Source organism: Pelodiscus sinensis, chromosome 21 (genome assembly GCF_052426305.1).
Source record: "Pelodiscus sinensis isolate ZL-2025 chromosome 21, ASM5242630v1, whole genome shotgun sequence".
NCBI lineage: Eukaryota > Metazoa > Chordata > Testudines > Trionychidae > Pelodiscus > Pelodiscus sinensis.
In genome coordinates, this window is record NC_143072.1 from 7,462,582 (window position 1) to 7,534,670 (window position 72,089).

The 72,089-nt window shown below is 47.7% G+C and overlaps 1 long non-coding RNA gene across 3 annotated transcripts; it reads right to left on the reverse strand.

The window, feature by feature from the left end:
* Positions 1–32,510: 32,510 nt before the first annotated feature.
* Positions 32,511–51,286, reverse strand: LOC106732348 (uncharacterized). 3 transcript variants are annotated; one of them, XR_012897148.2, is made up of 6 exons: positions 49,146–51,286; positions 44,722–44,937; positions 35,797–35,993; positions 34,627–34,685; positions 33,487–33,821; positions 32,511–33,009 (listed from the first exon to the last, which is right to left on the reverse strand). It is a non-coding gene; the product is annotated as an uncharacterized LOC106732348 (long non-coding RNA). The 3 variants fall into 3 exon arrangements; XR_012897149.2 differs by having other exon boundaries at positions 33,622–33,821; positions 49,146–50,597; XR_012897147.2 differs by having other exon boundaries at positions 32,511–33,821; positions 49,146–50,597.
* Between the last annotated feature and the right edge of the window lie 20,803 nt (positions 51,287–72,089).

The following is a 72,089-nucleotide window of genomic DNA, read 5'->3' on the forward strand; positions in this document are numbered from 1 at the left end:
AACTGGGTCTTTGCCCACGAAAGCTTATGTTCCAATAAATCTGTTAGTCTATAAGGTGCCACAGGACTCCTCGTTGTTTATGCAGATTCAGACTAACACAGCTACCCCTCGGATACATTTCAGAATAACTTAGTCCATGTCTACACAGCAGGCAGTTATTGCTAAATAATGTCAAAATACTGTCAAGCTGGAGGACTTCTTACTCCGACTCTTGTAACCCTCATTGTACAAGGAGTAAGGGAAGTCAGAGGAAGAGTGATCTATTTCAGAATAAGCTACGCGATTGACGTAGCTCAACTTGTGTCACTTATTTCAAGGTAAGCCCTGCTGTGTAGACGCACCCTGAAAGAGGAATGATGACAGCTTTTATGATGACAGCTGTGATGATAGGCAAGAAGCATTGGAGTTGCAAGAAGCATTGGAGCATTGCAGCAAGTGACATTTAGGTTGAACATTAGGAAAAATGTTGGGGTGGTTAAACCCTGGAATAAATTGTCTAGGGAGGCTGTGGAATCTCCATAATTGGAGATTTTGAAGAGCAGGTTAGAAAAATGCCTGTTGGAGAGGGTCAAAATGGTGCTTGGCCCTTCCGTGAGTTCAGTGGATTGGACTTGATGATCTCTTCAGGTTCTTTCCAGTTCTATGATTCTATGAAAACAATGCAATATTCCAGCAGAGGACAGAGCTGTGAAACAAAGTGAGGAATTATGGAGACTTGGGAAATGGGTCAGAAATGGGAGGGAGCATGGGCTATAATCGGAGACATAAAGGAGGGAGAAGGCAGAACTGGGGGGCAAAATCAAATCAGTATCTCAGATGCCTGTGTACAAATGCAGGAACTATGGGGAATAAGCAGGAAGAACTTGAAGTGCTAGTAAATAAACACAACCATGATATTGTTGGTATCACAGAGACTTGGTGGGATAATACGCATGACTGGAATATTGATATAGAGCTTGCTCAGGAAGGATAGGCAAGGAAAAAAGGGAGAAGGTGTTGCCTTATATATTAAAAATGAATACGCTTGGACTGAGGTGGAGATGGACATAGAAGACAGACTTGTTGGGAGACTCTGGGTTAGATTAAAAGGGATAAAAAACAAGGGTGATGTCATGCTAGGGGTCTACCCAGCCAGGAGAAGTGAATGAGGCTTTTTTTAAACAGCTCACAAAATCATCCAAAACGCAGGATTTGGTGGTGATGGGGGGCTTCAACGATCCAGACATATGTTGGGAAACTAACACAGCAGGGCACAGACTATCCGATAAGTTCTTGGACTGCACTGGAGACAATTTTTTATTTCAGAAGGTTGAGAAAGCTACTGTGGGGAAGCTGTCCTAGATTTGATTTTAACAAATAGGGAGGAACTGGTTGAGAATTTGAAAGTGGAAGGCAGCTTGGGAGAAAGTGACCATGCAATCACAGAGTTCATGATTCTAAGGAATGGGAGAAGGAAGAACAGCAAAACAGAGACAATGGATTTTAGGAAGGCAGATTTTAGTAAACTCAGAGAACTGGTAGGTGAGGTCCCATGGGAAGCAAGACTAAGAGGACAAACAACTGAAGAGAGTTGGCAGTTTTTTAAAGGGACATTATTAAGGGCTCAAACGCAGACTATTCCACTGCGTAGGAAAGATAAAAAATATGGCAGGAGACCATCTTAGATCAACCGGGAGATCTTACATGATCTAAAAATCAAAAAGGAGTCGTATAAAAAGTGGAAACTAGGTCAAATTACAAAGGATGAATATTAGCAAACAACACAGGCATGCAGGGGCAAGATTAGAAAGGCAAAGGCACAGAAAGAGCTAAATCTAGCTAGATACATAAAGGCTGTGTCTACACTGGCCCCTTCTTCGGCCGCCGCTTTTTTTCCAGCTTGGGGAAAAGCCGGAAAAGAGCGTCCAGACTGGCGCGATCCTCCGGAATAAAGCCCTTTTCCGGAGGATCTCTTATTCCTACTTGAAGGGTTTACAAGTTAAAATTAAAGAAAAAGTTAAAAATCACTTAGAAAAGTTAGATGTCTTCAGGTAACCAGGGCCTGATGAAATGCATCCTAAAATACTCAAGGAGCTGATAAGGGAGGTATCTGAGCCTTTAGGTATCATCTTTGAAAAATCATGGCGGTCGGGAGAGATTCCAGAAGACTGGAAAAGGGCAAATATAGTGCCTGTCTATAAAAAGGGAAATAAAAACAACCCAGGAAACTACAGACCGGTCAGTTTAACTTATGTGCCAGGGAAGATAATGCATCAAGTAATTAAGGAATTAATCTGCAAACATCTGGAAGAAAATAAAATGATAGGTAACAGCCAGCATGGATTTGTAAAGAACAAATCATGTCAAAGCAATCTGATAGCTTTTTTTGATAGGATAACCAGTCTTGGGATAAGGAAGAAGTGGTGGATGTGTTATACCTAGACTTTAATAAGGCATTTGACACTGTCTCACCTGACCTTCTTATCAATAAACTAGGGAAATATCACCTAGATGGGGCTACTATAAGGTGGGTGCATAACTGGCTGGATAACCATTCTTAGAGAGTAGCTATTAATGGTTCACAATCATGCTGGAAGGGCATAAGTGGGGTTCTGCAGGGGTCTGTTTTGGGGCCAGTTCTGTTCAATATCTTCATGAATGATATATATGATACCATAGGGAGTACAATTATTAAGTTTGCAGATGATACTAAGCTGGGCGGAGTTTGGAGGATAGGGTCAAAATTCAAAATGATCTGGACAAACTGAAGAAATGGTCTGAGGTAAACAGGATGATGTTTAATAAGGACAAATGCAAAGTGCTCCACTTAGGAAGGAACAATCCGTTTCACACATACAGAATGGGAAGTGACTGTCTAGGAAGGAGTATGGCAGAAAGGGATTTAGGGGTCATAGTGGATGACAAGTTAAACATGCGTCAACAGTGTGACACTGTTGCAAAAAAAGCAAACATGATTCTGGGATGCATTAACAGAAGTGTTATGAACAAGACACAAGAAGTCATTCTTCCACTCTGCTCTGCACTGATTAGGCCTCAATTGGAGTATTTGTGTCCCGTTCTGGGTACCACATTTCAAGAAAGATGTGGAGAAATTGGAGAAGGGCCAGAGAAGAGCAACAAGAATGATTAAAGGTCTAGAGAACATGACCTATGAGGGAAGGCTGAAAGAACTGGGTCTGTTTAGTTTAGAAAAGAGAAGATTGAGGGGGGACATGATAGCAATTTTCAAGTATCCAAAAGGGGAGGGAGAAAAATTGTTCTCCTTGGACTTTGAAGATAGGACAAGAAGCAATGGGCTTAAACTGCAGCAAGGGAGGTTTAGGTTGGACATTAGGAAAAACTTCCTACCTGTCAGAGTGTTTAAAAACTGGAATAAATTGCCTAGGGGGATTGTGGAATCTCCGTCACTGGAGACATTTAAGAGCAAGTTAGACACACACCTGTCAGGGATGATCTAGACCAGTGTTTCTTAAACGTTTTAAGACCGAGGAACACCAAACAATACTTTTTTTTTTAATGAGGAACCCCAAGGATTTTTTGTTGAGAAAAAAAAAAGGGGGTGGTCAGGAGGAAAGTTATTGGGGGGGGAGGGTCACCTGCCCCTTTAAGGGTGGCCATTTTTAACTCTGTTGTTCTCTGCGGCACTCCTCCGACTGCCTCGCGGCACACAGTTTAAGAAACACTGATCTAGACAGTGCTTGGTCCTGCCGTGAGAGCATTCAATGACCTCTCAAGGTCCCTCCCAGTTCTAGTGTTCTAAGATTCTATGATTATTGCTGCCTGGGAAGATACTGAAGTAGCGTCAGAATCGCAAGAGCACAACAGACAAGGGAGACAATCAGTAAATAAAATTTGATTCTTCAAAACTTACCTACAATCTGTGTCAAATTATGGCTGTGAAATAGGGGCACTCAAACAGTTGATAATACAGAAATTATAATCCTTCAAATTATGGTGTTGCAGAATCATTCTGAAAATCTCATGGATAGACTGTGTGATCAATGGAAAATTACTGGAGGCAGACTGGAACTGCGCAAACGCCAGTCAGGGGTTTAATAAACAGAAAGATTCAATTTGCAGGTGTATTTTCAGAGGTTCAGCTGGTAAAGTGTGTTTATGGGTGCTGGAAGGAAACATGGATGACAAAGGAACACAAGGCAGAAGAAGAAAAGCTTAGTGTGTTGGGTGGAATAACAGAACTGTTCATCCACAAAGGGATCGCCGGAGCACCACACAGAATGGACTGCCCTCGCTGCAAACATCCACTCACGGACACGCCACAGAAGAAGAAGAGTCTGATTAAAGCTCATCAGCATCAGTTGTATTGTAATATTACAGTCGGAAGAAAATTGCTACTACAGGGGGAAGAACACTGTGATTTATGTTAATCCAAACTGTATATGAGCAAGTTCCCACCAGTCCCTGCCCAATCAAACCCTCTGTACCATCCCCTGCCATCACTCAGTCATCCAGAACATACAGGCAGTCCCCGGGTTACGTACAAGATAGGGACTGTAGGTTTGTTCTTAAGTTGAATCTGTATGTAAGTCGGAGCCGCTGCTGAAACTGACCGCCAGTTCTGACTTACATACAGATTCAACTTAAGAACCCCAAGTCAGCTGCTGCTGAAACTGATCAGCAGCTGATTCCAGGAAGCCCGGGGCAGAGCAACTGTGCCTCGGGCTTCCTGTAGTCAGCGCTGGTCAGTTTCAGCAGCGGCTGAGTTGGGGACGTCTGGGGCAGAGCAGCTGGGGTGCTGCTGGGTTGCTCCAGTAGCACCGCTCCTCGGCGCTACTGGACCAACCCAGCAGCACCCCAGCTGCTCTGCCCCAGGAGTCCTGATTCAGCCGCTGCTGAAACTGACCAGGTTGGTCCAGTAGTGCCGCCAGGTTGGTCCAGTAGTGCCCAGAGTGGCGCTGCGGGACCAACCGGCAGCGCCCCAGCTGCTCTGCCCCAGGGTCCACAACAAAAGCCTGGTCTGCTGGGGAGGGGGCACACTAGCTGTGCCCCCCCCCCCCCAGCAGACCAGGGACACAGGGAGCAAAGCGGCAGCGGGGGGTGCCTCGCCTCTGAGGCTTTGCTCTGGCGCGGGACCGCTTTGCTCCCGGTGCCCCTGGTCTGCTGGAGACGGTCCCCAGCAGACCAGGGGCACCGGGAGCAGCTTTTCTCGCCCCGGAGGTCCAGGTGGCTGACCGCTGCCTGTGAGCTCCGGGGCGACAGCCCCATTCGTAAGTGCGGATCCAACGTAAGTTGGATCCGCGTATGTCGGGGACTGCCTGTATTCAACTTTCAGACATAGCTACTGTTATCTCCAGAACCAATCCTCAGCATTATCCTCAGCCACCTTCCTATCTGATTCCCAGGGTAATTCCCTATAACATGGGTGGGCAATAAACTGGAGGCAGTTTACCCTGGTTAACTCTGGCGGGTCGCTGGCCCTTTCTTCATCTACATGTCCAGCTTCTTGCAGCTCTCATTGGCTGTGGATCATTGTTCCTGGCCAATGGGAGCTGCAGGAAGCAGCTCAGACCAACTCCCTGCTTCTCGCAGCTCCCATTGGCTGGAAATGGCAATCTGCGGCCAATGGGAGCTGCAAGCAGCCGTACCTGTGGACACTGAGGTAAATCAAATGCTAGTGGCCTGTCTGGGGCTAACCATGGTGATTGCATCCAGCCTGCCCCCTCCTGCCTTATCATAATGCATCATCATTGCAGGAGAAGCAATGCTTGAGCAGGAAAAAGCAACAACCCAGAGCTGGAAGGTTTGTGTTCAACCACCACCCAAGAGTAGGGAACTCAGTCCTGGAAGCTAGGCTGAGCCCATAACCAATACCAATTTCCCTCCTCCCCCGCTGTTATTCTCACAACACACTGATTGCCTTTTGTAAGCAGGAAAGCTAGCATTACTTCATGGAAGACACATAGGCCTCCTCTTCTGGAAGGCTGGCCACACGGCCCCACCTCACCCCCATGGTCCCCATCCTCCCCTGCAGCCGGAAGAGCCCCCGGCCAAAGTGCCCTAAGCAGGCTGGCATCAGCACCAGCCCTCCCTTCCCCCGCCCTCCAGTGCAGGGGCGTCTCCAGACCCAGGCCTCCAGCTGGAGATCAGCTCCCAACAGCTGGAGGGCAAGGGTGGAGCATCAGCCAGGAAAGGGCCTGGGTTAGCGAAGGCTTAACCTGTTATACCCACTGCCCATGCATGGAATAGTCTGTGATTGGAGACTTGCCAGACAGAGACTGCCGATTGCCTGCTTCTCTGCAGAGGCTCTGAGATCTTCTCCGTTCCTCTGGGAGACTCTCCCGCTTGATCATCTTCGCACTTTGTCTGCTTCTCCCCATGTTCTCTAACCAGCCCCATCCAGCAGATGAGACAGAGGGGTCCGGAAGATGGGTGACCACGTCAGGCGGACGTCAACGCCAGCAACGTGCCTCTGCAAGGAGTTGACAGAAACTTACTGCACACGCTGTACTCAGTTATATTGTATTTAAACTAGGCCTTTTAATAATGCAGGCCACCCGCTCAGTGGGCAGCAGGACAGCCGCGGCAGTACCCCAGTGACCCAAACGGTGAGTTGTTGCAGCTGGAACAGAGGTTTAGTTATTAATAAAAGCTTGATAGAATATTCGAACACCAGTTAAATGACGTGCTTTCTCGGACAGCCCCGCTATTTACAGGTACACAGGGATCCTTGCCCATTTGTTTTCATTGCAAACAACATCGGCCTAGACAAAATGACACGTGTAGGGCTGGATTCACCCCACAGTGATGGGGCTGTTAGAAGTGCAGCCCCTGTTAAGATGTTCTCCGTAGCCCTGAGCCAGATAGAGGCACCATGGCTGTGAACTCACTGAGACTAACTCAGGCCTGACCCTGCACCCGCTGAACTCAAATGGAGTCCTTCAGCAAGTGTAGGACCAGGCCTTTGGATTCCCTACCAATGGATGAACCTCAGTAACTGGGGAGGTTTAGATTGTTCCTGGTACTTCACCCAAACTCTCTCCATAACTCAGGCGATACTCGGGGCAGAGACTTCTTGGAAGGTCGCTTAGAGCCCCTACTTCTGGTCTGGCCAAAAGTACCACAAAAGAGACCTTTTCCTGAGGTCCTGCTGCAAGGGTCACCACCAGAGCATTCTGCAGGTCTCCAGTTCTGGTGTATTGTAACCTCGTCCATCTGCCACTCCTCACCACACCCCTCTTGTGCGTCAGCGCGTCTGTCCTCTTCTGCCCCACCCCCTCCCACTGACCCTATCTTTCCATCCTAGGGACCCTCACCTTTTTTCAGGTCCCACCAACTCTACATGCTCATCTTTCCCACTCCATCCTTGCCACCAGTACAAATCCAGAGCTCAGATCCACATCGTTCTCTGACTCCTCCCCTACAGCTCTGGGGATATTTGCCACCACACTGACTCTCTGTCTACCTTACCAACACTTCTGATCCCATAGCTGTACCTTTCCTGGACACTTCATTTATCCTGCTTCCCTGGTCCAACTCCCCCAATCGTGAAAAGGTGCCACCATGCCCCTGGGTACCTGGGATACACATTCCAAAAAAAGAAATAAGGGGTAGACAAACAAAGTCAGAAGCTGACTGGTTAAATCTAAATCCAGGTGATGTACACCAGTCCCTGCTTACTTTTAAAAAGATGAGCATAAAAAGGATAGCTTTAGGAATGTAACTTTGACAGCACTCCTTCTTCATAAGTAGTGTTCCTTAAAAACTGAGCACTTGGGTAGCCACTCAGAAGAGATTCAGATACCACCCATCTGATTAGTAGAATACCCACAGCCATCAGCATGTGTTTGTATGGGTAGTGCACATCTGCACTTGCCTTGGGGCACATAACAAAATGTATTCCACACATAGATGGAAAAAATAGAGGGAAGGTGAATTTAACAACACTGCCCAAGGCAGCTTCCCAGGAACTGGTGTCATATTGAATCTTCATTCCTCTACTACACTATTATTGGTTTTTAATCATAAAAATGAATGACAGTGGCTCTTGACTATATTTCATACTGAACCAAAGTGTGGTCAAGCAACTGTCTGCAGAGTTTATCAACAACTCTCGCTTCCGTCTATCCTGAGACAGATGAAGTTTCTCATCGGTTCTCCTTCTCTATGCCCCAGACACCCCATCCCATCTCCGGACCTCTACAGCACCTACTCATATCCCCTCCCTTCCTCTCCTCCTTAACCTCTCCTTCTCCCCCGGCTGTTGCCTTTCGCATGGGGATCATATCTGCCTTCAGCCCCATTCCTCCTGCCTTTCTTCTCTCCTGCATCTCTAAACTCACTGAACACGCTCTTTTCCACAGCTTTCTGGAGCTCTGCTCCTTCATTTCCATCCTAGACCCCCTCCGGTCCGGCTTCCAGGCCTGGCGCTCCCCTGAAACTGCTCCCGCCAAAGTATCTCCATGACACCTTCAGAAGCCACAGCTCGGAGCCAGTACTCCATCCTCCATGACTAGTCACCTCCAATATGGCCAACTTCAAAGCTTGCCCTCCCCTGGCTTCCATGACTCTGTCCTCTCCTGCTTTGCCTCCTGTCTCTCCAGTTGCTCCTGCAGCGTATCCTTCAGAGGAGCTACCTCATCTGCCTACAACTTTCCATGGTGTTTCAACAGGGCTCTGTCCTTGGTCCCCTTCTGTACTTCCTCCACCCCTTATCTCTGAGACAACGCACAGAGTCCTTCCAGGCCTGCCTCGTCCTGCCCACACTGGTTTCTCTGACGCCTCCTTGTGGATATCGAGCAGTCAGAGAAACGGTTAAAAGAGAGTCCAGAATCTTCCCCTCCCCCATCAAACTCTCCCCACTGCCTTTTTTCTTGATCACTGTGGACTCCACCACCACCATCCTGGCTATCGCTCAGGCCAGAACCTGGGCAGCGTCTTCATCTCAAATCTCAGTCCCAGAAGCTCATATCCAGTCAGAACCTTGCCAGTTTTGTCTGCACGGCATCACTAGCCCTTGGTCACTTCTCGGCCATCCACACAGCTAAAACTCTCTTCAGCTCGCCTTTCTCTCGGGCTTTGATAAATTCCATTTTGCCCCGTTTACATCCATTCAGAAGGCTGCTGCAAAGATAATGTACCTAGCCCCCTCATTCTGGTCATTCCCCCCCCTTCACGGACTCCCTCTTCTCTATAGCATCAGCCATAAGTTATATGTCTTCACCTTCATCCCCCATCACAGCCAATCCCCACCCTCCCTGGAAAGGAGTAACAAGTGAAGTTCCGCAGGGTTCTGTTTTGGGACCGGTTCTGTTCAATATCTTCATCAACGATTTAGATATCGGCATAGAAAGTACACTTATTAAGTTTGCAGATGATACCAAGCTTGAAGGGGTTGCAACTACTTTGGAGGATAGGGTCATCATTCAAAATGATCTGGACAAATTGGAGTAATGGTCTGAGGTAAATAGGATGACGTTTAATAAGGACAAATGTAAAGTGCTCCACACATATAGAATAGGAAGCGACTGTCTAGGAAGGAGTACGGCAGAAAGGGATCTAGGGGTTATAGTGGACCACAAACTAAATATGAATCAACAGTGTGGCGCTGTTGCAAAGAAAGCAAACATGATTCTAGGATACATTAACAGGTGTGTTGCGAGCAAGACACAAGAAGTCATTCTTCTGTTCTATTCTGCACTGATTAGGCCTCAGTTGGAGTATTGTGTCTGGTTCTGGGAACCACATTTCAAGAAAGATGTGGAGAAATTGGAGAAGGTCCAGAGAAGAGCAACAAGAAAGATTAAAGATGTAGAGAACATGACCTATGAAGGAAGACTGAAAAAATTGGGCTTGTTTAGTTTAGAAAAGAGAAGATTGAGAGGGGACATGATAGCAGTTTTCAGGTATCTAAAAGGGTGTCATAAGGAGGAGGGAGAAAGGAGGGAGCTCATTCGCTATCGAGAGACGGACTCTCACCTCCCATCAATCCATGATGCCTCCCTCCCTTGTTAAGTCAGGGGTGGGGAACCTTAGGTCTGGGGGCTGGATGTGGCCCCCAACTTGCCTGGATCCAGCCCCCCCAAAGCTCAGGATCCCCTAGTGTTGGGGAGCCCGCGTTGGCAATCCAATTCCTCCCCTGCTTGCGTGCAAACACCAACTGATTTTTTCAGTGGATCAGTGACCCCTGACCCCCAAAGATTCCCCCCTCCTGTGTTAAATATTCAAATAAGTGTAACCGCCACCCAGTAGAGTTGAACCTGGGACCTCTGGCGCTTAGTATAGGAGCCTCCATTCTTTGCACTAAAAGCCAGGTGGCACCCAGCCCATGCTTTAGTGGTCTCTAGCTCTTAGCTGTTGCTGGGGTCTAGGTGCCACTGCATGGGACAGTGAACCACACTAAGTGTGTGGGTTACACAAGCACCTTTGTCCTTTCTCCCATGCTGCCCCTCACGCTCTCCATAAATCTCTGCAAAACTACCTCATTGCCCTCCTTCAACGCTCTCCTGGACTGCGATGCCTACCAAAAAACTTGAAAACAGAAAAAAGAAGCCACTGCCCGCCATGCTAAGCAGTATCTCGCTGTCCCCTTGTGCCCCTGTATCCATCTCTTGTCTTATACTTAGATGGCAAGTCCTTTGGGGCAGGGACCATCTTTTTGAAGTGTTTGTATAGTGCTGGGCTATGACTATTGTCCTCGGCATGATGGTAAGACAAATAATAACTAAAGATGACAACAACATTAATACTAGACTCCCTAAGGGTTTTTTCTGTGCTATGGAGAGGCTCTCACATCTTTCAAATAGTTTTGTCCATCCCTACTTAACTGCAGCATTGGGCTTTGGAGATCTCTGAGAACAGGATACTTCCCTCTCTCTGCCGGTCATCATACTTGCACAGACATAGCACTTGTGACAGAATTTTCTTACTAATACCGTCTGCATCTCAGTTTTTAAAAAATGAGTGTTTCACTCTGCTACCCAGCCACTTAATGCCAGCCAGAAATTGCTTTTTATAGCTAGCCGCTGCTCGTCAAGATTGGATAGCTAATCAAAGTCACATTTGGAACTCATCAATCAGTAGGGAGCACTGAACAACACAGAAGGTAACACAGAGGGCAATGGCTGTTCAAGGCTGCACTAAAGAGAACCTCAGAGAGATCTTGTGGTCTGTAGATAGCCCCGTATGCTCACCTTTCTTTCCTCAATAGGCATCAAAAAGCTTCAGAGAAGGGCAACTCAAATGATTAGGGGTTCGGAATGGGTCCCATATGAGGAGAGATTAAAGCGACTGGGACTTTTCAGCTTGGAAAAGAGGAGACTGAGGGGGGATAGGATAGAGGTCTATAAAATCATGAGAGGTGTGGAGAAAGCGAATAAGGAAAAGTTATTTACTTGTTCCCATAATATAAGAACTAGGGGCCACCAAATGAAACTAATGGGCAGGGGGGTTAAAACTAATAAAAGAAAGTTCTTCTTCACACAGCGCATAGTCAATCTGTGGAACTCCTTGCCTGAGGAGGCTGTGAAGGGTAGGACTATAACAGGGTTTAAAAGAGAACCAGATAAATGCATGGAGGTTAAGTCCGTCAATGGCTATTAGCCAGTATGGGTAAGGAATGGTGTCCCCAGCCTTTGCTTGTCAGAGGGTGGAGATGGATGGCAGGAGAGAGATCGCTTGATCATTACCTGTTCGATTCCCTCCCTCTGGGGCATCTGGCATTGGCCACTGTCGGCAGACAGGATACTGGGCTGGATGGACCTTTGGTCTGACCCAGTCTGGCCGTTTTTATGCTCCTATGTTTAATACATTCAGGTTCCGGGAAAGGTGAAGTGGACACAATCTGTCAAAGTATCAGAACGCTGTAATAAGGGTTCAGGAGAGGAATAATTGTAACAACTGGTTCAGAAGCTTCTCTCCTGGCCCCTGTTCAGTGCTCCCATACAAAAGCCTCCAAAAAAAACCCTCTCTGAATTTGGTCAGGCCTGTCACATACAGTCTGAGAAAGAAACCACCACCCATGGACGCCTACACCCCTCCCCGCTCTGCCTTGACAGCTTACTTTTTCTATTGAAATCCCCCAGCCCAGGGGGAGATGGCCCTCCGGCCTGTCCCTTCAAGACAGGGTTGATGAACCTCAGGCCCGGGGGCCGGGGGCAGCCCCTGGCTTGCCTGGATCCAGCCCCTGAGGCTCAGCCCTCCCCCCACCATTAGGGAGCCTACGCTGGTGCTCTAGACCCACCCTCCCACCCCGCCTCCCCCACCTTAGGTCTGGAGCACACAGAATCTACTAGACTGGGCCCCCCTGGGCTGTGGTGGGCAAGGGAAATGTGGGGAGTGACTTTCTCCATCCGTTGGGGGCCACATCAGGGAGGGGTCTTTTTGCTTCTTACTTTTGTGTGGCCCCTGGCTGATTTTTCTGTGGGTCAGCGGCACCTGAGCCAAAAAAGGTTCCCCACCCCTGCTTCGAGGAATGGCGTCCTATAGTCATTCACACCTGTCCACCTGTGCGATACCTCACGTCCCAAGTTTTAATCTCAATTCAAAAGGCTAACAGGCAGCTCTAGCAGAATTCTTTCTATGACGTTTCTGAACCTATGCCTCTTAGCAGACCATCCAGACTAAACCCTGGTTACCCAAGAGAGTTTCATTCCATCCACAATTCTGTTGAACTTTACGTATCTTTACAAAACCCTACTTGTAGCAATTTCCTTGACTCTGGAAGAGTGTGTAGAAAATAAGGACAGAATTCAAAGTGGTTCAAAGGACTTCTCTTTCCAAATATTTCTATCACTGCCATGCAATAGGGACAAAATTGTCAGGTGAGGCTGCGTCTAGACTGCCGTTTTTTTCAAAAAGTACGCAGAGTGCAATTTGCGTTCCTTTTTCCGATTGTTTTTTCAGAAGAGGCTTTTCCGAAATTTGCCCTGTCTACATTGGGCCAAATTTCGGAAAAGCATCCTCTTTTAGAAGAGTCCTTCTTCCTCAAGGGCTTCCGAATGAGTGCATCTGCTCTTTCGCAAAAAAATGTCGGAAGAGCAGACTCATTCTCTGGACGTGGTGGAGTTTTTCCAGGATAATGGAAGTATCCCGGAAAAACTCCATTGTCTCAACATAGCCTGATAGGGACAAACAACTGAACACTCGCAGTGGGAATTTTCTTTTACAAGCCTGTCCACATTTGAGCAAAGTTTCCCCAAAAGCATTGTTGTGAGAAAAGGATATGCTTTGGTTCATACTAATAAAGCAATGCTTTAAGTTGCCAGGATAGTTTCTATATCTGAGACAATGTTAAAGCCGATTTCAGACAAAAAAGTTTAGCATTGCATCTAAACGAAGCCACCACTCAGAGAGAGCAAACTATCTTTAGTACAAGAATGTAATGGCTTCTTTAGATTATATGCTTCACTAATCTGGATGTTGCACCAATAGTCCTGGTGAATTTCCAGTCGCACAAATTGTGACCCTCTTTGGAAACTGTTTCATGAACTTATTGACACCTGTACCACAAACCGCACTTATAAACTCCTGTCTTAAGAGGACTGTCAAAAGTACTCCATCATGTATTGATTACAGTTCTGCTCTCTCGTTATCAAAAGGGAAGTCCCTGCATATTAAGTTTATGTTCCTCCAATATATTCAGGGAGCCAGAAAAAAATTCTTGCCTCTATCTTTAATATTCAAAATTCAGGTCTTGTCATGAAAGATGGATGACTGGAGAAGTAACAGTAATATAATGTGACAACTAACAAAGCAATGTAGCCTGATGGAGAGGAGAAAGAAATACATTTTCAGACTGTAAAAAAAACCCACCCTTTGTTTTGTTTAATTATGATTAAACCTAGTTTATTCAAACAACTAATAACATATTGCCTGAAAAAAAAAAACTTTGATAAAGATTAAACATACACCCCTAGATAAATGCTGAGAAAGCTTCTCAATCTTCCAAGATACCCTCCAACAGAACAAGCAAAGACAAGATTTGATATTTCTGGTATATTTTTGCAAGGTTAAAAAAAACAGAAAAGGAAATTTAAGAAGAAATAAAAAGACTTTTCCAGCCTTATAATTAATAAAAAAAAACCCTGCGTGGCAAACATCCTTCTTATCTCTCCAAATAAGTCCAATTTCTGTCTGGTCCTTTGAAGACTTGCTTGAGATACAGTTAACTGTAGTTGAACTGAGCTCGCTTGTAGCTTTAAAAGCAGGAAACAGCTCTTCAGTTTTTGGGGTGATAGCATCGGCCTTTATACTGTTGAGAATGAAAGCGATCACTAAGCAAGTTCAGTTGGCTCCCCAGCTTCTTGTCTAAAGTTTTCTTTTTTCGTTTTCTTTTCAGCCGCCCATTCCAAATGTAAAAACCCAGTCAGCATTTCTTCATCCCAATGTTTTCTTTCAACAGGGTTTCATTTTAGTTGGTACTGCCTTAAAAGTACTGTATTATGCTGAGAAAAGGCAAGAAACTCCTAAACATACAGTACAACCAGTATTAAGTCAATTAAGGGAGAGCATCTGAATTAATTCTACAACAGATGATATAATCTGATGGAACAAGAACTTTTTTTCTATAACAGCAGAGATGCAATTGCAAAATGTTGATAGAGGAGAACCACTTCAAAGATCTCAATATCACAGCTTCCATGGGATGGACAAATCTACACAGTGGGGATTTTAACATCTGTTCTGCTATTCAAAAAAAATGGTGGTTATTTCTAGCCTTATTATTAGCTCTAAACCTAATACTATTATCATGGAAATCAACAGCTGTTCCAGGCGTGCTCTTTGGAAAGCAGATGATGTCTGAACTCAGCCCATGTAGAATGGTTTGGTCAGTTCATTCATTGGATCCGGAGCCCTTTATTACAAAGGTCTAGAAAAAGAACCCTGTTTTGTAATCGCTCTGTGATATCGAGGCGGCTGGATTGCTACCTTATTTTGGGTAGTTTTAATTCATTTCTCTGTGGCTCTGTTTTACATACGAGCTTTATGTCACCTGAGGGTACTGATACGGTTGCCAGATAGCTTAACAAAAAATACAGAACAAGGCGGGAAAAAAATTAGTTGAGCAAAAAAAAAAAAAATCAGCCACCGCACACAAAAAGTCACCGCTCCTTTAAATCCCCATGTTCCCCGCTCCCCATGCCCCCACCAGACACAGCAGGGGAAGAATATCCCAAGTGGCTTTCCATCCAAGAAAAACAGAAGATACCAGACATTTTACATGTCCAGTATTTTCTGGTTTTTTTACCAGACAGAAGCCGCAAATACTGGACTGTCCGGGCCAACACTGGACACCTGGCAACCCTATGCACTGAGCTCCTTCCAGTTGCACGTGTTTTGGTTTGGGGGACTTTTTTAACCATACACACTGCTCTGTGTGCATGGCAGGTCGGTGCAGCCCACCTTGCATTTGGGACACTGATGGTGGGTGGAAGGTGATGAGGTTTGTAATGGTCCTTGGTGCCTCTAGGAATTCATTCATTCAAAGTCTAGAAACAGCTCCTGAGAAAATTCCTTCTCCTGCACGGATTTATTTTACCTTGATAACAGATAATAGGGCTGGGGTGGCGGAGCAGTGGTGTTGTGGTTGAGGGCTTGTCCATACTTACCTAGAGATTGAGGCTCTGGAGATCAAGCTTCCAGGGCTCAATTTAGTGGGTCTAGTAAGGACTTGCTAAATCGAACACAGATAGCAGCCCTGTTGACCCCAGTACTCCATGAGGTCATGAGGAGTAAGGGAAGTCAATTGGAGAGTTTCTTCCATTGACCTCCTGCTATGGGGATGCCAGAGAAATTCGTCATAACATATACTGATTCCAGCTACGCAAGTCTCATAGCTGGAGCTGTGTATCTCAACTAAGTATATACTTGGCCTGAGAGTTTTTCCCTGACTTGCCCATCTGATCCCAATACAACTGATGATTCTCTCACTTAAACCCTCACAGGTTACACCTACACATTTTCCATGTACAACAGGACTTATTCTTCCACCCTACTGACCTACAGCTACTATCCTTCTTGCCACTTTCATCTGTACCAATATTTGGCTTCATTCTGTGACCCCTCAACTGAGAAGATCTACTAGAATAGTTATGGAAGGGTCACATGGCCTGCCTTGTTTCTCTCCCTGCCTTGAAATGGCATTCTCCAAAATACAATTCCATTGCAGCAGGAAGAGCAAGATTCCGGGGGATTACGTGACATAATGGGCCTGAGTATAATCTTACTCCAGTTCCACACCCGCATATCCCTCTTCTCATCAGTGGAGTCAGTACTACTTCCCACCAGGGTCAGCAACAACCGAAACAGACCCTCACGGATCATCTAGGGCCACACATTTCAAAACCATTTCTTGTTTCATAGCAGTGGGGCTGGAACAGCTCTTGGAGTGGGAGTGCCGACCTGCACCTCCTCCTTACTCCTACCCGCACCCCCCATCGCACCCTAGAGTTGGGATCAATAGCTGGGAACCTGCATGTGGGGCTTGCGAATGGGAAAAACCCTGGGGCCAGCAGCAGACAGGGGCTAGCAGCCATATGGAACCCTGGGCAGGCAGTAGAGCCTCTGGGCAGTAGCTGGGACCCCAAGTAGCAAGGGTGTGGGTGAGGACACCCAAACCTTGGGGGTGCTTCAGCAGCCTCTTAACGCCCCACACACACAGACACACACTTCCCACACCTATGTTTCAAAATGAACTGAGACAACAAGGGACACTTATAGGGAAACTTCCCTTCAAGCTACTTGTCTCCAAGTAATAGCTCCTCCAGTCTGCAGAGGGAGTTTTAGGGTCAGTTGGATGCTATTCCGTGTGTTAGCTTAAATCTGGAACTACAGGATGCTAGGAAGAGATTGTGCTGAATATCCAGAAAACTCCTAAAAAACTGAGCAGTTTGGCAAGCATCTAGGAATAACTGTTTCCTCACAAGGAGATCTTATATTATGTATGAGCTTTTGAAAAAGCAACTGGCAATGTTCGGACAATTATGAAACAAGGGTTTAGGTCAAATGACCTACTGTTCTCATTGTGCAATTGCAACATAATGAAAGAAAAACACAAGAGAAACTTGCCAAGCTGCATGAAAAAAGAAAGAACCAATAGGAATGAAAGAAATTTTGTTGGCAGCAGTGACTAAATGACTTGCAAATCATTACTGCCCCCTTTCACCACCTTCTGTAAAGTATTGCTGTGTGCTGACGCTAACTCACCAGAGATACTGCTGCTGCTAACACGGAACTACCAATTAAGGATCCGACATAGAGCCAAACAGGTCCAGTCTGAAAAGGACTAGGGAAAGATTTTGGGGGTAGGAAGGGACTCAAAAAGTCCAGTATTAAAGAAGGGGGGCAGTCAATATTTGCAGTACTGAATCTCTGTTTAGATTAAGTGTTTTATGACAAGAGGAGTTACACTGAAAGGTCAATGAATTTTAGTGCAATCTTATAAACGTACCTAAAGGAGCAATACATAGTTATTCAGAATTCAAAGCTGCAAGTGCTAACAGCCAAAGACAGCACAGAAGCCTTTTCATGGAGTACATCCCTGTACAAATATTGGCTGAGCTTAACTGGACAGTGTTAATATTCATTAGCACATACATATATCCAACTAATGGGTTCCTCGTGGCTCTAGTAGCCTGGCCTCTCTCCTCTACATGAGTGCGGCTGATCCAGCTCGCACAAGTATGTGCAAAGCTTTTGACTATATATTTTTGGGTGGCATGCACGTGAGCTCACCATCCTTCCCCTGGGATTTGAATTCAGACAAAACCGCCATCTCTCCCTGGATTTGGATCAAAATCATAGGCTGGCCAATGAGAAAGTTTTCCTGCCTGGGTCAGACTGAAGTTGCAGTTTAGAGCTCCAAACCAGGGTGCAACCAGAGCCCAAGTATTGATGTAACAGCACCAAAATCTTGTGAGCTGTTCTGGCAAAATTTTGGCCAACAATGATGGAAACACCATGAGGTCAGCTGTGCTGCTTTCTGCCTATTTATTTCTCGTATGTTCTCATTTGACCACCTTACAACACTCCTGTCAAGTAGGGAAGTGCTATTATCCCCTCTCCTTCCGTCCATAGAGGGGAAACTGAGGCACAGTGAGACTGAGCAGCCCAAGATCACACAACTAGTTTGCACTGCACCAGGGAATTGAGCCTTCATGTCTCATGCACCAGACTAGTGCCTTAATCAGTGGATCACCTTTCTTCTCTTGGGCCAAAAGTCTTGCAAGAACAGCCAGGCCAGAACTGGGGAAATCAATCCTTTCTGGATTCGGCTCAGAGTTTTCACCATGCCCTTTGGGGGAGGTCAGATGCCAGTGAAATTCAAAAAGGTCAGGACTACAATTCAGGTTACAACCTAACTCTGGTCAGACCCACCGTTTCCCAGGGTTTCCACCCACTACCATAAATGGCTCCCATCTGAGTCAAAACTCAACACACAGGGTATGTCTAGACTGCATCCCTCTGTCGGCAACGTTGCAAATGAGGCAGGGATTTAAATATCCTGTGCCTAATTTGCATAAAAATGGCCACCACGTTTTGCCGACTCAGCACTTTGTCGGCAAAAAGCAGCAGTCTAGAGGGGGATCTATCGAGAAAGAAAGCCTTTTTCGACAGATCCCTTATGCCTCCTGCAAGGAGGTTTACAGGACCTGTCGAAAAAGGCTTTCTTTCTCGACAGATACTCCTCTAGACTGCCCACTTTTTGCCGACAAAGTGCTGAGTCGGCAAAACGTGGTGACCATTTTTATGCAAATTAGGTGCGGGATATTTAAATCCCTGCCTCATTTGCAATGTCGACCTGCCTAAACTGCATCCCTCTGCCGACAGAGGGATGCAGTCTAGACATACCCACAATGTCCCATAACTCAGCACAACTGCATCAGAATCTTTGTCAAGATTTGCTCTTTAGTCTGTTAACTCACACACCTAGGGCTGCAAAGTGGGGGGGGAGACAAAGGGGACATTTATCCCAGAGCCCACCAATTTAAAAGGGATTCCACCACCACTACCACAGCTACAGAAATGGCCAGCGTCCTGGGCCCTTTAAATCACCACCAGGTCAGGCATGGGCTCAGCAGCGCTTGGGGGAGGCACGGCACGATACAGGAAGCACAGAGGCCTGGCTGCCTCCACCCTGCCCCCTATTGCCCAGGGCTTGCACTCACACATATTCATGCTAAATGAAAAACTTTCTTAGGGACGACTTGCAATGGAACGTGCGTTTCCATGGAGTCCAAGTTCCACAAACATTTCCCAGCTTGTAGAAACCTCAGACTTTGCAAAGTGTGAAAATTAAAACCGAAGGGAGCCAGCCAGCGCCTTAGTGCCATAAAATAACCCTTCGCCACTAAATCTCAGCACTGGTCTGATTGCTTTAGTTAGGAGCGAAGCTATCCAGGTGACCCCCTAATTGGTTCCTGAAGAACTGGCGTAAGTCAAGCAATCGTAAGTCGAACCCTTTTTTCCCATAGGCACAATGATAAAAATGGGGGTTCCTGGCCTGCTTTGCCGACTGGAAGTTGTAGTTTGCGGTGTGAGCTGTTCCCAGGGCCAGCGGGGGCTGTGCCGGGGCAGGCAGCGGCTGGAGCAGGCAGTCGTAAGTGCAGGGGGTTGTAGGTCAGGTGGTTGTAAGTCGGGGGTCACCTGTAGTCTCAACTTTCTGCTCCCGGAGTGCTGTCACTCACACACCTTAAACAGTCCTCACTTTCGTGATCCCCACCACCCCAAGCAGACGGCTTTCTATGCAGGTATTCATTGCCATAGGAACGCTGCGAGGGGGGCTTTGTTGAATGAGTTGGCGGGGCTCCGTCCGGTTCCAAGTGGACTCACGTCCCCAGTACAAAGACCACCCTCCAAAGCAAGACTTCTGACTGGGATAGCCGCGAGCAGAGAGGCTGAGCGGGGACCAGAATTTAGCTCTCCTCACTCTCATTTGGTGGCCCCTGCACGTCAATGCACGTTTGTATTCTCCCTGCCTATTCGGGACCTCTTCTGGAACTTAATAAATCTCCCGGGCCGTCACCATGGAGCGGGGTAATACCAGAAAGCAGGGAGACGAAACGGAGCCACACAGGGGCATTCAGAGCCAACCCACTGCACAAGGGGAGGCCAGAATGGATCGGATTCGAAAACAAGCTAGTGCCCGTCACAAGAAAGTAAGGCCGGAGAGCTTCTCGTTCTAACCAACCGGGCCCGCTATTGGAACGAGACACTTTCATGGAGGATAGGGCCATGCGTGGCTGGGCAGGGACGGTGTCTCTAGTCTCTGTTCACCAGAAGTTGGGAATGGATGACGGGAGAGGGATCAGGTTCTGTTCATTCCCTCCGGGGCACCTGGAATTGGCCACTGTCAGAAGGCAGGACGCTAGGCTAGATGGGCCTTTGGTCTGACCCAGTGTGGCCGCTCTTATGTGCCCCACTCCCCTGGAAGGAGCCAACATACATAACTTTAACAAACAATAACCCACAGCACAGGAGGACTAGCTCTGTGCACCCTTGCAATCCTCCCCTGACCTCACTCTTTCCATGACCAGCGTGCCCTGTAAGCTGTGCACTTGTGCGGCTGCCCTGGAGAGAGTCCAATGCTGCCCAGCTGATTAGCAGAGCACCCACAGCCCGGTTTGTGTTTCTCTTGGTGGTGCACCTCCACACATGCCTCGGTGCACATAACAACATTCATTCCGCACATGGATGGAAACTATCTGCGCAGGGGTGGGGTAGATTAGAGGGATCATTGCCCATGACCGGCCCCAGGGCTAATGAGATAAGTACAATTAATACCCCTAAAATAGCAGTAAACAAAAGATCAACACTAGCTGGGGCAGGTCATAACATCGGTCTAATGCTGCTCCTTTTGAGGCCATTAGCAAAATTAGCATTGACTTTAGAGAGTTCTGCACTGGTTATGGGACTGTAGATGCCAAAGACTTTGTGCTTGATTCAGGAACGTGTGCTTAACTCCGTCCCTGTTCAGGGCAACACAAGCTTTTGTTTATCTTGAAGCATTGGCGATGGGGGAATTTAAGGCTGGGAGAGCCAAGCTCGCACCCACCTCTTCCACCCAAGGCCCTGCCCCTGCTACACACGAATCCCGTGGGACCGAAGCCCACCCACTGTAGGGCCCACAGCCCCAGCCTTCCCTGCCCCCCTCCAGCCCAGTACAGGGAGGGCAGACATACATAGCCCCAGCCTTTGGGGTAGGGTTGCCAGGTGTCCGGTTTTTGCCCGGTCAGTTTGGTATTCGGGTCCCCTGTCCAGTAAAAAAAACCACCAGAAAATACCAGAAATGTCCAGTAATTCCTGCTTCCCTCGGATGGAAGCCCAGCAGGGACAGTTTTCCCCTGCCACATCTGGGGCAGGGGTGGGGGTGTGAGGAGTGCGGGGGTTTTGGGGGGTTTTTTTTTGCCCAACCAAGTTTGCCATGTTTGGGATTTTTGTTGAAAGCATCTGGCAAGCCCCATATGGCGCATGGGCAGGTTGGGCAGACGGGCAAGGGGTCCTCCCGCACCTGAGCCAAGGAGAGGTGGGGGGAGGGCAGGGCAGTACAGCGGCCCAGCCCGCCCCAGGAAACTGGAGGAGCCGCGCTGAATGGGAGGTTTTGGGGGCAGAGTGTGGGTGAGGCCAGCCAGGCAGTCTGAGGAGGAATTGCCTTCCCCTGCCCCGCCTACGTCTCTCGGCACGTGCTTCCGTCCCCCTGACTTCAGTGCAAGTTAGACCTGGCTTGGGTGCTCCATGCTGGAAAACCCGAATACGTTCTGTGCTAAACTGCTGGCATCCTGCTACCGGCACTATCAACAGCGCTCGGCTTTATCGCTTAGTAGCTGTATCTTGATTAACTACTGGCGCGTTCTCTCTCTCTCGCCCGCTCCTACTTAATTAATGTTTTGTTTAAATTAAGCACCAGAGTCATCGTTCATAGATTGCTGTAATTTTTCTCCAATTCTTCTTCTGCCACTGTTAGGGAAGCTTGTTTCCTACCAACTTGAATTCATTTTCTTTCCAACGGTTCAGTACAGTTTCAGTACCCCTGCGCAGTCGTCGTGTCTAGCGTGAGAACTGCCGAAATGGTGTCTCTTTCAAGCAGTGTTCCCTGTAAGCTGAGCACTTGGGCAGCTATCTAGTTGGGATTCAAGTGCCGCCCCCAACCTCCCACAGCTGGTAGCATGAGTTTCAATCCATGGTGCACATCTGCACATGTCTTGGTGCATATAACAAAATTTGTTCCGCACATGGATGGAAAAAAATGGAGGTAACATTGCTCTCCAACTGAGATGTTTGATCCTCCCTCCCACTGATAATGCTACTTAGCTCTCACACATCAGTCTCCTTATCCTTATTATGCAGAGGGGAACACTGAGGTACAGAGGTCAAAGGCTGCACAGCAAGGCTGTGATGTAGTGGGAAATAGAAGACAGGTTTCCTGTATCCCAGTCCAGTGCTCCATCTACTGGATCCCATTGCTACCTCTGAACCAAACCGTAAACCCTGCAGATGATGGAAACGTCTTTGAGCCAGGGGCCGCAGCAACACCCACAGAGCTAGGCAGAGCTGAGGTCTCCAGTGCAGCGGCTTGGTGTCTGTGCAATGCCCTGAGATATGCAAAGGGTTCCTGCGGCAGGAGACAGGGAGAAAATGATTTCTCCCTTCACCTCCTCCTTGGACAGTTCAAACTTGGAAGACAGTTTCCATCTGCCCCCACCACTTTTCAGGTACATCAAAGTTTAGACATAAACTATTAATCCAATAGTAAGGGAAAGAACCAGCCAATCCGCTAGTTTGACCCCCGCTCCCCTTGCTCTGCACAGGGCAATTTTGTTACGGAATTGCCACTATTAGTCTCAGCGAATCTGTTCTCGAACCCCTCCCCCAATGGGGCTGTGTTGAGCACACTAGCACAGAGAGAGAAATCACTTTCATGGGCAGGCCCTCCAGAAGCTGTGGAATAGAGAGAGAGAGAGGCCCTTGTGCGTCATTATATAAGGGGAGAGCTTTATTGCTATTCGCATTACCATAGGCCAGGGCGGCCTAGTCATGAACCAGGGTCCCTTTGTGGGAGATGCTGGACAAACACACCACACAGCGATGCTTCCCTAAATCTCAGAGTTGCACAGCGTTGCTCGGGAAATATCTTTGGTCCCATAACAACAGGACTAAGGGTACCGTTCTGAAAAGCATCCATGTGACTTAGGAGCCTGTGATTTTAAGGAGACACAGGTTCCCCTAAGTCCCCATCAAAAATGGGTCTCTTAAATCACTTCGGATGCGTCTACACAGCAGGGTATCACTCAAAATAAGCTACACAAAATGAGTGACATCGATTGCCTAGCTTATTTCAAAATAGCTGATTTTGAAATTGGGAGCGTCTACACGGCACTTATTTCGAAACCGAGCACCCTTCCTCCGACTTCCCCGACTCTTCGTACAATGAGGGTTCCAGGAGTTGGAGTAAGAAATCCTCCAGCTTGACAGTATTTTGACACTATTTTGAAATCACTGCCTGCTGTGTGGGCACAGACTAAGCCAGGTTACCAGATAGCTTCAGAAAAAATACTTGACACACTTGATGGGAAGGGACCGGCCGGGAGGGGAGTGGGGCTGGCCGGGAGGAGGTGGGGGGGCAGGAAGCAGGGCTGGGGGGAGGTCGGGGACAGCAGGGCTGGCCGGGAGATATCGGGGGGGCGGCTGGCAGGAAGCAGGGCTGTTTGGGGGGGATGTCGGGGGAGATCGGGAGGAGGAGAACCGGCCAGCAGGAAGCAGGGTTGGATGGGAGGGGCCGGGGAGAGTGGCGCTGGTCGGGAGGGTTGGGGGGAGCGAATCGGCCGGTGGGGAGCAGGACTAACCCGGACACATGCAGATCCCAGGGTGCTGCCTGTCCCACGCACGGTCCTGGCGCAGCACGAGCAAGTCCGGCCACAGCTCCACAATGCACTTGAACAGCGCTCAGGAGCACGGACAGGTAGCAACAGTTTGAGAGCCGAACAAAGCTGCTGCTGGAGCTACTGAGTAAGTGTAGCAGACCAGTGCTTTTTAAAAAGTAAGCCTAGAAATAAATCCAGTGAGATCATCACAGTTACAGTCGTTCCTAATTTAAGAGACGGGTCAGCAGGATTAGAACTAAATAAATACATGAAGGCTAGGACTATCAATGGCTATGGGCAGGCACGGTGTCCCGAGCCTCTCTGTGTCAGGAGCTGGGAATGGGCTACAGCAGATGGATCACTTGATGAGATCCTGTTCTGTTCATTGGCCACTGTCGGAACACTGGATAAGGACTAGCTGGACCACTGGTCTGACCAGTATGGCCAATCTTAGGTTCAACAAATGGGGATCCGAGTACACTTGTCTTGTGACACAGTGGTAGAGTCCCTGAATAGGCAAAATACAGTTGTTACCATTTTGGAACTTCTTATGTCAAGTTGTGCATAGCACAGACCAAACTGGGCACTCCGTTTCCTCCCTGCAACCATGGAGCTGTGTGAGAGCCAATTAGTGCTGGATTTGGCCTCTTGGGTCCCTGCAGCACACACAGAGCGTACGTCTACGCAGCTCGCCTATTTCAAAATAAGCTATTTTGGAATTTTTTTCCAAAATAGCTTATTTCGAAAATAGCACGTCTACACAACAGAGAAGCCTCAAAACTGGTCCGAGACAGGCTTCTCTAATGTGGACGTGCTACCTCGAATTAGAGCCCCAGGAGGCACTGGGGAGTAATTACTTTGAATGGCCCCGGGGAGGCGCTAATTCAAACTAGCAGCAGTGGCGTGTCCACACTGTAGCTATTCCGAAGACGCTATGTTGGAATAAGTATTATTCCTCGTGGAATGAGGTTCACAGATTTTGAAATAAGCCATCCGTTATTTTGAAAGTATTTCGAAATTGCCGTGTAGACACTTGCATTGTGATTTGTAAATAATGGCCGTTATTTTGAAACTAGCCAATTAGCCCGTCATAAGACGGGATTTTCAGGTCTCTCCTCCACATCGGTCTTTTCTCCTGCGCCTCCAGTCTCTCTCTCTCCTCCTCCTACTGCCTCCCACTCTCTCTCTCTCTCAGCTCCCCTCTGCCTCCTGCCTCTCTCTCTGTCTCTCTCTTTCTCTTCTCCTCCCCCTCCTGCCTCTCACTCAGTGGACCATGCTGCATGGGGAGCGCGGAGCCCAAACTGTCGCTTGCGCCACTTGCTCCCACGCGGCAGCCTGGCTGAGCAGGGCAGAAGTCAGCCAAGCGCCACGGTGGAAGGCGAAGGGGGGCGGGGCAGTGACGTTCACGGCCAGGGGGCGGGGCCTGGAGCTGCTGTCATACTGCACGTCACCCCCGCCCCCTTGGCCTCTCAGAGTGGCCCTCGGCTGACTTCTGTGCCGCTCAGTTGGGCCATCGTGAGGGAGCAAGTGGCCGTTTGGGCCCCGCACTCCCCATGCAGCACGGGCCGCCCAGAGGGAACAGCCAGCATTTCAGGCAACAGCGCCCCCAGAGGGAACAGCCAGCATTTCAGCAACAGCGCCCCCCAGAGGGAACAGCCAGCATTTCAGGCAACAGCGCCCCCCAGAGGGAACAGCCAGCATTTCAGGCAACAGCGCCCCCCAGAGGGAACAGCCAGCATTTCAGGCAACAGCACCCCCCAGAGGGAACAGCCAGCATTTCAGGCAACAGCGCCCCCCAGAGGGAACAGCCAGCATTTCAGGCAACAGCGCCCCCCAGAGGGAACAGCCAGCATTTCAGCGTTACAGACTCAGACACTGGGCTACTATATATATGATAACTGTGCTGTGTAGACACCCCCTGACACAGCCCATACCGGGGACCCTTCTGGGGTCTCATGTTATGGGCTTGATGCAAAAGCCACTTGCTGAAGTTCTCTGGCCTGGGAGGTCAAACTAGATGATCAGAATGGTCCCTCCTGGTCCAAAAAAAAAACTATAGCTACTACTATCGCTACTACTGAACAGAGTCACTCCTTTAGCTCAGTGGTAGAGATCTGTACTATGGGCAGGGCTTGACAAACTATGTAATCTACTCGCCCATGGTGAGTAGATTACAACCCGGAAGAGCCGGATTCGGGCGATCGCCGGAGAGCGCGGCTGGTGAGCGGGGCTCGCCGCGGTTTGGCGAGCCCTGACCATGGGTATGAATGTAGTGGGGTCAAACTCTGTTAAATCCCAAGGGAATGGAGGGGCGCTGCACAAGAAACATGAATTTACACCTGAAAAGCTGCCAGCATGGGTCAGATTTTTTTTTTTTTAAACTATAGAATTAAAAAGCAATTTCAGGTTTCCCTGCCAGCAAATTGAAAAGCAGCAGCCCTATCGTGAGGACCAAGCCCCTTTATATCCTTTCACACTTTACAATTAAACAATTCACAGATGACAGAGCAAATGCTCAGGGATACCAAGACGGTGGAAACTTGTTAAACACAAATGGCATAAAAACTGTGCGTCTTCTGCAGGCCTCCTGCTTTAATGGTCCATAACAGAGTCTGCAGCGCAGTTTTCACTGTGTTCTGGCATCTTTAGTTTTGGCTTGCAGGGAATGCATCCCCTCACTACATTTACTCCTTTAACTATTCAAATCATGGCACCTGCAGCTAACTCGTGGCAGACAGAAGACAGATGGTAGAGCTGAACCTGTATTCTTTGTACAACAGCTATTAGTATATTACTCTGAACTATATTACTCATTTTTTTGCTCCTTCTAACTCCAAAGCATCTGATACCTTATCCAGTCAGGGTCTAGACTACAGGCTTTGTTCCAAAAAACTTCCCCTGCATCTAAACTGCTACTGCATTCTTTCTAAAGTAAATCAAAAGAATGTGGCCATTTTTTTGACTGAGGAAAACTTTGTTTTATGAGGAATAACACCTTTTTTCAAAAGTGCTCTTTTGAAAAAAGGCGCTATGTAATGCAAACTGTGCTTTTTCGAAAGACAGCATCCAGACTGCCTGGGTGCTCTCTTTCGAAAAAGCACCTTGCTTTTTCGAAAGTGCTGATTGTAGTCTAGACGCTCATTTTCAAAAGAGGCTTTTTGGAAAGTATCTTTTGAAAAAGCCTCTTTCAAAAGAGGCTTTCAGACTAGACATAGCCTCAGAGGGAGTACACTGGTCTTACCCGCATGGCAATCCATCTGTTCCTGTGTGCTTAGATACATGCTGAATTGACAGAATTTCTTAAATGGGTGTGCTATTTATCAAACGAGCGTGCCATCGTAAGGTGTAGTTCTCTGAATTAATGGCAGAGTTTTGGTTGTGCCAACACTCCATGTATAAACAACCGGTCTCATTATATGCTGAAACATGTGGTTAAAATTCTAGCCTTTTTCTGGAAGATTAGTGGCTGCTTTTTCAGTCCAACTTCAAGACAGTCTGTTATTTGTCAAAAGTGTTATTAACTTAAGATAGGCATCAGTGAAAATACTTTTCTTCCTAAGCCTTCTCCTTCAGGGAACACACAACATAACAGCTTCTGAGGACCGGCAGCTCACCTGGGATCTGACTGCAGAGATAAAGAGAATTGCTCATTAAGATTAAAGCATCTTAACTGTGCTCATAACCGGCCTCTCAGAGATAGAAATGAAGGAACATCAGTCCATCATTTAAAGAAACAGCTCTGCAGTTGGACACTAGGAATTAAGATATCACTCAGAGAGAGACAGTGGTGGGGGAAGAAAAATCAATCGGCGAGTGTGATGGGTCACAGTTAACTGTTCTCTGTTCTCACTAAAAGCCAATTTATAAGGCTAGATAAATCCACTCTGGTTATGCTCCTGAGTATATCAAACTCCAATACAAACACAACACAGACCTAATGTTCAGCTGTTAGGCTCTCAAGAAATGCTCTGCATTAAGAGTGCAATGCGCATGAAAGAATATGGCACAAGTCTCTTACCCCGAGAGTCTTAAAAAGGAAAACACAGAGAGGAGAAAAAAAACCCATTGTAGTTCAGCTGGGGCAATTTATAGAGTTAGTGACAGGGAATGACTTCTCCCGTAATGTATGAACCAGGCAGCTCCACTGATCTTCCACTGAGTGGCAGATCATTGATTTAAGGGGCAATCAAAACTCTAGGTCATGCAATTAATTATTTTTAAACAAGAGCGGGGGAGGGAGGGGGGGTTCAAGACATATAACTATGCCCTAAAGGAGGACAACTCACACTCCCTTTGTGATCCATTTGTAATCAGAACAAGGCAAGGAGCCAAAAAAGAAATCAGGTGCATTTATACCCAGAAAGCAGAAAGAGGTGAAAACTGGGGACACTTTCAGCCTGACCGTTAGAAGAGGAAGAACGCCTGCTGTCAGCCCACTTTCAACAGAAAAGCCCCCCAAAGGCCATCAGAAAACAGCATACCTCTTCCAGTTGCTCTCAGGTGAACAGCTTCCAAAATCCATGTTGTGGGGCCAGGGACGCAAACTGGTTTGAAGAAGCTAGAGCAACTGCAGCTACTTGGAGAGACAGAAGATAGCACAAGCTGTAATTAAAAGAGTCCGAAGGCTCTTTTTTTAAAGTGATTTAAAGAGCTAGAATCCCACTTTGGTTTTGTTGCTCCCCTAGGAGCGATCTTCTCTCACTCCAGCCCATCAGCTGCAGCAGTACAGCAGAGTCTGCAGAGCCGGCTGGCAATACAGTGAGCGGGGGGTAAGCAGCAAGCACGCTTACCCGGCGGCGGCAGCAACAACAAATTGTAAATGGAAGCTATGAGGCCTAGGCATGGAGGCTAGCAAGCCATGAAGCGTGAGCTGCGACGCTGGCGAACATGTCGACGAGGTGACCCGGAGCATACGAGGAGCAGGAGGGAGCGAAAGGACACTCGCAATCCACAAATGCTTTCCAGCTTTTTCAGGTTGGGATCAGGTTTCTTCAGCTCTGTTCTAGTTGCTAAAATGCTGCATCTCTTTAATATCAGTGGAGCTGACCCTGAAGCCTAGGGCAGATCCCTCACTGAAATTTGCTGGCGTTTTGGCCAGTAAGCGGTCCAAACACAGTGAGGGGTAAAGGACCCTGCAGCTGAAACAGATACAATTCCCATGCTTTCGGCCTGGCAAGCACGTAGATGAGGCCTTAGTTTATCATCATCTTGGCCCCTTGTCATTTACATCTGTTCACGGGGACTTGGAAAAGCTCCCCCTCTGATCTGGAAGCACTGATTCTGCCCACGGCAGTAAGGAATCAGACCCAACATATGCACTGATTTCTAAATGCGCCTATTACAACAATACTTGCTCTTCCTTGGGTTTCCCAGGCTACTCCTTCAGCAAGTAAAGTCGGTCCTTCAATTGTTCTTGCAATGGATCTCGGAATTCCACTGTACAACATTCCTTAAAGCGACAATGTCTCCATTTCCTTAGGCATGGCAGTTATGCTAGAAGCATGTTTCCTAACTGTGCTGGGTCGTTTTCTCACTTTTGCCCTAGCAAATAGCTCCTGGAGATTTCCTGTAAAGTACTGAATATTGAATCAGCACACTTCAGTCCTGGTTTTGCCAAATCTTGAGTTTAAAAAAAGGGAGTGGAGAAGCAGGAAAAGAAAGAATGTTCCTCCTCTTTCTTGTTGGGGATTTCTTGAAATTGCAGGAAAATTGCAAAAAATGATTGCTTGAATTTGAGATTGTGAACCAGTTCCAAGCTCCTGAGATAATTAGCAGCTTAGAAACGAATGAAGAAAACCAGCGGAATGGAGGAACTAAGAGATGGGAAGAAAGAGTCACTCGTTACTTGTGGGTTTCATTCACATTCCAGAACAAATCCATCAACTGTAGAGACGGGCCCACACTGCAACGTTGAGATTGAGGGGCAAAGTTCTCACTTTCTGATCCATCTTTTGGCTTCCTGTTGCTTGTGCTGTGAGCGGAGCTCTTGGTAACATCAACAGGCACTCCTAGCAGAGAACCAGCGTATTATAACACCACATTATAGAGGAGAGTTCTGCATAATGGAGAATTTAGACCTAAATTTGGAGTCTCTCCATTCTCCTTGGATTGAAATAGCTTCCATGAATTTACAATAACTTCTTGACACCCATCTGGCTCAGAGAATTTGAGAGAAAGCAAATTTGGAGCCAAATTTCCACAGGAGTCAAGCATCCAGAGTTTCCATTTGCAGCATCTACCTGACCCTTCTAAAAATCAGTCCCTCTAAAATATCTGGGGCCTGATCCAAAATCTAGTAATTCCTCTTGACTCCAAATGAGCTTCAGATTACAATTGTCGCACTGCTCTGGAATACTGGTAACCTTCCTGTCTGCCTCTGATTCTTCTTTCCAAATTCACTTGGAGCACAGATGTAATTTCCTGAGCTAGCTAGCCCCCTTCCTCTGGTGGGGGTAAACCATCAGCTGTAAGTTGCTAGTTAAATATGTTCCTTGGAAAAGCCTGGCACAAAAGCACTTTGCAAAACAGAGGTAAAATGCCAGAGATCCAGGCCTCCAATCTAACCGGAGACGCGGTGCTTTCTTTTAGAAGTCTCGGGGAACATCTACACAGCAGCGTTGTTTCAAAACAAGCTATTGCGGAATAAAAACTCTGAAACGGCGTATTTCAAAATAGCGCGTCTCCACTGCCAAGGCCCATCAAAATAGTGTTGAGCTGTATTGAAATAGCCTCAATCATATTTGAGGCCCCCCTGGAAGTACTTTGAGCAGGGCAGCAGGACAGAAATCACTTTCTGGAGCTGTGAATTGAGGCTGTCTGAGGCTTGTGCTTAAAGGGCCGCCCTGTACAGCCGTGTCTCAGGCTCCTCTCCTTCACCTACCTCCACGAGGGACAGCAAACCCATTCCACTGCCTGCTCTAGTTGCCCTTGCAGACACCACAGCACTCGGCCATGGAGCCAGCCCTGCTGCAAAGCAGTCTCCAGCTCCTGGACCTCTGGGTGCAGTTACTGCAAGCTGCCCTCGTGGCACCGCAGAACCAGGACCTGCCATGCCTGGGGGCACCTCCTCACCTCCCTCCACGTGCTACACATGCAGCACAGCCCCTCCCACCCTGCTCTGCGCACCGGGCTTCCGCCAGTTCCGACTGGTGGGACCGAATCGTCATGGGAAAACCAGCAGTGGCTCCAAAATTTCCACATATGGAAGGCCACCTTCCTGGAGTGTAAGTGGCTCATCCCTGCCCTCAGGTGACAGGGCACCCACTTGCGACTCGCCATCCCCCTCTAAAAACGGGTCGGCATCATACTTTGGAAGTTGCCGTGCCAGACAGCTACCGCTCCATCTGGAACCAGTTCGGCAGGGGGAGATCGACCATCGGGGCCGTGCTCATGCAGGTATGACTCTATTGGGAGAGGGGTGAACTGTTGGAACGGTTGAAGTCTCCCTCCACCTCAATGCGGGCCCTGTGGGGCCTGCCATTGAAATGTTCCTTGCTGGGGTCCAGGTGTCAGCGTAGGACTTCATAAGCCCGGGCAGCAAAGGGCAGGCTGCATGCCCCACAATGCACATGGGCATGTCCACGTCCCTGACTTTGATGGTGTGCTCAGGGAAAGATGTGCCGGTAGGCAGCTTCTGGTAGAGGCTAGAGTTGCGGAAGAGCTGGTGGTGGTGGAAGCTCCCTTCCCAGGAGGTTTTCCAGTCCCGGCGTCACAAAGCCCTGCCGGGGGAAGGGGTTAGTTGAGGCTGGGCCTGGTATGGTGGGGGAAGAGCAGTTGGTCTCAGGGACCTCTTAAGGGCTCCTGCAACCCTGTGATTCTCTGTCTCGTTCTCCGGGCGGTGAGGGCCATCAACGCCATCCTACTGCGCAGGGTCGTCCTCCTGGGCGACATGGACCCCATCGTCGCCAGCTTTGCCGCCATGGGCTTCCCCGACTGCGGGGGCACCACTGGCTGCACCCACATTCCCATCCGGGCCCCTGACCATCAGGCATCGCCCGCAAGGGGTGCTTTTCCATGGTCCTGCAGGCCATCGTGGACCACCATGGATATTGATGTGGGGCGGCCGGAGAAGGTGCATGCCGCCCAGGTCTTCTGCAACTCTAGCCTCTACCAGAAGCTGCCCACTGGCACATTTTTCCCTGAACACACCATCAAGGTCAGGGATGTGGACATGCCCATGTGCATTGTGGGGCATGCAGCCTGCCCTTTGCTGCCCGGGCTTATGAAGTCCTACACTGGACACCTGGATCCCAGCAAGGAACAGAGCCCGCACTGTGGTGGAGGGTGACTTCAGCCGTTTGAAACGGGGGTTCCACTGTCTCCTCACCCAGATGGGCTGCAGTGACCAGAACGTCCCACAGGTGGGGGTGGTGTGTTGTGTCCTGCACAACCTGTGCAAGAACAAGGGTTCTGCCAGGGTGGAGGGGCAGAGGCTGAATAACTCACCAGAGCTTTTGAGCAGCCGCACATGGCTGCCATCCGGCAGGTCCCTCAAGGGGCCGTGTGCATCTGGGAGGCCCTGAGGGAGAGTTTCAGACAAGGACGCCTGTGAGACTCTCCCCTGGGCTTTCCCACAAGGGGGCCTGTACCATGCCCCTTTGTGCCTTTCCTTCCCACCCCTCCCTTCCCCCCCACACTCTCCCTCCCCTGCAGGTACAAGAAGCAGACTTTGTGGTTTGAAACAATGAACTCCCTTTTATTTTATCTGACTAAATAAATCTGGGGAGGGACTGGGGAAAGAACCTGGGGGGAAGAGGGAGGTGGAAGGGGGAGGAATGGGGAGGTGGGGCTCAGGGATGGGTCTGGGAGTGGCACCTGCCTCTGGTGGTCCCACTGCCTCTTGTGTGGGGGACTGGAGGGTCACGGGGGGAGGCGAGGGGGAGAAGTCAGAGGGGCAGGAGCAGGGGTGGGAGCAGAAGCTGGACCGCTCAATGGCAGCGGCCAGGTGATCAACGGAAGCTGTGTATGCCGCACTCGTGCTGCGTGTCTCTTGTGCCAGCTCCTGCCAGGGGGGTGCTCCTGATCCACTTCCCACTGCTGGTCCTGCCACTCCAGAGACCGCTGGAGGCCACGCAGGCAGGTGACACGTTCCCACTCCAGGTCCTCATGGGCTCGTCCGTGGCGGTGGCTCTCACGGGGTCGGGAGGCTGGCGCGGGAGGTGTTGCAGGTGCCTCACTCCCAGCTGGCCCCGCTCTGAAGAACAAAGAAAAGAGCAGTCACTCCAAGTGACAGAGTGCCTGAAACCAGCCCTCCTCTCTGAGCCGACACGGAAAGGTCTCTGTTCAGACGATGTGCTTAGAGCAAGGCCTCTGTGGCCTACACAGCAGGCCCCTTCCCGCAGGGGAACAGATGTTCCCCGGGGGAGCCTCGCTACCCACATGTGCCAGGGAAAAGCAGGCATGAGAAGGTGCCAGCCGGGCCAGGAGCTTGCGGGTGGGGGTGGGGGGACGATGGAGCGGCTCGGCTTTCCTCCATGCCGTGCACGTGCTGGGTCTGGCAGTGGTGGCATCCCGCAGGGAGAGGAATTCTATCCCTGCCCACTGGAGGAGAAGGGGAGGGAGGATGTAAGTGACTAAGCGACAGCAAAAGCTTCTTAGATAGTCAACACACTAGTCGACTAGCCGCTCCTCCCCGCTGCTGCCTCTATCAGAAACTCCAATGCTCACCCACCATCAGCTTCCTGCTCGGTTACCACCAGCTTCCTGCTTAGCCGCCACCTGCTCCCCCGGCTCTACCTTCCAATGGTGCCAGATGCATCCCTCCGGAAGCTGATGGTGGCTCTTGTACATTTCAGAGTGGACATACTCAGAGTCTCCCACTGGCCCCAGGCTCCATGCAGCGTTTCAATCCTGCTGGGGCTCTTGTACATCTCGAAGGCGGAACACCCCGCGGCACTTCCTCCTTTGAAAAGTAGCAACAGCAGAAGCACCCATATCGACTAATCGAATATTCGCTGGAAATTCCATCGACTATTCGATTCGTTGATTCATCTAGTTTTCACAGCCCTGGGGGAGGAAAGAGGAGAGGAGTTATGCATCAGTGACAAATGCCACTTGCCAGGGAGGGTGCTTCCGGGGACCCCTCCACTTCCTTCCCCTCCCAAAAGGCTCCCCTAGCAGGGGCTCGGTGTCTCCGCCTCACGGTGCTCGCCCGGGAGCAGAGGCTGCCCCGCAAGTGCAGGCCTCACTGCGTGCCGTGTGCAGCGCTGCTGTCTGTGTGTGTCCATGACCCCCGACTCCGTAGTAGCGGCTTGTGGGAGGAGGGTGTCTCACTGCAGAGTTGGGAGTAAGGCCGGCCTCTCCACAAACCCTGTGAGCAGAAGCACAAGGATCCCCTATGGCCGCCTCCTGGGCTGTGCCCTGGACTGGCGCTCCTCGTGCCTTTGTGTGCACCGGCTGCCGCGCGAACCTCAGGCCGAGAAGGCTGAGCAAGGAGCATGCAACCCCCCCCCCCAACCTGCCGCTTCCCCCCCCCCCCCCGTGTGTCTAGGGAAAGTCATGGAACTCGCTTGATGGGCCTGAGCCCTCTTCGTCCAAACCCTGGACGACATCCTGGGAGGGGGGAACTGGCTCCAGGGATAGGCTGAACTACTGCTCCTGCTCCTCCCCAGCCGCAGGCCCACCCTCCAGGAGAGTGACAATAAGCGTCTCCAGCCCAGAGTCCACAACAAGGGGGGAAAGGCCTGACCCCTCTCCCAGGATGCAGTGGGGCTGGTCGAAGTAGGGGCAGGTCTGGGGTGCTGCCCCTGAGTGGGAGCTGTGCTCCCTGACTGTGGTGTAGGCCTGCGGGAGTTTTTACTTCCATGCGCACCTGCTCCTGGGTGTGTGTGTCCCCTCTGGCCCAGACCATAGACATCGGCGTTCCTGCGCCTGGTGCAGAGAGGGAGATATGCTAGAGGTCTATAAAATCATGAGTGGTGTGGAGAGGATGAATAAAGAAAAGTTATTTACTTGTTCCCATAATAGAAGAGCTAGAGGACACCAAATGAAATTAATGGGTAGCAGGTTTAAAACTAATAAAAGAAAGTTCTTCACACAGCGCACAGTCAACCTGTGGAACTCCTTGCCAGATGAGGTTGTGAAGGCTAGGACTAGGCTGTGTCTAGACTGGCCAGTTTTTCCGGAAAAACTTGCCCGCTGTCTACACTGGCCGCTTGAATTCCCGCAAAAGCACTGTCGATGTTGTGTAAGATTGTCAGTGTTTTTGCGGAAATACTATGCTGCTCCCGTTCAGGCAAAAGTCCTTTTGCGCAAAACTTTTGCGGAAAAGGGCCAGTGTAGACAGCAGAGATTTGTTTTTCACAAAAAAGCCCCGATCGCGAAAATGGCGATTGGGGCTTTTTTGCGGAAAAGCGCGTCTAGATTGGCACGGACGCTTTTCCGCAAAAAGTGCTTTTGCGGAAAAGCGCCCGTGCCAATCTAGACGCTCTGTTCCGAAAATGCTTTTAATGGAAAACTTTTCCATTCAAAGCATTTCCGGAAAATCATGCCAGTCTAGTCGTAGCCTAACAGTTTAAAAAGAGCTAGATAAATTCACGGAGGTTAGGTCCATAAAAGGCTACTAGCCAGGGGGTAAGGAATGATGCCCCTGGCCTCTGTTTGTCAGAGGCTGGAGAGGGATGGCAGGAGACAAATTGCTTAATCATTGTCTTCGGTCCATCCTCTCTGGGGCACCTGGTGCTGGCCACTGTCTGTTTCCCCTGTGGCTGCAACTTTAAGAGCCGCAGGGGAAGGGGACTATAGAGTTCTGGTGGGAGGGGACAGAGAGGCCACAAGGGCACCCATGAGAAGAAGCCCTGGAGGCCAGTCATTTCAAAATCATCTCAGCATCCACACACACCCTATTTCGAAATAGGCGTAATTCCTCATGAAATGGGTTACCGATTTTGAAATAAGAATCCCGTTATTTCGAAATTATTTCAGAATAACGTTATTTTGAAGTTATTTCAAAATAACGGGTGTGCTGGGTAGCCGGGCTCACCTCGTTATTTTGAAATAACGCTGCTGCGTAGATGTGCCTTCAGAGACATTCAGTAGCTGTTCCTTGATTATAAATCTGGGCACCGATGTAGGTGAATTTGTAGGATCTCGAATGGGAGCTCACCAAAAAACGAAAAATACATGTTCATGTGATTTGACTTGTCTTCATCCCATGGCCCGGCACATTGTCTTTCCAGCCTAAGATTAAACATATCATGAAATATTAAGCATTTAAATTAAAGAACCCAACCTGAAAGTTTAAAACTGCATCACATACTGAAGTGTGATACAAATGATAGAACTAAGACAGGCCTTCATGTGTGGAATCTAATTTCCCGATAAGATCCTTTTGCTGACAATGTTATCACAGGCTTCTCTGTAGTCACCACACTAGTGGTTTGATCAGATAGTCAGGAATGTGTTATCAATTAAATAATGGAGCTTTTAGAGGACCGTTCAGCATTGCTTTCGTTCCTCAGCTTTGAGTGCAAGCTAACAGATTTTTTTTTTAAATGGGTCATTCATTCAATTCTTCCCAGTTAGACTGGACAAAACATTAAAGACACTGACTCCCAGATAACTGGTTAAGAGCCCTGTTAAATCTCAAAGAACATCTCTGAACTTTGAAAAATGTCTAAAATCCAGAACTGAATTGAACCAAAATCATAGCAAACACTTCAGAACTGAGATGTGAGACTCGTTCCCTGGAGCCCATCATTAATTAAATCCATATTAAAAACAGTTCTCATTTAATGCGTAATTTAATGTCTTGCTATTTCTATTCATGGAGATTTTGAAAAAAAAAATCAAACAAAACTTAAATACGGTGTCCAATTCATATGACATTATCTCTTTAAGCAATGAGGTCTGCTGGGGTACGTTCAAAGATGAGAGATGTTTGTTTTAATATACAGGCAAGCCTTGCAACAATGCACACGTTCACGCTGCAATTCTTGTGCTTCTCAGAGTGGTCTCATAGCTTTGGTGTGCATCACATTCTGCATTAAGAGATAGCGAACTGCTCACAGTGTCGTCATCAGCTGAATTCTTTATTAGTAAACATTTATCAGGTTATTGCGCTTTGGGAGCCAGAATGAACTACAGGTTGAAGCTCTCTAGTCCAGCACCCTTGGGACCTGACCGGTACCAAGCCAGAGAATTTGTCGAACCATGGGAGGTCAATATTGTCTAGCAGCATTACCAACACTTACACTGCTTACTGGGCTCTTAGAAGACATTAGGGCTACGTCTACATAGGCACCCTTTTCCAAAAATGCTTAAAACAGAACAGTTTTCCGTTATAAGTATTTCTGGAAAAAGCGCGTCTACATTGGCAGGATGCTTTTCTGGAAAAGCACTTTTTCCAAAAAAGCATCCGTGCCAATGTAGACGCGCTTTTCCGCAAAAAAAGCCCTGATCGTCATTTTCGCCATCAGGGCTTTTTTGCGGAAAAGACTACTGGGCTGTCTACACTGGCCCTTTTCCGGAACAGTTTTTCCTGAAAAGGACTTTTGCCCAAACGGGAGCAGCATAGTATTTCCGCAAGAACACTGACAATCTTACATGAGATCGTCAATGCTTTTGCGGAAATTCCAGCGGCCAGTGTAGACAGCTGGCAAGTTTTTCCAGAAAAGTGGCTGATTTTCCGGAAAAACTGGCCAGTCTAGACACAACCACAGTGCTCCGCAGTCACTTCCCATTTTGCATGTGTGAAACTGATTGTTCCTTCCAGTGTAAGCTCCCTTATAAAAATTCTTGAGGTTCTTATTCCATATTATTTTAACCCTGGGTGGGAAAGGAGCAAAGCTGAGCAGTGAGGTAGATCTGGGAGCACAAGGCGGTGACAGGTGAGGATATATACAGTTCGCAGGACGTATTTATGATAGTTAATATTTATTAACAGAACTATGTAAATTCTTCTCCAAAGCCGCCTCTTTATCTTTCATCTCTCTCTTTAAACCTGACCTGCCACGCTGCCTGCAAATCATTGCCATGTCCCGTAGAATAGAGAGCTGAGACTTCTGCTCTTATGCTAAGCCTGGTTCATTTTGTGTTGTTACCTCATCTTTCCCCCACATGCCTTTCCTGTCGCAGCTTGTCGGCCATCTCAAATGTGAACTCTCCAGGGCGAGAAGTCTCTTCCCTCTCGCTCTCATGGATTTGAAGGCCAGAAGGCACAACTACGATCATCTAGTTTGCTGCATAACACAGGCCAAAGGCATGCACCCGCGTTACTTGTCTGCACAGAGCCTGGTGGAATGGGAACCGAACAAATATTCCCTCTAAGATGCGCAGCGGCACGGCAGCACAGGCGATTAATCAGCCCCACCCAGTCAGAGGGCTCAGGGCTTCATGGGCGGAGCTGATTGATCACCTGTGAAGCTGTCACCTGTGACTGTACTGCAGCGCAGCTTAGAGCGAACACTGGAACTAACCTCAGAGGTCTCCATATGCAACCATAATAAATATTAACAATCATATTAAAAGGGGCTGAAGTTTGTTTCGGGTTTCCCATGTTATGCGTGTTTCCTGTCACGGGAGCAGGACCGAGCACATCTGTTCATGAGGGCGAATGAAAGCCTGAAAGGCAGGATTAGGCTAAACCAACAAAACCAAGTATAGACGTTTCCCATGTATATTTATTATACAAGTTTCATTCTGCTAGTGAAAAAAAGGGAAGGGAATAAAAGTTACCAGAAAACACACCGGCTGCGTCTAGACTGGCAAGTTTTTCCGCAAAATCATCTGATTTTGCGGAAAAACTTGCCAGCTGCCTACACTGGCCACTTGAATTTCCGCAAGAACACTGACGATCTCATGTAAGGTTGTCAGTGTTCTTGTGGAAATACTATTCTGCTCCCGTTCGGGCAAAAGCCCTCTTGCGCAAATCATTTGTGCAAGAGGGCCAATGTAGACAGCACAGTCCTGTTTTGAGCAAAAAAGCCCAGATGGCTAAAAAGGTGATCGGGGCTTTTTTGCGCAAAAGCGCGTCTAGATTGGCACAGACGCTTTTCCGCAAAAAGTGCTTTTGCGGAAAAGCGTCTGTGCCAATCTAGATGCTCTTTTCCGAAAATGCTTTTAACGGAAAACTTAAAAGCATTTGCAGAAAATCACACCAGTCTAGACGTAGCCGCCCTGTTTGACTTTTCTGAAGACTTGAACACCTTGTTTGTTTTACCCAAGTATCACAAAGGGTTGTTTAGGATTTCCAAAAGAATTTTGAAACAAAAATATAATTAAGCATAGAGTTGAGCCCATTCTTAACATTTTTTTGTAAATTTGCCCCCTATCCTGCACTTAACTGGCTTAGCAAATTGTTCTGGCAAACAAATGTGTCTGAAATCTAGACGTGTTATAAGCTCTGTTCTGCATATCTGGGTGAGTGGGTATTTGACCAATTTCCATAACAGATTATTATTTTCAAAATGCTGGTTGCAATGATAAATGCTCCAGAACAATCATAGGTAAGAAGATATATAAAAACAGGTTTTAAAGAGGCAAATTTTCTGTTGAGTAAGATACTAGAGTCACTGACCAAGAGGAAAAATGCCAGGAATTACGGTTTATATAAAATATCATCTTCTCCTGAAATGTTGTGTTCGGTGCCAGTCACCCTATTTGGGAAGCAGAAATAGAGGCGGTCCACAGGGAAGTGACAAGAATTAGAAACCTGAAAAAGCATCTATACGATGAGAGACTATAAAGTCTGGGAACATTCACCTCTAAGGTAAGATGAGTAAGAAGGGACAAAATAAACATACACAAAATAATACATTATACAGAAGAGATAGGCTGGGTGCTATATCTCACTCGCAAGTGCACATTCAATTAAACTGAATTTAAAATTGACGGCGCAATTATTTTGCACAGTTAAGCCTTTAGAATTCAGTGCTACAAGATTAATGAGGTCAAGAGCTTTGCAGGATGTATAAAAGGATTGGCCATCTATATGAATAACAAGAATATCTAGTTAACATAGGGATTTTTTTTAGAGGAGGAGGATTTTGGGAAGGATATAAACACTCTTACGTAGAGACTAACAGATTTATTACATCAGACTCTCATATGGTTTAGGAAGAAACTTAGTTCATAGGAGGAGTAATCCATAACTGCCTGCTGAAGGGTAGATTTAGTCAAAAAAATTAAAAACCACACACAAAAAATTGGGAAAATGTTAATACCATTTTTATTACATTTCTCCCCGCTTAAATCAGCAAGAGAAGTGATTGGAAATTTCCAAAATTTCAAACACTTTTCCAACAACATCAAGAATATTTTCATTTAATACATTATGGTTTTACCCCAACCAAATCTACTGCTGAGCTGAACCTCTTTTGCCAACTTTTACTGGTGAGTAGAGGACAGGGGAGTAGATGGAGCGCAGATGGAGGATGTTAAGGAATAGGTACTTTGCTAATCATGTCGTTGATACAATTTGGATCGACGACATGATTAGTCAATAAGGGGAGGCTTGCTCCAGGACCACTGCGCCTCTGCATTTTAAAGGTAGTAAAGCTGCCAGGCTCTTACTACTACATTTAACATGCAGAGGTGCAGCCGTCCCGGACCTGCGCCAGCTAAGACTGCGGGGACCCCCACAGACAGGGTCTGCTGCAAGAGCAGTGTCTGCCTGTGGAGAGCCTCAGACCACCATGGGTAGAGGCTGCTTCGCAGCAGCCTCCTCTACTTTCCCCCTCCCCCACTGCCTCAGATAGAAGCGGGGGGGGGGAGGGGAGAGAGGTGGCACCAGCTCCTCTTTTCACCCCCCCCCCTCAATTGCTTCCTCTCACACAGAAGCAGCAAGGGGGAGGGGGAAAGTGAGCAGGGGAGTACTCCACTTGACTGCCTGCTAAGCTTATGTGAGTAGTCGACTACTCGCTTATATCCCTACGTCAGACCTGTGCCATTATAGCAATTCCTACATGCCTCTGTGCATTGTCATAGGGTTCCTGCTGCTTCATTGCTTGCCCCGGGCCAAGAGTCACCAGCTACAACCACAAAACCAACAAAGACCTGGGAATAGAACAACTCCCTTTATTATCCCAAAGGGACGTTCGCCAGCTCTCTCTGTGGCACGTTCCATGGCTTCCCCAGACCCCTTCCATCTCTCCATTTCAACGATTCTTTAGTCTGTATGGCTCCCTTTCAGCATGACTTTGAGCAGCCTGCAGGTCCCATTCTAGGGTGAGCCAAGAAGAGGGTTTCATGTTAACAACAAGACAGCTGTCGATACACAAGCTGTATGCACTTCTCATACCCACACCCCATTGCAATCAGTTAGTGTAATTTTCAATCCACACTCACTTAGGAGGAGAAAATGTTTTTGCATGATAAGGAGGCCACTGAAACAATTTTCCACTCCATGTGATTGCAAAATCCTGACTGTAGGAAGGGTTTTACTGTCACATTTCTGGCTTGAGCTATTTTTGCTGTTGGGAGCTCTTACGCTTGTGGACATTCATGCAATTGCAAATAATAGTCCAATGGCGGCGTGATTGCAGGCTCCCACTGGTCTATACAAAACCTCATCCTTGACTCCAGTATCCAAAGAGCTTTTGCAATCACCAGTTAGGTTGTGTGAGCTTCTGTATCTCTCTTAAGTGACTTTGAGGACTGGGGATGGAGGCGGGAATCATTAAGCTCTGCTTTGAAGTGAAGCTGTTCTCTTCCAAACATTAAGCGAGATTTAATGCTAACAAATTATGTAGCTTGTGTTCAGCCATAAATAAAATAAATCAAATCAAATTCTCTTACACATACATCTGACATAGGCTTGTGAACAGGAGCTAGAGTAGGAAAGACTGCAACCCATACTTGACTGTTAACACTTCAAATGGATCCAAGGTATTTGTTTAAAATAAAAGTGGTAAGTGAATTTGACGGCAAAGACTAATTGCATGTTTATAACGGTAGGAAAGCTTTCCGGGCTGGTATTTTTTAGTGCACGCTGGGGATGCAGTACTACTGTGAATGAAATCCATTACCCACAGGATGTTGCCAAGAACAGCGTGGACTCTACCTTCGCTTTCTGTTGCCATGGTGAGCAGAGCTGCATCATCCTTTCACAATGGAAACCCAAAACTGGGCAAGATCTGGTGTAGTCTGGGCTTCCAACCTGGAAATGAATCCAGCAGCCCTCCTTGTGGAAGTTGGTTGGGGTCCACAGCAATGTTCCCTCCAATTTTTTCCATCCACATGTGGAATAAATGTATGCATTCGTGCCAATGAGTCAAGGAAGTATGGACTGGATAAATGGACTGTAAGGTGGCTAGAAAGCTGGCTAGATTGTTGGGCTTACTCAGTAGTGATTGACAGCTCAATGCCTGGTTGGCAGTAGGTATCAAGCGGAGTGCCCCAAGGGTCAGTTCTAGGTCCATTTTTGTTCAACATCTGGATGAGGGAATGGATTGCACCCTAAGCAAGTTTACAGATGACACTAAGCTAGGGGGAGAGGTAGATATGCTGGAGGGCAGGGATAGGGTCCAGAGTAACCTAGACAAATTAGAGGATTGGGCCACAAGAAATCTGATGAGGTTCAACAAGGACAAGCGCAGAGTCCTGCACTTGGGACGGAAGAATCCCAAGCATTGTTACAGGCTGGGGTCAGAGTGGCTAAGCAGCAGTTGGACAGCAAAGGACTTGGGGATTATAGTGGATGAGAAGCTGGATATGAGTCACCAGTGTGCCCTTGTAGCCAAGAAAGCTAATGGCATATTAGGGTACATTAGGAGGAGCATTGCCAGCAGATCTAGAGAATTGATTACTCCCATTTATTCGGTACTGGTGCGATCAGATCTGGAGTATTGAGTCCATTTCTGGGGACCCCACTATAGAAAGGATGTGGATGCATTGGAGAGGGTCCAGCAGAGGGCAACAAAAATGACGAGGGGGCTGGAGCACATGACCTACAAAGAGAGGCTGAAGGATTTGGGCTTGTTTCATGTGCAGAAGGGAAGAGTGAGGGGGGATTCGATAGCAGCCTTCAACTTCCTGAAGGGAGGTTCCAAAGAGGATAGAGAGAGGCTGTTCTCAGTAGTGACCAATGGCAGAACAAGGAGCAATGGTCTCAAGTTACAGTGGGAGAGGTCTAGGTTGGATATTAGGAAAAGTTATTTCACTAGAACAGTGGTCCCCAATGCGGTGCCCGCAGGTGCCATGGCGTCCACCGGGCCATTTCTGTGCACCCGTCAAGTGATCGGGGTCAGCCCCGCCCCCGGGCACTTGATGCATGGGCGGTGCCAGCCCCAAGCGCATGGTGTATGGGCGTCCCCGCCCCTGGGCACATGGCGCAGGAGCAGCGCCGGCCCTAGGCGAGCAGCGCGTGGGTGATGCCGGCTCCTGGGCATGTGGCTCAGGAGCGGTGCTGGCCCCGGGAGAGCGGCGCATGAGTGGCAACGGCATTGGGCACGCAGCATATGGGTGCCCCCGCCCCTGGGCATTTGCACAGCCCTGCCCCCGGGCACTTGTGCAGCCCCGCCCCCAGCTGCGTGTGTGGCCCTGCCCCTGAGTGCCCAGCACGTGAGTGGCCCCACCCCCAGGTGCCCGGCAGCCCCAAAAGGTTAGGGACCACTGCACTAGAAGGATGGTGAAGCTCTGGGATGGGTTCCCTAGGGAGGTGGTGGAATCTCCATCCCTAGAGGTTTTTAAGTCTCAGCTTGACAAAGCCCTGGCTGGGATGATTGCGTTGGGTTGGTCCTGCTTTGGGCAGGGGGCTGGACTCAACGACTTCTGAGATCTCTTCCAGCCCTGGGATTCTATGTGCACCGAGGCATGTGTGGAAGTGAACCATCAGTAGTGAGCACGTGCTGCCAGCTATGGGTGCTCTGCTACTCAGCAGGGTGGTACCGGAAGCTCTCCTCAGTGGGCACCCCAGGGCATAGCTTACAGGGAACACTGTCTACCCAGCATGTACTTCGAAATACAGCACTGTTCCGACACGTCCCGTACTCCTTCCTTTGAAATAATGGGCGTGCTCAAAAGATGCGGAATAGCTATTTCTCCGGTATCTCAGAATAGCACAGCAGTGTAGCCATAGCCTATGGATCCTGGCTGTCCAGGAGCCAAAATGACCTTGCAGTGAAATTTAAAGCAGTCCTAAAACTGTAGCCAGTCCAGAGGCATTGTCATGTCCAAGGAGGTAAGGGGAGAAAATGGCATCCTGTGGCAGGAGAATCCAGCATTGACATTTTATTAGAGGCGTATTCTGGTTTCTTTGCATGCTATAATGCTAAAGTTACTCCCCAGTTTCAGCTGGCTTCCGTATTGGCTCCAAAGAACACCCAAAACCATAACACCAAGGGTGTGTCTAGACTACAGGGTTTTGTCGACAAAAGTAGACTTTTGTCGACAAAACTATACCTGCGTCCACACTGCCTTTGAGTTATGTCAACATAATGTTGACAAAACCCAGCAGTTTTGTTGATGTATGTAAACCTCATTCTACGAGGAATAATGCCTTTTGTTGACAGAGTTCTGTCAATAGAAGGCATTATTGCATCTACACTGTCCTTTGCGTCCACACGGGTATGTCGACAAAGCGGCTTGCTTTGTCGACAGAACTGGATGCAGTCTAGATGCTGTTTGTCGACAGAAGCTTTGTCAACAGTATCTGTCGACAAAACTTCTGTCGACAAAACCCTGTAGTCTAGACGTACCCCAATTGCACAAGGTGCAAACTCCTCCAAGATTGTGCTGCAGGTCACGCAAGTGACACCAACAGGCTGTGATGTAGGTTAAATCACTGAGGGAAGCCAGTGCATCAGTGTTATCCCAGGGAAAAGTACAAAGAGGCCAGACTGTCCTTTGCAAACATCTTATGCAAAAGGCCACCAGGAGTTAGGAGCCTACTTGCCATTTGTGTCTTTGGCAACGTCCTCCCCTCATGCTCAGTATGGAACTTTTTCTAGGCCAGAAAGAATCCACTTACCTTGATTTAGGATCAAATAGTAGCTGTGGAAAAGGGAGGCAACCCAAACACAAGATCATGCGTGTTTTCCAGAGTTGGACGCCCTGCTCATCTGGCACTCTGATATCATGCCTACCAGGCAGACAGAGCCTCTTTCACTCCCATTCCTCGGCTCCTCCTCAGCAGGGTGGAGAAAGTGCACCGTGACCGGCAAGATAATTCTCTCTCATTTTGCACCTGTTGTGCAGAAAGATGCAGTATCAACGTTAATCTGTCCCAATTCATATGCTAATAGAGTCCCCAGGAAGTAAATTGTGAAAGAAGGTGCATGCAAGACAATAAAAGGTGATTTTTCACGGGTAAATCAAGGGAGAGGCATTGGGCACCCCGGACAGGAATCTAAGGAGGCCAGTAATGCAGTGAGTAAACTCCTCTTGGGGGAGGCTGTTATGGGGCTTGATGTGCAGTGACAGAAGAAAGAGGGACGTCCCAAGCTAGCGTGAGCGAGAGAGGGAGAATGAACCCATTTGTGGGGGCTTTGAAAGCAAAGAGTTAGCGTCGACTGATGCTCTCGGGAGTCCCCTAGTGCCCAGTATTGTTACTGATCCAGGCTCTACTCGGTGTTAATCCACCAGGGCAGTTTTGTAGAATTATGGAGCGTAATGGCTGCCTGCAGCCCTGGATCTCTGGCACTGTCCTTTTTCCTCTGCTGTGCCAGCATCCTCCTGCGTCCTCCCCTTTCTAAACCATCACAGGCGAAAGCCACAGTGCGACGTGAGAATCCTCTTACACTGAACTAAAGGAAAAGACGTTTCCCTTGTAAAACCCTGTTCTTAGACTAATCCTGAATTTACATTAAATAGGAACGATCAAATAATGGTAGGACTAGGATTTGACGACTGCTAATAGCTTCATGCAGAGCTTCCCATTCACATACGCAGGATTACATCAGTCCAATTCAGGAAGGGAAGAACAGAGATTAACCACATCCCTTCATCAGGATCTTTTTCAAAGCTCATCATTCCCTCCACCCTACCCTAATGGCTCCCGCCTGTTGCCCCGCCCATACTCTGCCCCAGGCTCCACCCCTAATTTGCCTAGACCCTCCCCCTCGTGTCTCCCTCTTCTCTTCCCCGCCCTGCACACCCTTTCCAACCATATCCTCAAACTCAAATATAGCAAACAATATTTGGAAAAAAAATACTCTAACATTTCTTTCTAAAGAAAATGGAGCATGTTTCCTGCTGTATGCCAGATTGTTAGGATGACCATCTGTCCCGTTTTTAACAGGACACTCCCCTCCCCTAGTTAAGCCCTAATGAAGATGTCCTGACTTTTTTTTTAAAGAATGGGCCAATTGTCCTGGAGTACAAGTTTAATTCTTATGTGAATGGAAAGAACAGGGACATTGGCTAGCTCTCACACTACCTTCCACATCCTAATGACTTAACCAACCAACCAACGGAGGTGCTAATTGTTCTTAACAGCCTCTTGTAACTACTTGAATAACCTACTCACGGTCTCCTTTTTTTCCCTCCTCCTCCACCCGGCTCCCCTTCCCTTATTTATTCTTGAATCTGGACTTGTAATACTTCAGTCATCTGTAGAGGTGGGCGGTGCCCACGAAAGCTCATGCTACCATCTTCATGTTTTGTTAGTCTGTAAGGTGCTACCAGAATATTCGTTGTTTTAGTTTTTCCTGTTACAGACTAACTCGGCTACCCCTCCAAAGCTTTTGTCCTGCATTGTCAGCTCCAGCGCGCCCCCCGCTGGTCAGTGGGTGTCAGTGCAACCATCAGCCTCCTACTTGTGGCTGGCAGGTGAATGCAGCAGGCGGTGGCCAGCAGGTGGCGCTCTCAGGCAGGGAGACAGGCAGCCAATAGGCGAGGCCGCCTGTGTGCAATAGAAGGGTCAGGGGATGAGCGAGGGATGTGCGTCACCTCAACCCATGTGCACCCTAAAGCAGAGATTCCCAAGGGGCTGGGGGGAGGGGTCTGTCAGCTCTTTCAGACGGCAGGACTGAAACCCAACTTCTGCTGTGGGGCTTGAAATCTTCATGCCCAGTGGCCTCTCCCACACTGAATTCCTAGCACCCCCAAGCTGAAGCCCTAATCCATGGTGCACCCTTGAATTCCCAGTACCACCTAGGCTGAAGCCCTGCTCCTTAGAACACCCCTCCCCCCAGGAAGCGGTCCGATCCTCACTGTGCCCTTCCCCCCCATCTGAAGCCCCAGTCCCTCACACTTCTCTCCCCAAAGGACTGAAGCCACTAGCTCTGGCCACGCCGGCAGGGCTGAAATCAGGCACTGAGGGGGGAATTAAGGAACAGGAATTTTGCAATGCAGTCAAGAATTATTATTCAATACCTCTGAAGTACTTGGAACACAGGAAACCTGCCTTTGAGAACACAGACAACTTAAGCGGTTCTTGTGGAGAAGGATGCTGATGTGAGATAATGTACAAAGCAGCTTTGCCTTTGCCACACAAGAATTCCCACCCTAGAGGACATGACAATAGACGAGAACCAAACTTTTGACAAATGGACACATGCAGACCCAGTCCTATCCTGTCACATGTCTGATGGGGACACTCAGAAAACCCCCATTTCGGACAGAGGGTGGAACGTTTTTGATGGACAATGAAGCAGTAGAATACTTGGCTTTGGAAAGCATGTGGAGCTTATTTTGTGCCTGCCAGGCACCGCAGCTCCTGTTGAACATGTCGTTTCAGTCTGACTACAGTTTGGTCAAATGAAAAATAAAGTCTTGAAGTTTCTCAGAGGAAGGCTATTTGATTTATGTGTGTGAAGTTTGACCTAGACTGCTACATTCTATGACGAGTTGCTAAAAAACAAATAGATCCTTTGAAAAACGGATTTACATGACAAATACAGTCCACAAGAAGCATCACACTGTGGAGGAAACAAGATGAGGACAATATGGGCACCTCTAAAAAGCAGTAACCACTTAATTGCAAATATGTATTTTCATTTTTTTTCCTTTTATTAGTTACTAGAGGATCCACCCAGAGTTGCCCGGGTCCTTGTGGAGTTCAGGGTAGGAGGTGGTGGATGTGCCAGGCTGGGTTGGGAGCTGGGAGGTGTGAGGGGGGACTCAGGGCAGGGGGTGGAAGGTATAGGGGGGTTGAAGGGCAAGGATGGGGGTACAGAAGTCAAGGCCGGGGGGCTCAGGGCAGAAGGCATGCAGGAATGGGGTTCAGGGCCGGGGGCTCAGGGTAGAGGGATGGGGGGTTAACAGAGCTGACCATTGTGGCGAGGGTGGTGCTGCTCCATGAATGCTGGGAGGGGTGGTGGCTTATCTCAGGGGGCTGGTGCTGCACTTTCCAGCCCCCCACATAACATTCAATATTATGGAATACATGATACAGCTCTTCCCTGTTTTACATTTCTAATCAGCATTTCTAAGCTAATTTTACATTTTCAAGTGTTATCATTCCAGATTACTACATATTTAACACACTGAAACAAAGACATAATTTTAAATGAATCAGTCAGAGCAGTTTACTGTGTTTATAACAAAGTTCATTGCTTTCAGAAAAAGGGAACACTAATTTATTTTGTGTGATTTCCATAACAATAGACATGTTTATGAAATGTCACCATATGTTTATGTTAAAAATATGTTTCCAAAGATTGTAGGCATAACAAAGGATTTTATATTTTACTTAGGTACTGATTTTGGTGGAGGGCACTCTTAAAAACTAATTCCCCAAACAGTCAGAAGTAAAAGAAAGGGAAACTCATTTGTCCAGGTATCTGGAAGAAAAGGGACATTGTTCCACAAAGGGCTCTCTTTAATAGGGGGTAAAAGGTGAGCAGGGATAGGATAGACAGAAGGGCTACATCTCCACAACGCATTTATTTGGCAGAAAATATGATAGAGGGACTCATTAGCATAAGTTGCAACATCATTAGCATATTTTCTGCCGAAAAAAAGTGCCGTGTAGACGTAGCTGTGACGGGGTTTTCTGGGTGCGAGCACCTCGCCCCTTCTCCCCCAGCCGATCCCGGCCCTAGTCTGGGGAGGGGGCGGGGCCCAGCGTACCCACCGTCTGAATTGGACTCTTTGGTCGCCTCACCCGGGGTCTTGGTAATAGTGTCTAGCTGTGGGGGCAATCACCCCTCAGCCCCCCAAGGGACTGGGGGGGCTCGGCGACCCCTTCGTCGGCCTTTCCTGCTCCTTGACTTGGCGGAGTAGGAGAGGGTTGTGGCGGGGAAGGGAAGTGGGGGACCCGGGCCCTCCCTCACCTCCGGGTCCCAGCCCGAGGCCCTAAGCGGAGGTCAGCGACCGGTTGTCGCCCTCCACGGCGGACGGGGCTGCGTCCCTCAACTCGTCCACCCACGGGCGCCAAAAGGGTCTCGCCTCGGGCTCCTTCCACTCCCCGCTGACTTGTCCCGCTGGCGGAACAAATTCAGGGTCACTCACCACGCCGGAGTTGTCGGGCCCGTCCCAGGGCGAGCCGCCAGCTGCCGAGTCCGTCTCCCCGGGTTGCCCCGAGGGCTGGGGGTTTGGTGCTCCTGGACTCCAGGGTGCCTGCCGTTGCGCTCCCCCCCCCCCTTGCCGGGACGCTCCCGGCTGTTATAGTCGCAGGGGGATGACGTCGGGGCGGTAAGCTCCGCCCCCCCTGCGTCCCGCCCTGCGTGGCAGTCCCGTCGCGCTCCCAGGTGCTCTGCTGGAGCGTCATTCGGGGTGGCCGGGGCGGCTGCTTCCTGGCCGCTCGTGCTCCGCCCCGCCTCCCGCTCCCCACTCTTGTCGGCGCTGCGGGGCGTCCAGCCCTCAGCGCCGCCACCTCTGTACGCTCGGCAACCGCCGCGGCCGCTTTTCCCGCCGCGGGGGGGGGGTTCCCCCGCGGGTTCAAGTGCGGACCCCGCCGGGTCCGTCACAGTAGCCAAAGAATTTGGAAGCAAGTTTTTGTACTACAGTAATAATGTGTACTATAGTCATTAAAATTAAAACGTCTATTTTTAAAACTGAAGATCCAAGCAACTAAAGACAAAAGCTGAATACTCAGATTGTGAATCTAAAATCTAAGCAAGGATTTTTAGGGGTGTGATTTTACCATCTTCAGCAACAAACAAATGAAATATTTAAAGCAAATTTTACACCTAAGACGGTGTTGACGTAGAGTAACGCACCACTGCTTTAGTCAGTAAATTCAGAAACTGACAGTATATACCTCTGGATTGGCACATGCCTGGTAAGTGGCTTCATTACCACATAATGGCTCTTTATAGTGTCATGCTAAAGGTCTGGCAAGTTGGAAGCGTTTTCACTTTTAAGTTACTAGATCCACTGGAGGTGGAGGGGAGGGGCAAACCAGGCTGCTGTGGGAGCCTGCAGGAAGGGACAGGACAGACATTGGAAGAGGAAGGAGGTTGAGCACAAAGACCCTTCCCTTGTATACCCGCCTCCCCTTCCCTCTTATACCCGCCACCCTTGCCCAACGAGCTGTGTGTATGTTTTAAATAAGAGGCGCAAAGGAAACATCTTGGCAATGACATGCAGAGAGGAGCAAGCATTGTGCTGATAAAAATTAGGAAGACGTGTGGCCTTTCCAAACAGCTACATCACCTGTGTGAACAGAATGGGGCACTGTGGGTATAACAATGGAGATTAGCACCCGATTAACCTGGACCTTGATGTGGGTGGAACACAATGAAGATTTCCTGGCTTACCCAAACAGGCCCATCCCAAATAGGGGATTATTTGTGGAGATAGCTGTGGGACGCTCCGTGCTGAGAAATCCTCCTTGGCCACTGTCGGCAGACAGGATACTGGGCTAGGTGGACCTTTGGTCTGACCCAGTATGGCCGTTATTATATTCTTATGTTCTCCTTACACCCTCCTCCTCTTAAGGATGAAAGGAGAACATCGGAACATAAGAACAGCCATACCAGATCAGACCAAAGGGTGGGTCTGAGCCTGATGAGTGGTCTCAGAACTTTGCTCCCAGAGGATATGAACCAGGTGCAGGAGGAGAAGACATCTGCCACTTCCAGTTACTCTTGTAGCTTCTGGCAGCTCCAGTCGAGCTTGCCTGACATCCTACCGAACCATAGTACACTGCAAATGCCAATCCAAGTCTGTACATTTTATTCAGATTGCTGGAATGATTCCCTGCAAAGAAAGATCCGTAAGAGCCACCTCTGTCGAGGTTAGAACAGACAGGCGCTGTCTGTTCCATTCGAGAGCTGTGTGCTGGAAACCCTGACTTTTCTAACAGACTCTCAATCTACAGGAAAAGCTTTGAAGGAATGATGGAAATTTCAGGGCAGCAGCACTGTCCCACAATAGGACGAGTTTCTGATGAGCATTTCCCTTCCGTTTTTGTTGTATTATTGCCGTTCATTGCTTATGAACCTGCTATCAACACTGCAGATACCCAATGGTCAATTTATCAGCTGAGCATCTCATGCACAGGGTCTTGGGATGCTGTCCATCAGCAAAATGCAGATTAATAGGTTCTGAGACCAGACAAGAGGCCTTTCTGACCATCCACTCTGACCTCCAGTACAGCACAGCCCAGAGAAGTCCATCCAACGGTTCCTGCATTGAGCCCAATAACTTATGCTCAGCCAGACCATCTGTTACAGAGAGACCACCCCTCTGATTTAAAATGCATGTAAACATGCTGCAATATAAGGCTGCCGCCTGAGAAAAATAAACGACTAAAACTGATTTACAGGACGTTCAAGGGAAATGGAAAAGACAGAGAGGACATTTTGAAAAAGGAACCTTCAGCAGTGGGGAATGAGGGTGTGTCTAGACTACAGAGTTTTGTCGACAAAAGTGGACTTTTGTCGACAAAACTATACCTGCGTCTACACTACCGCTGAGTTCTGTCGACATAACGTCAACAGAACTCAGCAGTTTTGTCGACACTGGTAAACCTCATTTTACGAGGCATAACACCTTTTGTCGACAGAGTTCTGTCGACAGAAGGTGTTATTGCATGTAGGGTTGTGTCTAGACTATAGGGTTTTGTCGACAAAGCAGTTTGCTTTGTCGACAGATCTGAATGTAGTCTAGATGCTCTTTGTCGACAGAAGTTTTGTTGACAGATACTGTCAACAAAACTTCTGTCGACAAAAGCCTGTAGTCTAGACGTACCCTGAGTTACAAACCCAGCCTAGGGCTTGCCATAGTTCTTGTCTTTCCAAATAACATCGATCGGCCTCTATACTAGGATAACTCATGTAACAGGAGGATAACTCATGTAACGCCAATTTTTTAAAAAGGCTTCAAGGGCAATCCTGGCAATTAAAGAGCAGCAAGCCTCACTTCAGTACTTGAGTTGAAAAAACTATAGTGAAAACAGAATGATCAGACACAGATGAGCAGAGCATGTTGGAGAAGAGTCAACACAGCTTTTACAAAGGAAAACCATGCCTCACCAATCTATTACAGGTTGAATCTCTCTAGTCCTTGGGACCTGACCAATGCTGAACCAGAGAATTTGCTGACCCACTGAAGGTCAATACATTAAGAGTAAATTAGAGCTAAATAACAGCACAGAACACTGAGAGCCAGGACTAGTGGTTACAAACAAACTTTATGGGACTGTGGGAGACTTGGCCACACCCATGATAAGTGGACGCCTGGCTAACTAAAATCATTCCAGACCATGGATGTGTGCCGGACTAGAGAGGTTCGACCTATAGAAGTCTTTGAGGTCAACAATCAAAACAAATGGTAAGAATAAATGGTCAGTCTTGAGAGTGGAGAAATATAAATAGCAGGGTCCCCCAAGGATCTGTTCTGGAACCAGTGTTGTTCAGAAAATTCATAAATAATCTGGAAAAGTCGGTAAATAGTGAGGTGGCAAAGTTTGTAGATAACACAATGACTCAAGATGGTTAAGCCGAGAGCCAGCTGTGAAGAGTTTCAAAGGGATTTCACAGAACAGGGCAACAAAATAGCAGATGAAAGTCAACATTGCTAAGTGCAATAAAATGAATATTGAAAAACATTTTCTCAATGAAACATACAAAATAATAAAGTCCCAATTAGCTGTGAGCACTCAAGAATGATTCACGTGGAGTCACTGTGGATAGTTCTCTGAAAACATCTGCTCAATGTGCAACAGTGGTAAAAAAAAGGTAACAGTATGTTAGGAAGCATTAGGAAAGGGATAGATAAAACAGAAAATATCATAATGTCTGTATATAAATCCACAGTTCACCCACACCTTGAACACGGCTTGCAGTTTGGGTTGCTCCATTTTATACATATATTAGAATTGGAAAAGTACAGAGAAGGGCAACATAAATTAAGGATACAGAACGGCTTCTATAAAAGGAGAAATTAAAAAGATTGATACTACTCGTCTTAGAAAAGAGATGACTAAGTAGGGATGGGATAGAGCCTGATAAAATCATGACTGGTATGGAAAGAGTGAACGAAGAAGTGGTATTCATCTCTTCACATAACACCAAGAACCAGTGGTCACCAATGAAGTTATTAGGCAGCAGGTTGCAAAACAACGTAAGGATGTATTTATTCACACAACATACAGTTAATCTGTGGAACTCATTGCCAGGGTAAGTTATGAAGGTCAAAATTACAAATGGATTCAAAAAAGAATTAGATAAGTTCCCAGAGGGTAGGTTAATCAATTACTATTATCCAAGAGTGTCTGCAATGAAATCCGTGCTCTGGCTGTCCCTAAATAGTAGGGACAACAGGGGATGAATCCCTCAATAATTGGCCTGTTCTGCTCATTCCCTCTGAATCATCTGGCACTGGCCAGTGTTGGAAGACAGGATACTGGATTAGAATAACCATTGGTCTAACCCTGTATGGCCGTTCTTAATATACAGGCATCCCCAACATCTACTGTGCTAGACCTGGTCATTATTTCCAAGTGTGCCTGAATTTAGATAAATAAGTACAATGGTGAGATCTCTAAGCAGTGAGTCGTGCCTGAACACAGATATCCCTCAGGATGAGGCACAAGGAGATCTCAAACACAGCTTGGGCCTACATGCAACTGGCCCTGTATATGTTTAATACATTCAGATACTGGCCACAAGGTAGACACAGTGATTAGACTAAGGGTGTGTCTAGACTACCTAGTTTTGTCGACAAAAGTGGACTTTTGTCGACAAAACTATACCAGCGTCTACACTACCGCTGAGTTCTGTCGACATAACGTCGACAGAACTCAGCAGTTTTGTCGACGCTGGTATACCTCATTTTACGAGGCATAACACCTTCTGTTGACAGAACTCTGTCGACAGAAGGTGTTATTGCCTGTAACGTTGCGTCCAGACTACGGAGTTCTGTCGACAAAGCAGCTTGCTTTGTCGACAGAACTCAATGTGTCTGGACGCTCTTTGTCGACGGAAGTTTTGTCGACAGTATCTGTCGACAAAACTTCCGTCGACAAAACGCGGTAGTCTAGATGTACCCTCAGATACAAACTGATATACATTCCAGACCACGGTGAGGGAGAAAGGTTCAAAAATCTGGACCTGACCTCAGGTTCAGACACTGAGCCTCGGCGCCCCAGTCAAGGGAGAAGTTTACAGCTTGCACGTTGATTGAATACAGATGCTGCAAGGCAGCGGAACAGCTGCACCTAGATTTTCAATTTGGACTTCAGTCATCTTAACTCATCCTACTTCCACTCAGTTTCCAAAATCATTCTTCCAGGGAGACAAGATTAATGCAATCTCTGTGTAATTTACAAGAGCCTCCGGTCCCTGACACCCACCAACTGGATCATAGCTTGCCCAGCCCGCTAGCAGAGACAATCTGTTGAATCTGCCAACCTCATATTTACTTCAACTAAACATAAAATCGTTTCCATTCTCATACTGTTCGCCGCACTGCGCTAGACCTGGTCATGTTGGTCATCACTTGATGCCAGTTTTGAGCAGAGGCAGGGCCAAGGTTCAGAGCTCAAATCAGAACCCAAAACCTGCCCAATGTCACAACCCCACAACGCTTCATGTCCCATTTTAGGCCCAGAATAGAGACAGACCCAAGCTGCCTAATTCAGAACAAGAACTGAACACAGAGCAGAAGTTCTTCAAAGTTCAGATGTAGCAGGACTGGTCCTTCTTTCACCGGAAAAGTCAGGAGTAAGCCTATGGATGTCATCCGAAGAGGAGAAAGAGCCGTTTTTAGTCTAGGTAGCTTCTGTCACTATTATCTGAGCTCCTTGCAATCATTCATGGTTTGGTCCTTACAACACTTCTGCGAGGTAGGGCCAGACCAATTTTACAGAAGGGGGAACTGAGGCTCATGGTAAATTAAGTGACTTTCCTAAAGTCACAGAGGAAGTCTGTGTCTCTGCCATGAACTGAATTGAGATGTCCTTCATCCAAGTCCAATGCCCTCAGCACTAAGCCACTCACCTTCCCTTCTACTCAACCCCAATTTCTCATTCCACACAAAATAACAGGGTGAGACGGTTCTACACCTCTGGTGAGGAGTAGCATGAGCCCCAGCCAGGGGCAAGGTTAACCGAGATCCCCTAGATGTGAGGACAATACCTCTGTGGCCTGAGCCAGAGGGCAACGTCACTGAGGGGGATTTCTTCATGCCCTTTTTCCCTCCCCATTTTTTTTACTGAGTTCTATACAAGGTAGAATTTAAGGAAAACCTGCACCAAGTAAAAAGTATGTAGCTTCTGCCTCGTCATACTCTCCACCTGTCAGCGAAGCACGGAATATTCCCTAGCACCCACACATGCACACACTGCCCTCCAGCACGTACAGTACAAAGCTTAGCCCTTGGGCCCGACGCTAGGGAAATCAGAACACCGGCTGAGACGAATGGCGACTGTAACTGCAGTAACACCCTGCAACAATTCTCCCACCACTTCTATTGCATGAATCAGTTTGTGAGAGTACTTTCTGTATTAGGGGAAAACAATTCGCGGCTGTATTAAGATTAGAGTGTGATTCATTTTCCAGCACATCACACAGTGCCCTCTGGTGCATGCTTAAGTGAGGAAAGTTTAGGTTTTGCACAAGGATCTTGAAAATGAAATACAATTAAAAATGCAATTCACTTTACTTCAACAATGGCTAAGCAAAGTATTTGTGCGGTTACCTGATCCATTTAAGAGGAGATCATTTTAGAAGCTATTAAGCATTTAAAAACCCTTTCATACCGGCTACGTCTACACTGGCATGATTTTCCGGAAATGCTTTTAACGGAAAAGTTTTCCGTTAAAAGCATTTTTGGAAAAGCGTGTCTAGATTGGCAGGACGCTTTTCCGCAAAAGCACTTTTTGCAGAAAAGCGTCCGTGGCCAATCTAGACGCGCTTTTCTGCAAAAAAGCCCCGATCGCCATTTTTGCGATTGGGGCTTTTTTTGCGGAAAACAAATCTCTTCTGTCTACACTGGCCCTTTTGCGCAAAAGTTTTTTGGAAAAAGATTTTTGCCCGAATGGGAGCAGCATAGTATTTCCGCAAAAGCACTGACAATCTTACATGAGATCGTCAGTGCTTTTGCGGAAATTTAAGCGGCCAGTGTAGACAGCTGGCAAGTTTTTCCACAAAAGTAGATAATTTTGTGGAAAAACTTGCCAATCTAGACACAGCCACCATGTCTCATGGGCCCAGTGATATAACACATGATGGAACGCTGGCAGGATTGTCTGGAAAACAAGAAAATGGTTTCATAAACAATTCTGAAGTTTTGACACTTGTTTGCGTTCCCTGTTGGAATAAAACGGAACCTCTCCAAACTTTTCAGGAAAAGGCAGACAGGCCTGTCCCACAACAGAGAGCGGCCTGATATTTAGGGCTCTCCCTTGGCATGTGGGAGAGGCAGGTTCAAGTCCCTTCCTCAAATCAGGCAGAGTAGGGGCTTGCACAAAGGTGTACCACATCCCAGCAGGATGCCCCTAATCACCAGGCTCTTGAGTAGTTGGGCATGGTACCCTCTCTCTCCTTCCTTCCCTCCCTTCAATATCTCCCCCTGATCCAGAGACACCCTTCCGTTGAAAATGACATCAAAACCAATACACTTCTGTGGAAAGTTTTCTTTTTGATAAATCAGCCTTTTTCTCCCCCCCAAAAATCAAATAAACCCCCAACCACCACTGAGAATTAGCTCCCACATCACAAACTTCCATTACGGAAATGGATGCTGCTAAGCTGAAAAATCAATTATCCTGCTTTCCAACGCATGGTGTAAATGTGGAGTCAGTGAATTACTCTGGACTTGCATTAGGATAATTGCACATTAAGAGGATTTATTAAATTTATATTTTAATACATATTAATAAAATGTATTTTCCTACGTTAGCAACAGAGAGAGGCCTGAACGTCAAAATCTGGATCTGGTCTCCTACAGACTGTCAGCATCTATCTGGGAGTTGTCAGAAAAGATTCTCTAGTGTGACAAAGTAGGGGGGACATGAGAGTCCCTCCCAATAAGAACTGGATTGCCCCACTTAACTGCCAGAATATAACCTAGGGCTAAGCCCATACCTGACCTCTCTCCTGGGCCTTTACATGCTCACTAGCAAGATCACGTCTGGTTGAAAGCTCTTCCATGTTATAAAGGCCAACGTGAGGTTTATGGAGCTGTCACTTTCTCTGAGGGCAAGATGGCTGCCTAACCTCCTAGGGTATGTCTACACTACAATGTTAATTCGAACTAAGCTAATTCGAACTAACGGATCCAGACTAAAAAACTAGTTCGAATTAGCGTTTTGCTAATTCGAACTAGCGGATCCACACTAAAAAACTAGTTCGAATTAGCATTTTGCTAATGCGAACTAGCAGGTCCACATTAAGGGGACCCTGACCCGGGCTTAAGGATGGCCAGAAGCAGTGCCGGGACTACCCACACTGGGCACATCACACCACTCGGCCATCAGCCCGGCTGCACTTGCCGCAGGCTGCCATCTGGGGAAAGGGGGCAATTGGGGGGCTGCAGGAGAGCTTCTACCCCCAGAAGCCCGCAGAGCCAGCCCAGTCCTCCCCATCGGGGGCTCGTGCCCCATTCCTCCCTCACCTCCTTCCACTTACCCTTCCCTAGCCCCTCTTCTTGATGTACAACATAAAGATAACGTGTCTTCCAAAATGGAATCTGTCTTTATTGAACAAAACTGGGGGAGACTGGGAAAAGGAGGTGGGAGAGGGGAAGAGAGAGGCTGGGAGAGGGGAGGGCAACTACAATGATCAGGGGTTGGGAACAGGTCCCATATGAAGAGAGGCTAAAGAGACTGGGACTTTTCAGCTTAGAAAAGAGGAGACGGAGGGGGGACAGGATAGAGGTCTCTAAAAGCAGGAGTTGGGTGGAGAGGGTGCATACAGAAAAGTTCTTCATTAGTTCCCCATAAAGAAGGACTAGAGGACACCAAAGGAAAGGAATGGGTAGCAAGCTTCAAACTAGTAACAGAAAGTTGTTCTTCACAAAGCAAAGAGTCAACTTGTGGAACTCCTTGCTGCAGGAGGCTGTGAAGGCTACAACTAGAACAGAGTTTAAAGGGAAGTGAGATCAAGTCATGGAGGTTGGGTCCATGGAGTGCTATTAGCCAGGGGGTAGGAGTGGTGTCCCTGCCCAAGGTTTGTGAAAGGCTGGAGAGGGATGTCATGAGACAAATGGCTTGGTCACTGTCTTCGGTCCATCCCCTCCAGGATCCCTAGGGTTGGCCGCTGTCGGCAGACAGGCTACTGGGCTAGATGGACCTTTGGTCTGACCCAGGACGGCCATTGTAAGCTCAGGGCTCAGGGTCGGGGGTCTCAGTGGACCCCCTTGATTCTCATGCACACCTGCTCCTGGGTGGCCAGGCTGGCAGCTCTCCTGCCCTAGACGGCCACTTTCCTGTGCCTAGTGCGGAGATCGTGGACGAGGTCCATGATGTCCGCACTAGCCCAGGCGGGTGCCCGCCTCTTGCGGTCCCGGGCAAGCTCCCGGGAGCCGCCAGCCTGGTCCCGGGAAGAGGGGGAGGGCTGGGGGGCATCGGGTGGGTGGCTCAATCCGTGCCAGGTGCAGGGTCTGCTGGCTGGGTGCTGGCAGGCTTGCACCTGGCACGGGCACCATAGCCAGCCCGTGGCCCTTTAAGGGGTCCAGGACCGGGAGGGGGGCATACGAGTTTCCCTGGTGTTGGCCAGAGTGGCCACCAGGGAAACCTGGGGAGGGCTAGCCTCCCACTAGTTCGAATTAAGGGGCTACACACCCCTTAATTCGAACTAGCTAGTTCGAACTAGGCTTAATCCTCGTGGAATGAGGTTTTCCTAGTTCGAACCAAGCACTCCGTTAGTTCGAATTAAATTCGAACTAATGGAGCGCTAGTGTAGCGCCTATGAAAGCTAGTTCGAACTAACTTTGTAGTGTAGACATATCCCTAGTGAGATAGCTGGGAGGAGCTAACACTAATGTACTGTTTTTTTACTGACTGAAAATACTTAAAATCTATAGAGGTCTGTAAAATCATGACAGGTGTGGAGAAAATGAATAAGGAAAAGTTATTTGTTCCCATAACAGGAGTCACCAAATGAAATTATTAGGTAGCAGGTTTAAAACAAACAAAATGAAGTTTTTCTTCATGCAGTGTACAGTTAACTTGTGGAACTCCTTGCCAGAGGATGTTGTGAAGACCAGGGCTTTAACAGGGTTCAAAAAAGAACTAGATAAATTCATAGAGATAAGATCCATCAATACTTATTAGTCAAGATAGGACACAGTTAACGACCCAGTATGGCCGTTCTTAAGTGACACCAAAAGTAAAATGGAGAGATAACTTGAGGAAAACAGCAGTTCTATTCGTATTTTTAATCGCAAAATTTTTGAACGAGATGGTCTGCCAAGTAGAATCACAGAGTTTTCATGAGAGAGGTCAAAATGAGAGCCAGAAATCATCACTATTCACCTAGGGTCAACAGTGTTCAGGTTTAGAAATCCCCTTTCCTCACCAGCTGAAATAAAGACACGTAGGAACTATTGACTGATTCTTCCTCAATTCCATTTTAGTAAGGGGAAAAACTGTTCAATCCAGATGTGATATGGATAATTACCAAAAGAGCTTCTACAATTAGAAGAGAGAACTAGCCTCATAAAGGATTTGATTGCTATACTGAATAGAAACTGAGAAGAGTTCTGCTCTCTGGAGAGAAAGTTACAATCAAAATGGGGTTTCAGGAATTAACTCTGAAGCACACAAAAGAGACAGATATGCAAAAGTGAAATGGACTTTTTAGTGCACTACTAATTGGGTATGGGGAGACAGAAACCAAGTAGCAAAGACTAGTATAAATATTTGTTTGAAGGGAAGTGCAAAGGAGGAGTGACTTGATTTGGGAGAGCACTGAAGCACTCATTGCTGTGAGAAAAATAATTAGCACATAAATTAAAAAGAAAGGAAAATTGAAAAGAGAGTTTTTTACAGTAAAATGGCCTAGAAAAACAAAAACCATATAGGAAGAGGAAAAGGGTAACATTTTCAAAAGCCCGTAAGTGACTTAAGAGTGTCTGAGTCCTATTTAAAAAAAAAGAACGAGACATTAAGGCCAGATCTACACTAGACCTGGCAGCTTGGTTTAAGGTCATAGAATTATAGAATCCTAGGGCTGGAAGGGACTTCAGGAGGTCATCAAGTCCAGCCCCCTGCCCAGAGAAGGACCAATCCCAACTCAATCATCCCAGCCAGGGCTTTGTCAAGATGAGACAAACCTCTAGGGATGGAGATTCCACCCCCTCCCTAGGGAACCTATCCCAATGCTTCACCACCCTCCTAGTGAAATCGTTTTTCCTAATATCCAACCCAGACCTCTCTCTCTGTAACTTGAGACCATTGCCCCTTGTTCTGCCATCCATCACTACTGAGAACAGCCTCTCTCCATATTCTTTGGAACCCCCCCTTCAGGGAGTTGAAGGCTGCTATCAAATCCCCCCTCACGCTTCGCTTCTGCAGACTAAACAAACCCAAATCCCTCAGCCTCTCCTCATAGGTCATGCGCTCCAGCCCCCTAATCATTTTGGTTGCCCTCCTCTGGACCCTCTCCAATGCATCCACATCTGTTATATAGTGGGGGACACAATACTCCAGATGTGGCCTCACTAGTGACGAATAAAAGAGAAAAATCACTTCTCTAGATCTGCTGGCAATGCTCCACCTAATGCAACCTAATATGCCATTAGCCTTCTTGGCTACAAGGGCACACTGACTCATATCCAGCTTCTCATCCACTGTAACCCCCAGGTCCTTTTCTGCAGAAGTGCTACTTAGTCATTTGGTCCCCAGCCAGTAACAATGCTTGGGATTCTTGTGTTCCAAGTGCAGGACTCTGCACTTGTCCTTGTTGAACCTCATCAGATTTCTTTTGGCCCAATACTCTAATCTGTCTAGGTCACTCTGGACCCTATCCCTGCCCTCCAGCGTATCTACCTCTCCCCCTAGCGTAGTGTCATCTGCAAGCTTGCTGAGGATACAATCCGTCCCTTCATCCAGGTCATTAATAAAAATGTTGAACAAAACCGGCCCTAGAACTAATCCTTGGGGCATTCCACTAGAAATCGACCGCCAACCTGATACAGGGCCGTTGATCACTAACCTTTGGGCCCGACAGTCTAGCCAGCTTTCTATCCATCTTACAGTCCATTTATCCAAGCCATACTTCCTTAACTTGCTGGCAAGAATATTGTGAGAGACCGTATCAAAAGGTTTGCTAAAGTCAAGGTATATCACATCCACTGACTTCCCCATGTCCACAGAGCCAGTCACCTCATCATAGAAGCTAAACAGATTGGTCAGGCACAACTTGCCCTTTGTGAATCCATGTTGACTATTCCTGATCACTTTCTCCCCTTCCAAGTGCTTCAAAATGGATTGCTTGAGGATTCCCTCCATGATTTTTCCAGGTTCCTGATGGAACAGCAGCTGTTCAGCGTGGCGAGCTACCAGAGGGCGATGGTGACGTGCTTCTGCAGGGGGGTGGCAGGTCTTAATCAGGTGTCCTATCGCCAGAGGGCAGGGGAGAACCACTTGCAAAACTGAAGGGAAATGGCTTTCCGCATGCGGGCGTTCTGCAGTCACTGCTGGTCGTCCCATCACTGCAGGACAATGTGGTCCCACCAGTCCAAACTCGTCTCCCACCACCAGAAGCAGCGTTCCAGGGTGTCCAAGGGATTGAGGGGCATGCACAGCAGCAGGAACACCAGGATCTAGGTGAGGAGGGCCTGCGGTCTGAACTGGTCCTCGTCCTCCTGGAGCAGTATGTGGACAGTTTGGAAGCACTGCACCATGAGGCGTAGCATGAGGCCCATGAGCCTGGCGCTACTTTGCAGCAGCTCCGGCTCCGTGCCTTGAGTGCTGCAGCATCCGCAGGGGCAACCAGAGCACGCTGTGCCCGCTTTGTGTCCCGCGAGGGGGAGGCTGGCGTGTGAGATGCGGCTGTAGAGAGGAGCGCCTGAAAGCACGTCGTAGTGTGCCTGACCAAGCAGCCAGAGGAAGTGTCTGCCCTCCCAGTCCTCTCCCGAGAGCGCTTCCATGTTTGAGGCAGGCTCCAATTAGCTAGTTTGATTTTGTTAATCTGGGAGTTATTATTGCAAATTATTTCCACCACAATAACAGTTGTTATTTCCAACACTCTGGTCACCTGAAGAAGTAGGTTCTGCCCACGGAAGCTCATGATACCTTCTACATGTTTTGTTAGTCTATAAAGTGCTGCCAGACTATTTGTTGTTTTTTCAGTTTATTTCAAATTTAGTTATTTCAAAATAATTTCCTAATGTAGACCTGCCCTAAGATCTTCAGAGGTCTGTCTCTTACTGTGTGTCTGTACAGTGCCTACCACAAGAGGGCCTTGATCTCAGATTGGAACCGTTAGGGCTAACCATAATATAAATACGATAATAAATACTAAATATTAAACTAATAATGCTTGACTACTGTTACTATTATTATTAATAATAATAATAATTTAAATAAGAGAAGTGTTAAGATTGGGGTTCTTCTGTGTATTCATCTTTCAGAACCTTTAGGTGGTAACCTATTTCTACCCAGAGGACTCTTGGATTGCCAAGCAGTACCCAGATCAACTTGTGTATATTCTAGTTACCCCTCAGGGTACGTCTAGACTACCGCGTTTTGTCGACGGAAGTTTTGTCGACAGATATTGTCGACAAAACTTCCATCGACAAAGAGTGTCCAGACACATTGAGTTCTGTCGACAAAGCAAGCTGCTTTGTCGACAGAACCCCGTAGTCTGGACGCAACGTTACAGGCAATAACACCTTCTGTCGACAGAGTTCTGTCGACAGAAGATGTTATGCCTCGTAAAATGAGGTTTACCAGCGTCGACAAAACTGCTGAGTTCTGTCGACGTTATGTCGACAGAACTCAGCGGTAGTGTAGACGCTGGTATAGTTTTGTTGACAAAAGTCCACTTTTGTCGACAAAACTAGGTAGTCTAGACACACCCTCAGTGAGAGATTCTATTATCATGTTGCTGTATCATTGAGAATGATGGAGATAATACTGGCAATTCATCTTTGGGAGGTAAAAGGAAAAGATGTCAAAACACTCTCCATGATCACATGTAACTCTGTTATTAGAAATGCAACGGAAATGATCACGTGTGCAGGTAGTGCCAAGAGTATTTTTTTATTGCCATAAGAGATGAAAAGATCTGTGGGAATAGTGAGCCTCTTATAGGATAAAATAAGAAAGTAAATGGTAGAGGAAGACAAAATAATTGAACTAGTAAGTGAAAACAAGACCTCCGAAGAGAAAACACTCATCTGATTTTGGCTTTCAATGCAATAAGCTGAAAGGCGTCCATAGAAGTAAAAGAGGTTTATCCATTTAAAGCCTGCTAATTGACACACTGGGGGTTCTCTTTGAGCCTTAAAATACACCATGGAAAAGTTATCTTAGAGACCCTGAAGAACGTGAATAAAAAGGAGACCATGGGACCAAGCAAGTGACATTCCTGTGCATGGATGCCAACAATTCGAAGGACCCCTGTAAGAGGGTAAGTGGGGGGAGCACAGTCCACATTGATGCTTGTGGTCTTAGTCCAGATTCATCACTGATGCAACGCCGTTCATTTCATTCCAGTTGAACCAGGGATTAACGTGACTCTTTGAATCTCCGTGGCATTAGAGCATCTTTCATCCTAACAGCTCCCAAAGTGCTTTACACTCATTATGGGAACATGTCTAGTGTACAGATATCTTCTCTCACTAAGAAAACACAGCCATCTGTGAACAACAGCAGCTGTTTAATAATCACAGCTCGACAATGGTTCAGAACAGGAAGTGAAGCCATCAAGTTTTGCATTTTCTCATTTATGTTTTAGTTTATTCCACCTAGGTTCTCAGACCTCCCTCATCATTGCATTAGCTCAGTGCCTTCCAGTAGAGCAGTAAACATGCATAAGGAATAGCTGTCACATTTGGCTCAAAGCTGTAACCCCCTGAATTCTGTCCCCACTTCCATTTCAAATTTAATTCAAAAGGCACCTTCAGCAGCATGTCACTCCTTAGTATCTTTATGGCTCTTTGGGTCTGAGTTATGTCAGATCATTATAATCTTACTTAGATGGTAGTTTTATCAGAGTAGAGTTCATCTTTTCCCTATGTGTTTGTACAGCACCTTGCACAATGGAGTCCTAATCTCTCCTGGGGCAAAATAAATAATAAAAACAGACAATAAATGGTGCATTGTAGAAACAGAAACAGGCTTGGGCCACCATATCTGGCTCTGAACTTTCCCGTGTTTAGGGAATTTAGTGTTGTTCAAATTGAGACTTTATGAAGAGACTGGAAAAATTGTCCCATATCCCAGACGTTGGAGACTACTGCAGCTCTACATTTAGGACTACACCCTTGCTCTGCCAGTAGCTGGCCCTGTCCTTGCCTCATTGTGTCTCTCTCAACTGCAGGGGACGTGGCTCAAAGTGGGCGCTCAATATATGGGGCTATCCACTGCATATGTGAACGATCCAAATCCTGATTCTACCAGCCCATGGGTTCCTCTGCAGGCAGGACCCTCTTGAGTAAGTGGTGAGAGCAGGGGCAGAATTTGCTTCTCAATCAGCTCTGGTGAGCAGGAGAACAGGTTTAGTTGGAGTTCTGATGAGCATCAAGGCAATTTCCAAGTCTCACTAAACCAGTTCAACCATCCTGAGACAGTCATTCTCCGCATCGGCAAAATGCACAACCAGCCATAGCCAAAAATCAGAGAGGAGTCGTTTTCCATTCCCAACAGGCTGGGAATAGTGACATATTTCAAAGGGATGGGTGAATGTTGCTAAATATTACAATTATAAGGGCTTGCTCATGTATAGAAATTCCTTGTTTTCCTGCAGGATTCATACTGCACTTTTCTCTCTCACCTTCTTTGGTTTTTAAGGAGCAACAATCACCATTATTTGTAGATTTCTCTGACCCTGGAAGGTTTAACAATTGAGAAACCACAGAAAGGTTTGCACAGGTAAAGCAAGATTTTCTGAAGTCACTAATGGTGTCAGGTTCCTAAAAACGGAAAGTGACCTGGATTTCAGAACGTGCGGTGCAGTCTGGAAATTAGGCCACCTAGAAGATGTTATGTCAGGCAACCAAAATCAACACTCATCTCTGAAACTGCAAATCTTGCATTGATCCCAGTGTTTCAAATGGCTTGGAGTCCAATGGTCAGGATATCACAATGTAATTGTGGGTTTGGTTTGGAAGCGTGGTCTTTAGGAACACTGCTGAGCCTTCTAACTGACTATAGACAACATCACTTTCTCTTCAGAATAAAAATTGCTGGGCAACCAGATGGCTCAGTGTGCTATGCCGGAAGTCACAGATAGGGTTGCTAGGTGTCTGATTTTCACCCGGACAGTCCGGTATGAAAAACCCCAGAACACTGGACGGATGGCTGGTGGGGGCCGTTCTTCCCCTGCCACATATGGCGGGGGTGAAGGGAGTGGGCGGCATGGGGATTTAAAGGCACAGTGACTTTTTTTTTCCCTCAACAACTTTGGTCCCCGTTTTTTTGTTGGGTTTTTTTGCTTAACAAGTTTGGTCTCCGCCATGTGCGGTATTTTTTGGGAAAGCATCTAGCAACCTTAGTCACAGATCAGCTTATTTCCAGGCCATCTGCCGGGATCTACAATCCGTAGGGATAGCTGACCAGACACCTATTGGTCAGCATATGCTATACCCCTTTGCCCAATGGATAGAAGAGTCTGTGAAGGTTTCTCTGCTTGACAGCCTGGCTCTGTACATGTAACACACCACCAATCAGCATGTGTTATGTTCCCCACTTCTGTTATAACACTGGTTACAGCGCTCTGCTTGAGAGACACCAGGAACCTGAACCAGGGGCCTCCAAAGCTGAGGTCGCAAATCTCCACACTTCAAGCAAACTTTCTATCTGGGGGCCGCACATGATCCGTTTTCTCCAAGGATCTGGCACAGTAGGGAACACAAAACACACTCTGACCAGCGTGCTATGTACACACAAAGCGAGTTTGGGACTGGCACTTAGCCCAGCTCTTAGTGGACATGCTCCCATAGTACAACACAAAGGCATTCTGGAGAGTCAAGGCCTGGATGGGCCACCGAGACAGAGCCAACCTCTCATCTCTAGATATAGTTCCTCCAGAAACATCGGTGAGGCACTAAAGGGCAAATCCGACTGCCCCTAAGCACCTCTCAATCTGTACACCAAGACAGAGAAGCAGCTTCTAGGCTCGAAACCAATATCTGCCACAGTTCTCTCACTCGTTTCTTAAAGCTAGTTTTCAAAAGAAGGAGAGTTTCGCTGGCTGTGTCTACATTGGCACCCCTTTCCGGAAAAGGGATGCTAATGTAGCACTTTGGAATAGGCAAATCCGTGGGGGATTTAAATATCCCCCGCGGTATTTGCATTAACATGGCTGCCGCTTTTTTCCGGCTTGGAGATAAGCCGGAGAAAAGCGTCAGTCTAGACGTGATTCTCCGGAAAATAAAGCCTTTTCTGGAGGATCTCTTATTCCTACTTTCAAGAAAAGTTTTTATTTTCCAGAGAATCACGTCTAGACTGGCGCTTTTCTCCGGCTTATCTCCAAGCCGGAAAAAAGCGGCAGCCATGTTAATGCAAATACCGCGGGGGATATTTAAATCCCCCGCAGATTTGCCTATTCCAAAGTCTACATTAGCATCCCTTTTCCGAAAGGGAGGCCAGTGTAGACACATTATGTTTTTCTAACGAAAGAAAGGAAATTGTGGAGAGGAAAACACTGCGGAGTAGACATTCACCTCAGGCGTATCGCAGCTCCGGATTATCGTGCCAATGGGAAGTCAGAAGAACAAGTATCTTACCATCTACAGGTGAACTCATCCACTTATAGGTGTTCAGGTTGGCAGGTCTGTGGTCCGTAGAAGTTTTGCAACCTATCCAGAGCAGGATTTGCTAGCACTAGTCCATTTGCAAGCTTTCTAGGAGCACCCGATGGGGGCTGTGTTCCTTCAGAGAGCTCTCATTAAATTAAAGTGTCCATCAAAATCAAGGTGATGCTATTCCAAGTGAACTCGGCTTTATTAAACATCTGTGTAAAATTCCCCTGGCTCATACTATGATTCAATGCTACCATCAAATTCATCCCTTAGTGCATTTCCTTGAGAATGTAGAAACATTACAAGGGATTGGAAGGCTTTTGGATTTTAATTAAAAAATGCCGTCATCCTAGCAGTCAAGCTTGTTTTGACAAACGAGGTTTGGGACTCTGAGTGCTCACTTGGGCTTGCATGAACTCTCATTTTCAGGGTGTACCCCACTGTTTAGAAACCCAACAAAAGTCTGATTAAGAAACATTATAAAACTAAGTGAAAGCAGAGGGAGTTCCCACCCTGCTCTGAATAGAACATACATAGAGAGCATATACTGTTTCAAAGTCCCCCTTCCTGGCATTTAAAATGATCAGGTAAGATACATTCATAAATATTAAAGGACAGAACGTACAATCGATTGTCTAGTTTGGCCTCCTGTCATTACAGAGGCCATAGAATTCCATCCAGTTGCCCTTGCACTGAATCTGTAGCTCTTAGCCCAGGGGTGAGAAACCTTGTTTGGGTCGGGGACCACTGACCCACAGAAAAATCAGTCAGGGGCCACACACAAATGAGAAACAAACAAAAAATCCTCACTGACGTGGGCCCCGACCGAGAAGAAAGACGCTCCCCACATTCCTCTCACACACCAGAGCCCAGTGGGACTGTCAGGGTGCAAGCCCCCTATCGTGCCTCAGTGCCCCCTGACTGTCCTCATCTAGCCCGTCTCAGGGCAAGTTCCAGTCTGTATGGGTTGCTCATCATTGGCATCGGGGTTGTCTCAACTGCCCTGCTTACCTAGGCTGCATCATGATCCAGCCCCTAGCCAGGGGAAGTCTTGGCTGGCCCTCTTCCAGCCGTTGCTGGCTATCCCCCAGCTTGTCTCCCTCCAAGGAACTCCTGCTTCCTCTGCAGTCAGCTCTCCACTGCCCCCTTAAGCAAACTGTGCTTCCCTATTTATAGCTGGCAGCTGGGCTCTCACTCGCCCTAATGGCTTCAGCTGGGCTTTTCTGTGTAGCTTTCATTAGCCCAACAGCTTCAGCTGATCCCTCTATTCCCGTCCTGGCTCAGGGCCTGAGTCCTGGTCTTAAAGGGCCAGTGCAGGGCAGGCGCCCTGTCACAGGGACCCAGAGTAGATGATTTTGTGTGCTCCAGTCCTGCGGTCTGCCCAATGCAGGGGAGGAGCCCTGAGCCTCAGGGCCGGATTCAGGAATCCATGTAGGATTGTTGTGTGAGGTTACAAGGGGGGAGAAAGGAAGCGGCTACAACTCAACAAAGTGAAAACTAACCAAGTGTAGTTATAACAAGAACAGCACACCAATAAACGCTGTAATTGCCTGGGCAATAGAGTCTCCAGTAGAAGATACTGATGGCTCCCAGCGGCTCCATACCCTAGAGAGTCGTGCTGCACAGCCTGCCAGATCTGTTAAACCCTCTGTTCCAGCCAATCAGTCTCCCCACCTGCCGATAAGCTATTAGCACCAACGTTTAGTTATAGGCTTGGAAAACTCCGAAAAGCAAGAATTAAAAGAGTTTCTGGAAGAGGAGAATAGTGTTTGCACTTAGTTGTTTGTAAATAAAATGGGTCAAAACCTGCCAGATTCTTTACACAAAGAATCTGTAATTTTTGACTGAAAACTGAAAATATCTGCGTTTTTTAAAATCACTCTCAGTTTAAAAAAATCAGGTTTTGAATCGAACCCCAGAAACTTTTTACAGAAACATGTTATCCCAAACATTTCATTCCCAGATTTTCAGTTTCCAGATTTTAACAAGGAAAATAAAATTGAAAATTTCATCCAAAATGAAATTCCTCCAGAAAAGAAATCAATTTTTGTTGAAAGCCATTAAAAACCAAAGTGTCATCAAAGCATTGTGAGCAGATGTGACGTGCAGTTTTCTCTGTATGTCTGTGCAGTGTGCGGAGTGAATCCTTCACAAGAACACAGTTCCAAAGCTCTACTTTTCAGATGCTTGATGGCATTTTGGACACTTGCTCTGAGCTTTTTTGCCCCGACTTACCTTGCTGAGCGTGTATTTTTGTGATGGCACAGCCCCCAGATATATTATATTAAGAACAACAGATTTAAAGGCCTGAACAAAATCCCATTGCTATCAAATGGCCTGGTATCATGCTCAAAACATCAGCAATGTTACTCACAGAATTCATTTTTTCCCCCAGTTTCTGTCTTCCCCAGCAATGGGAACCCCTAACCACAGAGCAGTAGCACAGTTAACAAGGACACGGCATGGACACAGTCAGGTGACTTTATACATTCTTAGTTCCAATCAAACACAGAATGAAACTCTGGCTACGTCTAAACTGCAGGCTTCTTTTAGAAGAAACCTTCTTCCAGAAGAGAGCATCCACACTGCCAAAGCACATCAAAAAAGTGATCTGCTTTTTTGAAAGCTAGTGTCCACATTGAATGGCCGCTATCTTGCATGTAAGCTGTAATTAATATGGATGGAGTGGCCACCAGGGCATTTGTACTTTTTCCTTTTTCCTCTTCTTCCAAAAGAACTCCCTCTTCCCCGTACACACATGCCTTTTTCCAAAAGAGCTCTTTCGGAAAAAGAGATCTTTCGGAAAAAGGCTTCTTCCTTGTAGAAAGAGATTTACCAATGTCAGAAAAACCCCTCTGTTCTTTTGATTTTTTTTTTTTGAAAGAATGCGATTGCAGTGTGGACGTGATTGAAGTTTTTTTGGAAAAATGGCCATTTTTCTGAAAAAACCTCTGTCGTGTAGATATACCTCAAATTTAGTGGTCCTAGCTCTTACCATTCAGAAAGAGTTCTTCAATAGACAAACAGAATAATTCACTCTCTCAAATGCATAGATTAAAACATCTGAAAGATTTGGGGAGAAGGTTTGGAAAGTGGGGTTACCCCATGCTTGTTAGTTTACAAAAATAATTTGGGTGTTATATACCTTGGAGGAATCCATGGGCTACTGGAAATTTAGTAGGATTATTACACCAACTAGAAAAATATAAATGTTCATTCATAATCTTTAAAACTGTTTTCATTAGGTTCAGTCTCATTGGCATCTTACGCCACCTAAGTATCTAAACTGATCAGTTATCAGATAGACGTATCTTCCAATAAAACATGCAACACTAAACTTTCAGTATTCTGCAGATGTATGATAATACTGACCCAAAATTTAAAAACTGACTAAGAACTCCTGGGTGCCTGAAAATTTTGGATCCTCAATTTGTGAGACTTTAGAAAGCCCTGATTTTCAGCACGTGCTAAGCACCCACTCTTGGGAAATCTGGCTTTCATAAACAGGCCTGTCCCTACCCATATACAAAACATGCAGCCTTGTAGGGCACCATGAAATTTGAGGCACCAAATTTCATGGTGCCTTATGCATCTACATGCTGCCTATGGGCTCCTGCAGCTCCCAGGCCCAGCGCTCGCTCTCTCGCTCTCTCTTTCACTCTCATGCTCTCTCTATCTCTCTCTCTCTCTCTCTCTCTCTCTCTCTCTCTCTCTCACACACACACACACACACAGAGTTGGGGCTCCAATAGCTGCCATCCCCCACCCTCCCCATAGTCTCAATGCCAGGGCTTTGGCAGCCACTGACCTCAGCCCCAATGCCCAGCCCCCGCTTAACAAGCAGCGCTGAACAATGCTCACAGCTTCAGCTCCTCCTCCCACATGCAGAACGGCCACATGGCAGGGGGAGGGGAGAGTGCCGGTGCTGGGCTGTGTAAGGCCCCAACGCCAGTAGGGACTACCCAGTTCCTTGAGCTTAGCCCTCAAATTGGGCACCCAAAAAATGCAGCATCCAAAAATCCCTGCCCACTCGTGTTCCTTGTCAGCTGTGCATCTGTGCAGCCACTTCGGAGAGATCCAAAGGATGCCCAGCTGATGAGCAGAGCGCCCACAGCTAGACTTGTGTTTCTCCTGGTGGTGCACGTTCGAACATTCCTTGCTGCACATAAAAAGTATTTTGCACATAGATGGAAAAAATCTACATGGAAAGAGTAGAGGGAACTCTGCTTCACTCCTAGGAAAATGTGGGCCGTTGCTGAATATATGAAATCAAAGGAACAAGTCCACTTACAAGAAGACAGGTTTGGCTGCCTTAATACAGATCGAATGTAAGGGGACTGTTAGCCCCTTACTAAAACTCAGTGGGAGTTTTTGGTTGGCCAGCTCCCAGTACCAAAAGGGGAAGGGTCCATAAGAAATCAGGACTCTGAGACTGACAGACCCCAGGGACAACGGAAAGAGGCCAACTCTCCAGCTCAGCCTGATTGACAAGTTGGACAGGCCAATGAGGAAATTAGGAGGCCAGGTCCCATGTTCCATGTGAGCTGGGATTTTCTGGGTCTCTCTGAGAAAAGGAGAGCGAGCTAAGAAGAGCAGCAAGAAGAGCAAGCTGTGCTGAGGGGCAGACCTGCAGTGCCAGAGCCAGGCACACACAGCCATGGAGCGCAAGCTGTGCTGAGGGGCAGACCTGCAGTGCCAGAGCCAGACACACACAGCCATGGAGCGCAAGCTGTGCTGAGGGACAGACCTGCAGTGTCAGAGCCAGACACACACAGCCATGGAGAGCAAGCTGTGCTGAGGGACAGACCTGCAGTGCCAGAGCCAGACACACACAGCCATGGAGAGCAAGCTGTGCTGAGGGACAGACCTGCAGTGTCAGAGCCAGACACACACAGCCATGGAGAGCAAGCTGTGCTGAGGGACAGACCTGCAGTGTCAGAGCCAGACACACACAGCCATGGAGCGCAAGCTGTGCTGTGGGGCAGACCTGCAGTGCCAGAGCCCGACACACACAGCCATGGAGCGCAAGCTGTGCTGTGGGGCAGACCTGCAGTGCCAGAGCCCGACACACACAGCCATGGAGCGCAAGTTGTG